A 72089-nucleotide genomic window follows, 5' to 3' on the forward strand; every position below is an offset into this window, starting at 1 on the left:
CTGACCACAAGCTAATAATCTACATAATATTCTACATAATACTCAAGATCGTTTCTCAAATAAGCGTGTAAATTAAACACTACAAAGGTAATTATACGTACTAAACGAGCCTATTAAATAAGCATACATACTACACATAATTAAAATTATAATGCCGTAATATTCAGCAAAATCGACCAAATCACTTACTGACCTTTACAAAGCTGTGTCTTTCCTTAGAATCTCCTCTCTAAGTTTTACCGCCAAATTACGAGTGGCTCCCTCGGGGTAACCCTATATTGCTCATCAATCTTCCTAGGCGAGACTATATTTCTGCTTGCTAGTTAGACATTATAATTCGGATTGAAATTGTTATCACAGCCTCCGTCTCAATTCAGATTGGATGTCGCTTTGATTCGATCCAATCAAACTTAGCGGACAATGACCTTCTCGCTGTCTGTCCACGTGGGGACGGAATTACAACACGCTCCGTTCCCTCGCGGTTTCTCTGATCCAGGACAAAGCTGTAACACCTAAGTGGGAAGTTGCGCTATCTAAAGCCTGTGCCGATTCAAGATGCCATGTCTTCTCTCTAGTCACGGTAACCTTGCGTAAAAGATTAACTCTAGCCTGCGGCATTGTTTAGACAGCAACCATGGCTTGTACTAATACCGTAGTTTATGCACTGACTACTGAAAACTTAAAAACCATTTGTGTGATTGTATATGTGTGTGTTTTATGTAAGGGGTAAGTAAAAGTTTTAGGAACGCCTCTTAATCTTATGTGTGATAGTATGTTTGTATTAAAGGGTGTACTAGTGGGTATATAATTCTCACGTTACTAGCTATTTGAAGCATGGGAACCAGTCTAGAAATAGGTGAACATAAAATAGAGTATATTTTTGGTTTGGCTGGCCATTACAGGTTGATAATGAGAGTAAAACTGTACTAAAAATAATATTTTGAGAGCTTATCCTGGTTATAACTGAAAAAGGAAACATTACTGTATTGATGTAATTCCAGTAATAAATATTCTTAATAATTCCAAAACAGTGTTTTAGTAGAAACAGTCAATGAACATTTTGCAATTCGAATGACAAATATGAATACACAATTCCTAACATATTATATCTGAACGCAACTGTAAATGATTTCATGAACTGATTTTAAAATAGGAATAAACAATTGTTTACCAAACCTCTAAATATACAAACGCCATCATGACCTAATACACAATAGATTGTTTTGGAGACGAACATTTCCAGAGGAAAATTACACTAACTCTTGAATTTAAAATTTAGTAAACATGTTTACTACTTAAAATCGCGGCAGGTAGGCATGAACCTTTATCACAGTGATGACATAAACTAGTCACGTATACATAACCTTTATCTACCACCCTCAATCATGGATCACGGCACACAATATAAATGATGTATACATGACAGAGAAATGTGAAAGAGCATATACATACAACTTTGTTTTCATTAAGAAAAGAAAAAAGTAAAGATTTTTTCAAAACAAAAATCAACCCGTTTCTTAAAAAGAGCATGAAGGTTCTATAACACAAAACATGAATACAAACAAGTGAACAAACAATATAAGAAACATGAACGTATCTACAAAGTTAAAAACATAGTAACGTCAAAGTTGGTTTCCAATGATTTATGACACTGTTAATTTGCCATTGAGACACTATGCGTGCGTGAGCTAAATACAAGAGACCCATACTTTTCACGCAACCATCTTTCACGTTTATTAACCAGATATCAATGTTGCTGAGACTTTTCATTTAGAAGGCAGCTTGATCGAGAAAATTCGTCACACTCACATTCACACAAAGAGTCTAACTTCGTTTCTAAATAGCAAAGTCTTTCTAATTTTAAAAATATCTTGTGGATTATGGATGTAAACCGCTGAATTATGACATCACGTACACAATCCATAGTCAGGAAATATACATATGATAGATACATTTTATTCGAGAAATATCAACACAATTCACTGAGAAGTGTTTAAATGTTATATGTAAAATTAGTTGATGTACACTCTTCAACAATTGTCTACCATACATGTTCTCAATATCTTTCGCACAATAATCACATAAAGAGTAATGGTTGTAATAAAATACCTTGCAACAGGTCACTCATTTTATGTAGTTCTAATTCTAAGAAGACTTAGCTGATCTTTGGAATCAATAAAATGTAAAAGACCACAAGCCTGTCTACGAGATCTTGAAGAACAAAAGGATAATAAAAATCAGATAATCATTAATTCAGTTTTTACAATATTTAGACGTCTTTCATGTTTTATTCAAAGAAGTTTATAGCCGACATCTATAAAACTAGACAAGAAAACATGCATTTTTCTTTAACAAAATATCTACCAAATTTAATGTTAAAGCATCCGGAAACCCTTCAGTCATGAAGACGTATCAAAACAAGTCAGTTGATTTGGGAAGATTATTTTGCCAACTAGACGAAGCAAAACCCAATACAAATTTCATAATATATGAGTACTCAGATTTGGATGATTCATTTTTTTTTTACAGATACTTAATTGATGAACACTTTGAAAATGTGTTACTTTAAATACTTTAGAATCTGCATTAAATGACCTTGGTGTTTCGACTCTGTTGTCTGAAACCAGGTACCAGAAAGAAGCGAAACCAATAAGAGTAGTAAACGTAACAAATAATTTAGTTTAGGACGAACTTACAGCATTATGAATTATATCATAATGTTCCTAAATATCCTATCACAAGTCCAAACTATTAGTTGGTTCCGAATGAATTCTAATATTGAATGTGTTAATGTACCAATAGTCTCGAATATGCTGATGTATCAATATTCTTGAATGTGTCAATGTACCGATAGTCTTGATGTACCAAGATGGTTTATTCCAGAACGTTGTTGAATGAATTCACAATAATAATGATACTAATAATGTCAATTAGTACTTTGTAATTCCAACTAATAAGTTTAAGAAACGATTCTTCTCCAGTAATATCTGAACACACCTACTTAAATTCTGAATATATAATCCCAAAGACTAATATTAAAACAGGAAGAGATAATTCTTTACTAAAACTTTTATATACAGACTGTCACCAGCCCTATGACGCAATAGTAGTTTCTGGAAAACTTCTCTAAGTTGAGGGTCAGGTCTCAAGAACATTCCAAGTTCGTAAATACGTTTAGGCCTTAAACTTAAATTCAACTGCACATCTTTAATAATGACAAAGATCAGTTAGGGTAAAAAATATAAGATTAAGATCATGCTATAAGTGATATATATATATATATATATATATATATATATATATATATATATATATATATATATATATATATATATATATATATATATATATATATATATATATATAAAGAGGGAGAGAGAATGAGAAAATTTAGTGGATAGGTCACATAAGCAACACATCATTTACACTTATCCGAGCAACATTGTTATTGTATTATATGGTACCATGCAAAACTGTAAAAAAAAAAATTCGACTTCCAATATTGGTAGCACGCTACGTGAATTGCAATACTCCGGGGTCTTTCTGCAACATATTTCACATAACATCAACTGTGGAAAAGATCTGGAAATAATAAGACGTCTAGGGTTGGAAAAGGGGTAAAATCTCGCTTCTATCAACAATTGTAGCGAGCAAAACGTAAAAACATAATTTGTAGGAAGGTCCCCCCTTTTAAACGCCTGATGTTTTCTCGCAATTTTGGAGTGTATCTTTCCTCTCCAAAGCTGGCAATATGCATGCCCTAAACCACGACTTCCATTGCCCGGTGGAAAAGAATTCTGCACTGTCAAATTACAGATTTCCAAAACTTTATTCTTTCCCTTTAGATCCAAACATCAAATACCAATAACGTAGCAAAACTTGAAAAAGAAAAAACTAGTTAATATGACAGTCCCTGGTACATTTTATCAGTATTTCATGAATGTGAGACAATAGTGATCGGAAACGCAAGATACAGTCGTGCTATACATGTCCAATACAAGCAAATAAATCAATGTCACATCATGCAAAAAGTATACTAAACTGGTATTGAAAGTACAAAGAAAGTCTTTGTAGAGTATTACCGAAATTGTGCAATTATCAGGCCCAAATGTAAAGTTAAAACTCCCTGTTCGTATCGTAGTTTTACGCATATAAAGGTTTTGAAATGATGCCCTTGATATGCAACATTTCTATTATTAAATCAACCATATTCGCCAATAAGTACATCATTTGCCTACTTTGTGCTTACATCAGGACAGAACAGTTGCGAGTCTCATGACAGATCCTGTCAAAGTGACATGGCATTATCACAAACTGAATTTGAAGTCACACGCATAGAACTGATGTATGCATTCAAGATCCTTTTATATGCATATGACGGCTTCAGTTGGTGTATGCATTCAATGTCCTTTTATATGCATATGACGGTTTTAGCTGGTGTGTGCATTCATGTCCTTTTTTATGCATATGACGGCTTCAGTTGGTGTATGCATTCATGTCCTTTTATATGCATATGACGGTTTCAGTTGGTGTATGCATTCAATGTCCTTTTATATGCATATGACGGCTTCAGTTGGTGTATGCATTCAATGTTCTTTTATATGCATATGACGGTTTCAGTTGGTGTATGCATTCAATGTCCTTTTATATGCATATGACGGTTTCAGTTGGTGTATGCATTCAATGTTCTTTTATATGCATATGACGGCTTCAGTTGGTGTATGCATTCAATGTCCTTTTATATGACTATGACGGTTTCAGTTGTGATTTAATGACCTTGATTTACATAACATGCATTATATGTGTATCCATGCTACTGTTGTGAACGAAGTCTCATTAAAACAGCCAACAAGCATAAACACTAAGCATTAATCTGTATTACTTTTCCAAATGTAAATAGGCTTTTAGTGATAGTCAAAACACTCAGAATGTGCTACAGTACCAGCAGTATTCAGTAACTTAAAAGTCATTTCATTAAGAACAACATGAGACATTAAATATCTATTCATATAGTCGTTTGTCAGGAAGTATTACGCAGAAGTCGGTCAGAGATCAGAACATTGTTTAAAACTTCAAATGGCCGACACAATATGTCATTGCAAGGTAGCTGCCATGTCCTAGCCTCAACGTATTTGAGGTTACAATATGATTCTATACCTTCCAATGGAGGAAATAAAACGATTGCTAAAAACAAAATAATTACTATCAGTAAAATCTACTACCTACGCGCAGTTGTTTTCATGAAATTAGGCTATTGATAAAGTTATTAACCCTATATAAGTTAAATTATGTTGGTATTTTCACGCTAACTGCACTTTTCCAAAATGAAAGATTACACGATATTCGCGCGGTAATTCGTTTTTCAAATAAAGCTCGTTGTGCCATATATGGATAATCCTACGATACGTTAACCATTGTATACCCTATTACCACGATATGTTTAACTTTCCAAATAAGACATCAGTGTCCTTATATGGTACACGAAACAAAACAAGGCTAAAAACGGAAGCAGTTGAAGTCTTATTGTTAGCGTACATGGTGTCCTATCCAAATCAAACCGTTTTGTAAAACAGATTGAGAAAAACTAATTCTATCGATATCGAAAAGTTTAATTATCTTTTTTGGACATACCACTGGATTACTTTCACATAATTAAACTGTGAATATATAAATTTTATCAATTACAAAAAACATGATATTCATGCAGAATGTCGTTTCAGAAAAACAAAAGAATGATGCAGATTGCCTGCTGAATAAAACAATTATAGCGAGACCATTCAGAACATGCCTTAATACAAATATCCCATCTTCAAGAGTTGTCGTGTTTTCTATATTTCTTGACAGTGCACTGATGTTGTGAACGCACTCAATAGCTGGCATGTATACGTCTCATGGACATTCCATAACCCTGAATGAAAATCCTACTCAGGCTAGTACTGCAGCGAGTGGTCAAGTTCTTTGCCCAGGGATACACTAGTACGGCCAACCCAGGTTTATCCTATGGTACGATTCAAAACCGCACCCTTTTGGTAGACACTCCGTAAATATAACCGGTGAGCCACTTAAACTGAACTTCACAGTAATGTTTTATGTACTGATAATGAAACACTGTCTAAGCTAATAACTTGTCTGTCAAAATTTCTCTTACTTCATAAAAAGCGTATTTTCCTGTAGAGTTATTTGCATGTCTGTGCAGATAACAGTTTTCCTATTTGTTAATGTCTCTTCCTTCTCGAAACACACAACAGTTTGATAACATGAAAATTTTTTTCGTTTAGTTGCATGCCTACTGTAGCATGCATGACCGTTGTTAACGGTTACGGTAGCAAGTTTAATGCAGTTAACACTTCATTACAAGAAGTTACCGTGGCATCATTATCACAGTAAGTTATATAAAAATAAATTTTAACCCTAAACAATAATGCAGCAATGTTCCATTTGTTTCTATTTGATAGACAATATTGATTAATGTTTCTATCTCCATCTAAAGAGAACAAACGAGATTGAAACTCACTTAGTCTGCCAGTAATTTCAGTTTCATGTTTGATTTCATATTCATCACAATCTGTGTTTAGTTACAAAAATATGAATAATAAAACCGCCCTCTTCTATCGATCAGATAATCATCGGAAATGTTTCACCTTGCACCCCCACTAGGTCTATTGAAGCATGTGCCTCAAAAATGGCTACGAATCTTATAAAAGACCCCTTATGTAAACCTCAGGCAAGCACATATTTATTAGAAAACAGATTTGCCACTAAAACGAAACAAGGTTTAAAACACGTTCCACCTATCAAAAGCTGTATGATTTTTAAATCAATTATCATCTATCAGGAAAATCAACACTGGGATGTTTTAAGATCCTTTTTATTTTAAATGAATGTCCTAGCAGCAGGGAAGTTGTACAGACCTTTTTCCCCAGACCAAATAAACCTTCCTACGAGAACTTTTCTTGTAGAAGCCTCAGAAAGCAGAAATAAAGCCTTCCACGAGGATCAATTTTCGTACATTTCAGACCCAATACATCAGGGTACCCCAATTGTGTATCACAAAAATATAACAATCTAGGCAGAAAAATAAAATTTTCTCTCGGAAATGATCTCACTCTGGGTCATTCTGGTGATTCTCGCTAAGGTGGGATATTTTTCTTGGTTATTATTTTTTGTTGTCACTTGAGGCTGCATTTTCATGAATAAATTTGATCAAGACCGATGCGATACCGACCACGTGGATCATGCAGATTTATCGTGATGAACCATGAGGCGTCATCTGAGCGTGACTGAATAAATTTTTGAATTTATTTATATCCATGTCACCGTTGCACCAAGTTTGATGGATATTTCTCAGCGTGTGTGTATCCACGCCGTTGAATACCGATAAAATATTACAATTATCTCTTATCACCTTCGGAATCTGCGTATATCTCTGCGTCACGTAAATCACATCGGTATTCTTGTGTCTGCCACGCGAGAATATTCTGGCCGGGTTAGTTTGTTTATCTAGCATAACATCGTCGTAAACAACAAGATTATTAGTATCACCGTCCAAGTTTTCCACGGAAGGAGCTTCGTTGATATCCGTGATGAATTCGATCGTGCCTTCATCGGTATTGTCACTAAATTCCTTTAGTACCTGATAACAACGCTGATCGTCCACGGATGGTGCAACCAAATACAACTTGTCCCATTTCAGCCATCTCATGATCAGATTTAGCAATAATTGCGTCTTACCTGATCCTGACGGGCCGATGATTATCATTCTGATCGAATTTGGTAATGCCGCATGATGTTTCACTTGCTCGCGTCGTTTCGTGGCTGAAAAATCAATTACATTCATGTTAAAAAAATACATGGATCTATATTGTGTTAAGTGTCGCACGCACACAGCTACGATAAATCCGACCGAAATCGTTACACGCAACAACAGGAACGCAATCGCAGGAGAATGCGAAGTTTGTAAGACACGTAAATTTAGATTTACAAAAAAAAAAAAATAGAACCGGAGGAGACATCGCAGCCTCCTTAAAAAATTTACCTGGATTACCCTGGGCAAAATATCCCGGAGAGAAGCATCTACCTGGATACAATTACTACGGACCTGGAACGAGACTCGATATCAGACTCGATAAAAATAAACGACCAAAACAAGGTGAAAATCCGATAAACGCCATCGATGGAGCTTGCTACGACCACGACCTCGCGTATTACAGTGGAGATTTACAACAAAGGCATCTTGCTGATATCAAGCTAATTCACGCATTAAACGCAATTTCCAACAAAAATTTCAAAGAGCAATTAGCATCCTGGTTGATCAAGGGCGCGATGAAAGGTAAATTAGTGTTCGGTGCTGGTAAATAATATGGAAGAGATATATTATTCTCCGCGAGGATTTTGGCGAGGAAAATCAGCAATCGCCAAACTTGCCAAAGCTGCATCGGTAAAAAGATCTGTCGCTGAATCGTGGTTATCAAAACAGGCAATTTGGCAAATATACCTCCCTCCGCCTAAAAAAATACCGTACGCGAGTTTCACTGTCAGCGTCCCCAATGAGGTCCATCAAGCGGACTTGATGTTTCTTCCTCACGATACTGTCAACGGCGTCACATACAAATACGTTTTGACCATCGTTGATATCGCCAGCAGGTATAAGGAAGCAGAACCATTATCGAATAAAACATCGACGGAGATCGCTAAAGCATTTAGCGAAGTTTATTCCTGATCCCCATTAACATGGCCAAAGCTTCTCCAGATTGATCCAGGTCGAGAATTTCTCGGTGCGGTTACCTCATTGATGAAAAAGAATAACGTCAAAATCCGTCGCGGTCTTGTGGGCGTTCATCGCAATCAAGCTATCGTCGAAAGATTCAACAAAACACTCGCAGAACGATTATTCGGATACCAGTACGCACGTGAATTTATTCAGGATAATCGATCTCACGATTGGGTATCGAGATTGCCTCATGTAATCAGCGCGTTAAATAACGAGACGACTCGAACAATATCAATGAAACCTGCAATTGCTATCACAAAATCGAATATACCCCTAAAGCGAGATTCCACAATTCAGCCTGTACTAGGTAGCGTCACAGTCAGGTATTTGTACAAAGAAGGCGAAGCTGAAGGAGGAAGAAAAAGAGCAACCGACCCAATCTGGAGCGTCACAACACACAAAATATCCGCCGTAACAAGATCGTCAGGAAGACCGGCAATTTATATTCTAGATTCGCTAGCGCCACAACGCGGATTTACCAAGGAGGAATTACAGGTAGTCCCCGAAGATACTCAACTACCACCAGCGTCACTAAGGTAATTTACTCGAATTCGCCCTAGCTGAGGCAATTTTCTAACTCTCGACACGGCCAAATACACTAAATTTGACCAAGAAATTCTATCATCGACGATCCAAACTTTACCATCGACGGTCAATCCCTGTGATGAATGTATCGTTGTTGCGTAACCTAATTTCCACGGTGATTTTTCTGCATTCAACGCGTCATTGACAAGATTAATATCAACAAAGATAATATCATTCAAGACTAAGTTTTTTTCCTCTCCGCACGGCAGAGTAACGCTGATATTTTGTCGCCGAGTATTAGCGGGCCTATAGCACAACGGTACCTGCAGCGTTGGAAATTTCTCACGATGCAGCTTGAATAACATTTCCTGGATGATATCACGAATAATTTTTCTGCTAGCGACGATCAAATGATCGGGACGCCACAAATTTAGAAAATCGCTCATCGGAGTCTCGTCGATTATTTTTCTCATGACGTCACACTGAATCTTATTCGGTTGCAATCGAATTAATTTTTTAAATTCGGTCAACAAAATATCCGTCGATCTATGATCAGCGTCGATTTCCTCGTAATAATCAACGAAGCCTCTAAGCCACTCATGAGGTGATTCACCATCAATCGGATTAGGTTGGCCATGATCACCGCACATTATCACGGCGGTATTTTTCTCCCCCAGCCAAGCTAGGAACGATTTTAGTATATCTAAATTCACTGTGCAAATTTCATCGAAGATTATAATCTTATTGATATATTTATCTCCCATGCGCACCGAGTCCCATGATCCACCGCTGTACTTGAAATAACTATGGTACGTGCAAGAATTAACGCCGCGCTGCCTTATTTCTCGCGCTAATCTGTGTGTCGGCGTTAATACGATCATATCAGAATTTGCAAATAAATTTATTACTCGCGTTGTTTTACCGCTACCGCCAGGTCCATTCAGGTAAACGAATTTACTGCGCGAAATTGGATCGAACGCAGATGCAGCTGTCGATATTTCCAGAATCGAAGATTCTCCAAATCTACCTCGGTGAAATTCATCGCAATCCTCAACGTCAGCGTCTTCACAATATCCTAAAATATCCTCGTTTTTTATTCTCCAGGTTCCCCATGAGCTACCGTCGGTAATTAAATTTTCCAACCTATCCTGGTATTTTTTATCGATATAAAACGAATCCGTCGCGACCCTTACTGCGATATCGGAAAATTTGTTTATCATCGAGAGCAAATTTATACTCACGTAGGCGAGCATCGACGATCGTAAATGCGTATATTGCGCTGATTCTCCATCAAGATAGCTAATCACGGTACCTAATTTTGTTCCATCAACGATAATGTTCTCCCTGTTACAAAATATTCCTCGTGACGCTGTATCGGCGATTATAAAATCCATTTCAGCGTCATTGATGAATAATCTGGCGTGCCTGTGTTTATGATCAACGGATCCACCCTGAGTAAATTTACCGATTATTTTTCTTCCTATATCTTTCGCGTTATCACAATCCGTCGGCAACCACACAACGGTCTGTTTCCTATTCGATATGATCGCCTCACTCACCGTCAACGACACTAACATCGACGAATCTAGCATATATCTCAACAACACCGTGGGAACCCAACGACGCTGAGAGAAATGCCTACCGAACCAAATGTAGCAAATTTTATGTAAATTTTCAGCAAATTCGAACGACGTAACATAAGCGAATCCTGTCATGACAAAATCAGGTAACGGTCCGTTAATTGCCACTCTTGTCATCTCGTTGGTAGGATGGTAGAATTTAGTAAAATATTCGGCACAATCGCCATATCCGAGGAAACTTCCAGGATAACACGCGCTCATGTCAACGGAAATCATGTCCTCGAACTCGTACCTGGTATTCCACAATCCACCATGGCCGTATTCGATACAGCCACGTTGAATATCAGCGAGAAATTCGTTTCTTGTCGGCCTCCACGAGTTTCTTTCTCTGGCGGCATGAGCAGCAACGGACGAAATTGTAAAGCAATTTGTCAGTAACTGATCGGGATTCGACGAATATCTCACCGCGAGTTTTCTCATCGATTCATGTAATATTTCGTTTCTGTAAATATCGCCACATGGCAGAATAAATTGATCGTACCTTTCTTCGCTCGAAAATAACCATATCGATATCGGATCCGATGCGCTTAATTTTTTGATAAATCTGAACATGTCATCGGAATTATTATTCTCCGCCGTGGAAAATTCCACGGGATGAAATTTAACCACACGATCTCGTGGAAATATCATTACCGAATGCGACCACGCGTGAGAATTATGGTCGATAATCTCGATTGGCGCTCCTCGGGATCTATACGGCGATGAGTATAATATTTCTCCCGATAACGTTTTTACCGTGATTGGAAATTTTAATTTTTTACTCAACACAGCCACGTCGTCCACCGATGCACCATCAGCGACGGTCTTCGCCCACGCATTAATTTTATCTAACCTCGATTGTGTCAAACCAGATCCACGTCGAGCGTTTTTCATGTGTTCGATCACGCGCTCAGCCACGCAGTTTATCACCGATGATTTTTTCATCACAGGTAGGTTTTTTATATCCGGATTGTTATTTAGCCGATAAATACCATAAACAACAGCACTGGCCGGATACGACCTAGCATAATAAGGGCCATCGATTCCCAATAACAATCCTGGTCGAGAATTTTTATCAAGAATAACATTTTTCTTGCCGCCACGCACAGGATCTCGTTTATCACGAATAATCCAAGTATCGTCAGGCATTTGTGCGATAAATTTTATTCCAAAAATAAATCGCTCTTCGGGATGTTCGGTTTTTATGTGCTCGATTATTTTCTTAGCTCGCTCCAAGTTCATCGTAGCATCGATGGAATTTGTTTTCCAGGTTGACCAAGTATGAACCGCTCCATCGTCGAAGAACTCTTTCTTAGCTCGATCAACCTCAGGAATTATGTATTCTGCCTCGTCAAGATCAAATGCATCCATGATTATATTTTAGACAAATATCTAAATAATATGAATCAATGCAAATGGCTATTAATCGGCTCAACAAATTTTTGCGAAAAATCTTGTAGAAAAGATTATTGCGGCGCTCATATATATGCGATTCGAAATGGCAGTAAAGGACCACAGCGATGTCTACTTTGTCAAGTTGGCACGCGAGGGAAAACTCGATTGTGTCTAAAGTGTGGAGGAAAAAATTATCGGGAATTAAGGCGATATTATAAAAAAAAATCTTCGTCCGTTATAACCTGCGAAGAAGATTATATTAATCGATTCAGAGCAAATAACGATTTAGACAAACAGAATATCGTATATGAATCCAAAATCAGCGATTCCAGAATCAATAATGACATGCGAGTTTAAAATTCATCCCATAATTACTGGATACGAGGCGTCATCGGATGGTGTCGTCAGGCATATTAGAACAAAAAAACATGTCGGTAATGTTTGTAATTCGGGTTATTTGATACGTAACTTCAGCGAGAGTAAAAAGGGAAGATGCACAAGTTATCTTAGCCACAGGTTTATATTCGAATGTTTCCACGGACCAATCAAAGTCGGCCTTGTTATCGACCATATCGACGGAAATAAGCTAAATAACAAATTATCCAATCTTCGAGCGGTAACTCCGAGTGAAAATTCAATTTGTGGTAATGCCGGTAAATATCCGAAATATGCCAAGGTAGTCAAATCGATAAATCGAGAAACAAGCGAGGAAATTGTATGCACGTCGATGAGCGCCGCTGCAAGGTATTTCGGTGTTCATTCAGCCTCAGTGTGGCGAGCGGCAGAAAAAATAATCAACGCAGCATTTTCCAATAAATTTAGCGTATGGATCGAATTTTATTATATTCCAATAATATCCGATTCGGAAATTTAATTAAATATTACAAAATATAATATAAATGAACGAGGAAAATATAAATAACATCGTCGAAGCCATCGAGGATTTGAAAAATAAAAATATAAATTTATCTTCGGACTTGGACGCAGATAAAATTCGGTCCGAATTTGAAACGATCGTCCAAGGGAAACTCGAATACAGATATACGCTACCATCCGAATATAAATTCATAAAGAAAATCCAAACTGCGATGTATCAATCGCTTGCGTCTGTCAGCGATGATCAAATCAAGGATTTTGTTAAATTATCGATGCTGGTAGAAAAAGTGAGATCGAGTTTATCCGACGAGTATGAATCAAGAAAAATTACTAGCTCGCGTGTTAGGCAACTAAAAAAGCTAGTCGAGGAAAGCAAAAATTAAAAATCGAAGATTTTCAAAATCTATCACAAAAAAATAAAAATTAAAAAATTTACTAATTTTTACCAATTTTTATTTATTTTTTTGCCATTTTTTTTACGGGGTAGAACTTAAAAATCTTCGATTTTCACGATCTCACCAGCAAATTAATACTAAGTGTTTCCTCGCGTATATCAAGTAAATTTCCATTCTGATCCGTTAATTTGAAATTTATCCTCGATAATAATCGATTGTGGCATCGCAGATAAAACGGATTTACTGGCTCTTTTATTATCAAATACCCCGGAGAGGCGCTAGGTGAAAACGAGTATAAGATGAATCCCTGCTGTGCCTGTTCTGACGTAGACGAATCTGCGTTGTAGCTACCTTCGACGACATCTGCGTGAAGATTAATCGCGATAACCTCCGTTATATTAACGATACCCGGCGAGATATGCCGTCCCCCTCCGGTTGGATCATTATTGTGTTTGAGAATTGATTCTGATTGTAATTTTTTAGTCCATGCGGCGTGTAATTTCGGAAATAACTCATCGATGGTATCAGTGACGGATTTTCTCATTTCATCAACGTCATAATCAGGAAATTTGAAATTTGGTAGCGTTTCCTCGGTTAATCCAAATACTGTCATAAATTTTTGTTTTTCTCCTGAATTTTTGATCAACGTGAAACTGCTAATAGGAAGATCATAATCGGCAACTGATATATCATCAATTATCGCCTGAATGAACATACCGTGATAAGATTCAATATCATATGCGAGTTGATTTAAAATTTTCACGTGTTTGATAATTTCGCTGCATGAGCCTGATTCATTTAAGATACATTCCTGAAAGAATTTTCGTAGTAAATTTAATTGTAATTTATGTTCTTGATTAAATTCGTCGATGGTTTTTTTTATCAAGATACCGTCTATGGGGGCTATTATCCTGTTAATTTTGGAAGCGTCGACGATTTCGACACCTGGAGGGATTTTAGGAAGAGGCAACCACGAGAGAATTTTTTCGTTCTTGAAAGTAAAAGCAAAAAGTACCAGGTTAAATTTGTAGTTGTTTATGAGATTGATGGCATTGTGGATTAGAGGTTTATGCCTGATAGTTCCGTACCATCCTTCATCGGTAATAAAATCGGATTTTTTTGGTTCCGGTGGCTCTGGAGGAGTTTCTTCGGACCAACCTGGAATAATAAAATCAGATTTTTCTGGTTTTGCCGGAGGTACGGTTTCGGGCCAACCTAGCACGGTCCTAATCGATGACTGGTAAATATCGACGATATATGGCGATTTTACTTCGATAATTGATGCCAGCGTTGGTTCGTGCGCGGATATTTTTATCCCCGGTTCAGCATCGCCGGTTATATTCGATATTCTACCGGTGAGTTCCTTGTCGATTTGCTCAATTTCGTAACTGCCTGTTGGTATGCCAACGACGATCCAATCGGGAGTTCCATCGGGGCGGATTTTATTGGCAAAAACAAGCGAATTATTCGATAATAATCTACCGAATGATTTCGATCTAACATTGGGCCAGCTGTTATAGACGCGTAACTGTGACAGCGCAATTTCCTTGACGCTAATTGGTATTGGAAAATCGATGCTAAATTCGGGTTTGATTGAGCTTACCGATATCAGCGTTGTTATCGGCGGCGTTGTGTTTGTCACGATTTGAGATAGTTCCGACATTATTGATATTCATTTGTTCAATCTCGGAATAAATTTTTATCATCATGGAGAATTCGAGATCGGATATAACTCCGTCGTTGAGACTCTCGGAAAGCAGCGATGATAATTTCGAATACGCTTCGTTGACCTGGGATAATTTGCTCGTGTACAGGGACAATTTTTCACTAGTGCACGAGGATATTTTTTTTGCGATAATGTTGAGAACACCAGCGATTGTCGTTGTTGATGAGATTATTATCGTTGCTGCGATTGGTGCGATTGTTGTCACCGCGGATAAGATTATTCCTGCGCCGGCGATGATTGCGCTTGCTGCGTACACAGCAACATCGATGGTAACTAATCTACGCTGATATTTTTTTATTTTTGTTTGATATTCGTCGAGAAGTTTTTTTAATGAATCCTGCCATGAACGCGCCTGATTGTATCGATAATCCGACGCGGTCATTTATTAGTTAATTTATCTAACCAATTGAGTGTATTTTGGAAAAATATTCGAAAATTGCATAATAATCGATCGGTTTTGTCATGGATCTATCTGGCGGTTCTAGCTCAAATGTTCCCGCGGTATTTTCTTCCAGCAAAATACTAAAAAATTCGTCGTAGGTATTATAAAAATTGGCTATTATCTTGAATCTTATCCCGGAGATAAAATACACTCGATATATACCAGTAACTGGCACGATGAAGACAAATGTGTTATTTTCGGGGGTCCATTTGCCTTTTTGTGTTTTTAACACAAATGGTATGTGACAACGAAGATTTTTTGTTTCTACCTCCGATGGTATAATAATACGCTCTAATTTTTCAAGATTTACTGACGATATTTTTGTGTTAGTATCGTTAATTTTTGTAGCTGCGTCGAGAAGTTTCGCGTTCAAATCTCGAATTTCTCCGTCGTACAACGATACATCGACCTTTTGACGCGCCAAATCACGCGTCGTGGAAATTTCCTCGTTAATTTTAATAATATCCTCGTTGATTTTTCTTGTTTTCTCGTCAAGATAATGGTATGATGTTTTATCGCTTTTCTGACTCATTACGGTATTTATTTCGGTAATATCGGCAAAGATGTTAGTAATATCCCTGCTGATTTTTCCTACCTTCTCGCTGAGATCGTGCGATGCTTGATCGGTTTTTTTTCTTTGCTAGTTCGTGCGCGGCGGAGCTGTTATCGCCGGATATTTTTATATCTTCCTCAAATTTTTTACTAAATTTAACTAAGGCATCGTCAAGTTTTTTTAGATCGTTATTTAGCCTGTTGAATTTTTTTGTCACTCTATCTTGAAGATCGTCGTGTAATGTTTTATCGGCCTTCAGAAGCAACGTTGCTGACAATTCGTTATCCTTTTTTCCATATCTGCGATATCGGCCTTCAGGGGCAACTTCGCTACAAGATCGGTGATATCAGCGATGGATTTTAATACCGATTCTGATAGGCGAGTAAAATGATCAATGTGATCGTTATATTCGTCTCGCTTGATTATATCGGTTATTTTCACGTTACTTGTTTGTAATTTTCCTTCCCTGTCCTGAAAAATAGCAACCTCGTTAGGGTCTATTTCTGATAGCGATAGAAGATTATTAATATCCTCTTTGGTGGCGAACTTTGATAGATCGACGTCAGTCACTGCTGTCTTCCTGTAGAGGAATCTTCCGTAAATATAAACCATGATACCTATCTACGGTGTATTCAAATACAATTTTGTGATACGGGCCGGATGATTTTGAAATCGCATCAAGAACGTTAATTGATTCAGGGCCGCATATCGGTGGATCCATTAGGGTCTGCGTTGGAAGTGTCGAATACCAAATCGGAATATTTAATTTTGACACATAATTGATCAATTCGTTTGGTGGCGCTAATCCGTACGAGTCAAAATAAACAACTTCGTGAGGATTAATCGCGTAGGAGACCCAGTGTGTGCCAGGACCGGTACTTGAATCGAGATTTATTATTCCTGTCTCGGTGGAATTTGGCTTTTCTGGTAGTTGATCCCGCATAAATACGCCTCTGAAAAATTTTATTTTTTTATTCTTTGCTTCGTTGGATAGATCTAAATTTGAATAGGGCGCGCTAATCTTAGGCCGGATCCGTACGGGGGGCGTCTTAGATAAAGGCCGTTTCCTTTTTTTTTACCGTATCGCCCTCCTATTGCTTTTTCCATCAATTTTTTGCCTGCGTATCCAGCCGCACCTGATGCTAGACCAGTTGCTATCGCCGGAGCAGCTGCGGCTAATAATCCAGGAATGGCAGCTAGCAGAGGGAAAAATCCGCCTGTTTTGACCATATCTTTGATGGCACCTGGACTAAGATTCACATGAACGCCAGAATTGCTTTGATGAAGCGTCCATGTTGAATTTTAGTTAGCGATAGTTTGTTAGGCCCGCCTTGAATTTGATCGTTTTTCAGGGTTAATTTCACACCGCATCGCTTCGTTATCGCTGACTGGAGCTTTTTTATCTGACCCGGAGTCAGAGTTACGCTGACGTGTTCGTATGGCATATTAATAATCGTTTTAATCTAAATTTGGAAATCTCGATGATTATCTTCGGTGTTACATTTTTTCGACAGGTGCGTCGATGACTCTCATTTTGCCGCTGATGCCTTCCAGGATCATCGTTCTATCATTGAGAATTACCGCGATTGCTCTTGCTGGTCCACCTGTGTTAATTTTGGCTTTGAAATGAATATCAACGACGGATTGTTTTACCAAATCAAGATGCTCCAGGGAAAAGTAATAGATAGGATAGTGAGTATTAAAATCCAACTGTGATATTTGCAATCCTGTATCGATATTTTGATCGCGACCCATAAAACACAATAATCGATGATATGCGCGTGCGGTAAAGTTGTTGGCAAAATTAATCGATATTTCCTCGGATGGTTCTTGTTGCCCGTTTATCCTCAGCGATACATTTGTTGCATCGAATTTGTCGAATATCATGTGACTGTGCGTTTGTTGGTATCTGTCTGCGGCTTGAAGAGCCACAAAGATATGTCTGGGCGCCGAGACGCCTTGCTGTGACGCAAATCGCCAAGTAAATATCCCGTTGATATTAACGTCGATAGAGTCGGTTGTCGTTGTTAGCCAGGACATGACAGATTTACCACCTTGGTTCATGAATGACAATAATTTTTCTTCCTCAATTATCGATGGGACTATCGCTGGCATCCACAAAGTAAATTTAGTTAGCAATATTTTGCCTTGATCACCTGCTTCTCGCCAGATAGCTCGGTTATTACCTGTGTCATCTCGAACAAAGGAAATTGTGTGTTTTGCTCCGTAAATAACCTTCCTGAAATGTCTGCAAAATCCAAAAATGTGAGATAGCGGAATCGCACAGGAGAATCTTCGTTCATTGCCAGTCAACATGGCTCTCCGCGTGGCAAATCCAAGGTTATAATTATCATTGGTGTTAATTATCATGTTTTCGACGTCAGCGGTAGCATTACCAGCGTGATTATTCGGTCTCCTAACGGTATACTGGACATGATCAGCGTGATCAGAATTATCTTTGGCAAACATCATGCTAGGACCAGCTGATCTGGTAAAATCATCCGAGTATCTAGCTAGGCCTATAATCGTTGTTGCTATATCAATGTTACCTGTAATTGATTCAATTTCTCTTCCATCGATCATGTAAGTGGCGCTCTTAAATAACGCCATAATACCGTTGTTGACAAATCCGACTTTAAAATCTGCTCCATAGGCGGTATTATCATGTTTCAAAAGTTCGCCAGCAAATTCGATATATGCCTCAGATGGAAGAAAATATCTTGTCGTATCGTGAACTTGAATTTCAATGCGATTAGGCGCATTTGGCGTCACTGTGTCGTACGAGAAATACTGGAAATCACGCACGGAAGTGTCCCTACCTACAGGTTCGTCCATGTCGAATACTTCGTTTGACACTTGTGCGAACATTATTATTAAAATTATCGTCTAAAACGAAGACCGCTACCTGATATGAAACTTGTATTTGCAACTTCCTTTGTTAGATCATTTATTTTTTTATTTGCAGCGTCATTTATAATTTTACTAACGCTGGTGGGCATTTCGCTGGTGCTAGGTAATTTGATAGGCTGGTTTTTTTTACGCATTAAGTTTGATATTTTGTTTTTGACAACATCGAAGCCTTTACTGGCCAAATTACCAACGCCAGAAATAACAGTCTCGCCGATCTTTCCTATTGCCTTTGATGTAATTTGCTTGGCTGTAGGTCCGATTTTAGGGACTACTCTTGTGACGAGACTTTCAACGATGTCGCCGAATCCGTTGCCGTGGATGTATTTGTATACTGGCAATCGAGAGTTAGCCACGCGGACCTGTCTAGGCCTGCGTTGATGTTTGTGAACGATCATGTTATCTAAATGTAATTGTTTTAATCGATGAGTTCGTCAACGAGCTCTTTGTAAATGTAGGAATTAATAATACCGCCGCGAAATAATCGCTGACAAATATCGGAGGCTTCGTTGATTATTTCGGAGGAATTGTTTCCGGCTCGTTTTCCTCCGATTAATATTTCGAGGCGAGATACGTCGTTGATGATACTGTCGGGGCAAATGGTATATCCGCTACCTGTTTTGGGTTATGGTGGTAATTCACTAAACCACGTTGTTATTATATCTTCCTCTTCTGGTTCTTTTATTTTTTCCAGAAAATTTTTGTAACCCGGATCATTAAAATCGACGGGTTTTCTCTTTGAAGCAAAATATACCGAAGGAATCCAATTATCTTCGTTATATCTATCATCAACGTATCTAGGAAATAAATATTTTTCCTTTTCCTTGAGACCAAATTTGGCGACGTTAATTAAATTATCCTCGTTTTTAAAATACTCGACAGCCTCCGGAGTAAAATGCGAGTAGGACGTAAATTTTTTAATATCGACCTTTTTTTGTGTGGGAGAAAATACCGGAGATGTATCGATGGATTTTATTTGTTTTGGTTTTGCCCCTAATTCCTGAGGTTGAATTTCTTTTTGTGGTTGAATTTCCTCTTTTGGTTTCTCCGAAGATTTAGATTTTCCTTTTTTCGGTAATACTCCCTCGTTATATTCCTTCCTCGCATATGCAGCATATAAAAAATGATGATAAATTGAATCCGTTTTCTTCGCCTGGGATAAATTAAATCTAACTCGGTATAGCGTATTAAACCAAATATCTCGTGTTTTATTTTTTTTCAGTCCGTCCTTCGTTAAAAATTCGTTCCTCCTACCGAAAGAATCTTCCGCGAATATACCAAATAATTCAATATCACCACCGAAATCTTCAAATTTCTTGTTCATCGCTTTCCAACCACCGTCAGTAAAATTTTCTATCAATTTCTCGCGAGGACTTTTCTTCTGACTTTCTTCCTCTCCTTCCTCTCCTTCTTCCAATTCCTCTGCCTGCGGTGGTTCTTGTTCCATTTGTGCTGGCTGATCTGGTAATATTCGAGTATGTTCCTCAATGTCTCTCAACACGGGAAGAATTCCACGTTTTCTGATATCCGGATCTTTCACGTCACCAAGTAAGACTCGCTCGGTTACTTCCGTGACTGGCTTTAACAATTTCGACGATAATTCGGTAAACCCCTGTTCTTCATCTTCGTGGTCACGTACTTTTTTCTTAAATAATTCTTTCGTGGGAATAAACTTCCTTAATGCCGCTAATTGTTCTCGCGCTAATCTAGCAGAATGCGGCTCTCCAACTGTACCGGTACTCAAACTCATATTTATTTTTAAAATATATTATTTAATGTGACGTAAAATGGACCAAAGCAGCCTCAAGTAACAACAAAAAACAATAACCAAGAAAAATATCCCCACCTTAGCGAGAATCACCCGAATGACCTAGAGTGAGATCACCTCCGAGAGAAAATTTTATTTTTCTGCTTGGATTGTTATATTTTTGTGATACACAATTGGGGTACCTTGATGCATTGGGTCTGAAATGTACGAAAATTGATCCTCGTGGAAGGCTTTATTTTTGATTTCTGAGGCTTCTACGAGAAAAGTTCGCGTAGGAAGGTTTATTTGGTCTGGGGAAAAAGGTCTGTACAACTTCCCTGCTGCTATGTCCTCATTCCCAAAATATTAGTGTTCTTCTACTGTTATAACAATGTTTCACAAACATATCGAGCTTTTAAGGTGTGTATTTTTTGAACAATATCGTAAGTTACCAAAAATTGTTCTCCGAAATACACGGTAGTTGAATGTATGTGTAATCTACTCCAATGAGATTTCCATTGGCACGGTTTTAGTATCAACCATCAGACAAAATACAAACTGAACAAACCACATATTATCCCTCCATAACTAAAATGATCCCATACTTATTTTCGTGTTCCTTGTCCTCCTGAGGTTTATTTCCGCGTTCCTTTTTCCTCCTGAGGTTTGGTTTCTTATTCCTTGTACCCCTGAGGTTTGCTTGCGTGTCCCTTGTCCTCCTGATGTTTGTTTCCGTGTTCCTTGTCCCCCAGATGTTTGTTTCTATGTGTCTTGTCTTCCTGGTCGCTAACTTACAAATTGTAAATATCTCCAACTTAAGACTCGTTAACTCTATGGATGAGTTCTAGGTTTGTATGGTGAATCTCTAGACGTTTTGAGTACAGATGAACAATGGATGTTACAAAATTTAATGTGCGACACATAATGTCAGCTTGAAAGACATTCAAGAGTTTGCTTCCAACAGGATAAAATATTAAAGTGTGTCTCATAAACCAGTATCACCCATCATACGGCGAAAGGTGATATAATGCAATGTCTGACGCAATCTTAATAATATAACACCACAAGCGATTTACGAATTGCAAACGCTTTTCCTTGTATGTAAATGCAGCCGTGATTGATTAACAGCATGTTAAAGGACATTTGTAACTCGCATTTCTGATGGGTTAGAACAGCGGAAATAAACGTCCTTATATTGTTCATATAGTATGCGAAAACATACACACACATTAAACAAAACAGACTTTAGAGTTCAGTTTAAAGACCGGGAATCAGTTGGTGTTTGAATTGAACTACATACTTGGCGTTAACTTTACTATTACAGCAATCCTTTTCGATATACTTTATAGCTGCCCATAACAATAATACTTCATAAATTGCCTCAACGTATGCCTTCGTATATATGCCTTTCAATGGCATGCGGTGACATGATCTTCATAGACGGGTAAGTTTTCATTGGGTCTTTATATTCGAAGTTGGTGACAACTGCAGAATCCACGAAAACTGCATCACACTAAAAATAGTCAATTCAATAAAACATTTCCCAACAGTATTTTAGAAAATCTTTTAGAACTTGTGAAGGCTCTCTTGTTAAACTACAAATTACTTTTATCCCCGTTGTATGTCGATTATAATATATATATATATATATATATATATATATATATATATATATATATATATATATATATATATATATATATATATATATATATATATATAGAGAGAGAGAGAGAGAGAGAGAGAGAGAGAGAGAGAGAGAGAGATAGTTTATGTGTTATGCTATGTATGAGTAATTAGCGGATGTGCGTACTAACATTTATTCATAAGTAAGTAAATGTCACTTTTTACTGAGAGCGGTCTATAACAGTATAAATATCTACTTATAAATAATACAAATGTTACGGTTGAATAAACAAATATCTGTTTTAAACTGCAGCTTAACCTAATGTAATTATGTTTATATATAAAATAAATACCATCTAAAACTTCAAACTTTGTTCAGATAGCAGATTTTCTTCCAAGTTTTGCATGTGTCGAGGACGAAAGTATAATATAATCGGTTGATTAAGCCGGAATGATGAGCATTGGAACTGATCTACATGATTAACTGATAAATCCTTATTTCGAGATGACCCTTTTGTGAAAAACATTATACTGAACTGAAAATTATGTTTTCTATTGTGTCATATACATATGTAAACATATTGCTATAAAGTTTAATCTGCGTTGGTTCTAAATTAATGACGGCTATAAGTGTCATTTGTTGCTTGCTTAAGTTTAATAATAAATCTTAAAACCGTCGAATTACATTTGAAATGAAATAAAAAATCACCGCCTGCCCATATTACGTTTCTAAAAAGTCTTAAAACTATGATTGTTTTCATGATGACGATCGAAACTGAAGATAAATGAAAGACGATCACATTATTTTTTCTTCTTTATTAGATTTAATAAAAACAAAACATGAGTCCACACGCGGCATTTTAGTCTCATCCTTTTACGTCTAGGGGTTTAAACTTAAATAACAAGAAATATAAACCTAACAAGTACTTAAGTTTTCAAAAATATACATTTATCTATATAAAATATAAAATCAAACAAACTGAAAGAATCAAAATAACTTATAGCGTTGGAAATAATGTAATTCTAATAATGTAGTATAAATTTATCACTAATCCTGAAGTTATTCTAAAAGCTTCTATGGTGGTTACGTGTTATCGTGATAAGACGGAATTAGACCTAATTATTAATCAAAATGTTATTACTTCATTGCGATCTCATAAACGAAGAATATCGTCGAAATCCTTGAAAATTTTCATAGAATCCAATGAAATTATATATTCAAATCCTTGATTAGAATCGCTTAATCCTCAGAGTACTGACTTTTAAGTCAAAGATTATTCACTCTGCTATGTCCAACAACACGTAAATCACTTATTTCTCTTACTAGCGCTGTTTATAATTGATGAATAGACATGGTGCGCGTATCTTCATTATATTGTGACCTTTTTCATTTCAAATAAATAAATCTTATTCACAATAATTTCTTATACAGTAATATCGTACTATTTCTACATAACTCAAACAGTCGTAATCACTACAGTCACATTCTTACCCTCAAAGCAATCTTAACCAATCAAATGCTAGAGCGTGCGTAATAGCCTTCTACAGGGCAAGAGTTCTATGAATTTCACGCTTGTTTGTGAAAGCCATATTCAAACTCGCGTCCCATACTTGAACTTCTTAGTTGTTGATTTCACCTTAGATCGACCTTGTCATGAATGGATTATAAATACACTTTTGCTATAGTACTAACCATTAAATCAAAGCATATAAAATATAACTGTTTTGCCTCGAAGACTTACATGAAAATTATATTTAAAATATGATACATTCTTCAGTAACAAAATTTAAGGTGTTCTGCTTGAAGAGAATCAGCAATCGTGAACGACTGGTGTTTTGCTTTGCAATATTTTCATTAATACAATGGGTATTTTTTTCCAAGTCAGCCAATACACTACGTTTGTATTCATTTTTTTACTTAGTTGAATTAACTATCTAACAATAATGACTTTGCCACATTGCAGAAATGCCTTGCTGCCCTGTCACGGTACATTCATATTTGGCTGTATTAGGGAGTTTTCAAGTTTCTTTATAAAATTTCTTCCAGCATGAATTGTTATCTTTACTTTTTAACTTCTTGGCATAGAAGACACCCATGTATGTAGTTTCTTCCAATCTTAAGGCATACTTAAACTGGTTCCTCGCATGGAAAACCTTGCTTTGCTTAAAACCTTCTCTCTATAAGATATAATAATCCCTACCTTCTTGATGCAGATCTTGTAAACAGTCATTCCATTCCGGTACCACATACGTTTCATTATTACCACTGCGTGAAACAGTATTACTGGTGTCTTAAAAGACGTTTACAACAAGTACGATTCTGTGTATCAATAGACTACCGATCGTCAACAATAAACAATCTGTTGTTTGGAATAACACATCTTCATATGGGAACAGTGAACAGTGACTAATTTATCAGTCATCCATACCCAGGAATGAAATATGTGACCTATGGTTTGTTGATTTATTTACAGTCCAGTCACTAAAAATACATTCCTGCCTATGACAGGAATTTCACCGTGGCTTCATATTTGAAGATTACCATATTGTCAATTTGAATAGGCACATTACAAAGCTTAGTACTGACAACAAATGCAGGAAATATATAGGGAAAATAATTTTGATCCAAATTAAGATTTGCAGACTGACGTACGGCAAGAGTAATGCAAACTGTCAAGTGCGAATTCGTTATAGAAGGAAATAAAACTGGAATTAAAAATGCACTGGAAGCATGAAATATTGGTATTTTTGCGAGGAAGAGAGCAACTTTCTGAAAACACACGTATACAAGATGAAAACAAAAGGAAACGTATCATTCCATATTATCTGGAACACGTATCGCTGCGTATGGAGTTCAATGTACCATATCAATGTATAAATTAAATTATGAAAGTGACAACTTATATTGTGTTATCTTTAAATATCTTACCATTTATTCTATTATATCTGAACACGTATTACATCATCTGCATGTCTGTTTTGATGAAGAAAAACACTGACATCGCAAAAATTTGTTTTAATTTATGGGAAATGTCTCCGACAATTAACTTTCCTTTTCTTACTCAAGACATTTGATTAACTACAAGAAAGTAACATTTCAGGTCATCATGAACGCAGGATCTTGATTGACGAGGAACGAACAGTAGCTAGCAAATGTTTCTGATGTACACCCTGTCCTGGACACGGGTTGGAAGATTTTTAATAAATTTAATAACCTCGAATTTATTTTCTACGGTTTTGTTCCTCGCACTCATGTATGTGATACTGAACAACATAAAGGCCAATGAGAATCAAATAACCATCATTAGAACATTTAGACGCTTTGAGATTTCATTCAAAGAATGTGTAGCCACGATCTATACAGCTACTCAAGAAAATATGCATTTTTATTGAGCATACATATACCGCATTTAATACTGAAGCACACTAAAGCAGTTCAGTCATGTCATAAACGCTTATCAAATACTTAGCCAGAAATCAGTTCAGCTGGGACGAATTGTTTGCCATCTAGATGAAGTAAAACCCAGTGCACATTTCCCAGCATATGCATACACATATTTTCAAGATTTCGTTTTTTTTTAATAGATATCAAGTACATCTGTAAAAGGATTAATTCCTACATTGTTAGCAAGTGACATGAGATGGATTTCATCAAGGTCTTTCCGCAGCATGTTACACGTTGCATCAACTGTAGAAAGGCTTCAGAAACAAGATGGCAACGGGCAAGCGCAGAGCTATCATTTCTTTTGCATGATTCGTCAACCTTCGATCAATATGTCCTTCTAGACCTATTTCATCCAATGCACACTTTTGTCTCATACCACAATGAACGAATACATGATGTATTGTGGTGTCAAACAAAGTGATGGTTAAGAATAATTTATGTACCTTTTCAAAAGACGTTTTATATCACGATGACTCTAACTTGTAACTGACCAGTCTATGAACCATCTTACTGCACGAAACTGTTGAAACGGTTTCCATTAATGCGTGGTTAATGATAATTGCAATGTTTTTCGATTCCGACATTTAAATTATTCAAACGTCAGCAAAAAACATGCTCCCCAACATATCAAGAACGTTATTACTTTGTTGCAAAATTGGTTTAATTTGCAAAGCCTTTAACGTCTTATTTTATATTTTAATCTGTCCTTTTGTTTTATAGCTGCAGATTGGAATGGTGTTCCTGATGAATTCAGCAATGCCAATACAAATCAGCAAACGATGTTTGATATGGACAGTGTCCCAAAACGTTTTGATCTTTAGCTCTTCTGTTTATTCAGCTTTTAACTTGTTTTCATGTCATCTTTCAATTGTTCAAGATTTTCATCAATTTATTCCATTTTCTTAAAATTTTGTTTTCAGGTAAATTGAAAATGAATAACCGCGCAAACTCATTTATATGTCCTTAAGCTTTTGAAGTGGTAGCTTATTGAAAAGATATACTTCGTTTTCATTTGTAAAGGTTTTGTCGGCTTTGGCACATTTTTCTTGTGTGATGCTTTCAGTTAAGGTTGTTTCAGGATATCATGGATGTCTTGTAGTTTCTGCTTGTTTAATTGCTGCTCACGTGCTTCTTTCTTTACGTGTTTTAAATTAAATCCATCTATCTTAAGTTTGGAATGTTGGGTACATACAACATGTCACTCTTTGCATTAGGGAATTAGGGGCAATAATTCGGCAGGCCAACTGACTATTTAAGTAATGAAAAATGTCACTTCTTGTTAGTGAGTTTGACAAAGTGCCACTGATTTAATAGTTACTATTTGGTATTGAAAGCAACACTTTGAAACTGTCTCTTATAAATTTCACTAACTTATAGGAGTATGCAAAACATAACTTTTATAGTCACTGAGGAAACCTATTAGTTGTAGGTGAATACTAAATTATGCCAAAGCAAAGTCGTTATTGTATCTTACGACATATAGTAAAGCTAAACTTCAGACTTTTTAATTGCCTTTTACATTTCTTATGTGATGTCATACATAAACCGTGATGGATACTGTCACGTTATAAGTAAGTAACAATAGCCAGATTGCAACATGTATATGCTAGACCCTGAGGCTAATTATTCGCTTCATAAATGTTGCTAATGTCAGCCTTGCGAACAATGAGTGTCAAAGCGATGTGTGTATAACATGGACATAGGAACTTGATACTGGCGCCTTATTTGGCTGCGTGCGATTCACAGGTAAGTGGCATGAATTGCCGGTGCTGGGCTCAAAGGAACATCAAGTGGGGGTCGTAAATCCACCCTTGACAGACTGCCGGAGAGCGGGCAATGTCTGCTAATTATGTAGACAATGGGTGAATCGACATCCACTCGGAATTGAGCAAGGCGTGGCCACCACTGGAATCGCAAGTTTAAATCTAGTGTCTTGAAACTTAATGTCAGTAGTCGCTAAACCATCTTGCGGGAATTATATAAGGAAGTTATAAGCTACTCCGACGTCATTCGAAATTGGCGGGAAACATTATTATTCTGGGAAATACAAAGGAGCTTCGGACAGGTCAGTGACTTATTTGCTCGATTGTCGCAATCTATTACGGCATTGTAATTCGCTATTTGGTTAATTCGTAGTAACCTCGTGCATTTATTCATGTGATATTCTAGATTTGCAAATGTTGAATTGAATTATAATTTTGTATAATGGTTGCAGTGCGCAACATTAGTTAATAGGGGTATTTGACTATTTGTGTATACTTTGTAGAGTATAATGTGTACACTTTGAAGAAGTGTAATGTACAGAAATGCGTCTGATTATGTGATATTGTTATGTATAATAAGATTGAGAATCTATATATACCGATGTGATGAAATCTATTGATATATGCATGATAAACAGTTGATATCGTGTATACCATACCAGAAAGTATGGGTATTTCGATGTGCACGAACGCTTGGCCAAAGAAGGTAATGGCTTATCTGATGATAGACTGTTGTTTAGTGTGAGACTAAATAGCTAGAGGAATATACTAATGTCCTTGTGTGTATTCGGACAGGAAGCTTTTAGGGACCGGAGGAGCTGTAGGAGATAGAGAAGGGAAATACCCTGGTACAGTTGGTCCCGAGTCTCTGGGAGACAAGAAAAGGAGAGAACGGAAGTGGAAGGGTGAATGACGTGGTTGTTGGACTGAAGGGGTACTGGGTACCAGTCAAGAAATACTACAGATGAGCAGAAACACAGGACAGGAGCAAAATCTATCACACTAAGTCAGATGATGAAATAGGCCGTCACTTGGTCGAGGAAAGACGAGGGTTTTGAATATTGAATTTCATTTGAGGAATGACTATTTGTTATTGAATGGCATTAAATTTGTTGTTTATTTGAATTTCACCTTTTGTGTATTCAGTAATTTAACTGTCGTCATGTCTGACTGGGGGCTAGGAGCTTTGCATCTCTATCACTACTTAAATTTCTAACAGAAACGAGCCAGGGTGGGTCTTCTGTAATAATTAAAGAAAATACTGGGAGCACCCCACCCCACCTTAAGGTAGTCTACACGACCTTTACAGACACTACCGACACCGTAACAAACATATAACGTGTCAGATGTTACCAGCGTCTTGTTCGACTGGAAGTTTTATATTGCCTTCGTATTTTAAATTCTTCGTGTTCTGATGCACTGTTCATTATGCATCTATCGAACTGAAGAAATTCGTTTTCTCTGACAACTCAAATTTGTCATTCTCATCGATACTGATAGTATGTTTCGATTGGGTCGTCTCCCTAGGAGATGTTTATTTTGTGAGGTAACGCTTGGCCTGTTGCACCATTGGTGCACCTCGGTGGCAGAGAGAACTATGACAGGAGCTCTTTGGAGCATTATTTATTTTACTGGAATGATGATTTCGTCTTTTTCGCAACAAACAATTCATATATGCTCCATGAATGTTGTGGTTATAGTTGGATGTTTTCGTTAGTTGACAGCGATATAGTATTTGGTATAATTGTTTATATCCTTATTTGAACGTACGTAATCTACACCTCCATTTTTATAGTTGTGTACCTTTTGCTTCTAAAATATAGAAGATGTACCACATTTTCACTTAAATGTATAATCATCAAATTATTCCAGCGCGGTGATATAGACTTTTGATCTTACAAAGTCATGCTGCGTCCTAAATGAACACACTCTATAGCATTGGTAATGGGTATTCCTTATTTTCAATCATTTAATGCTTTTCAGTGCCACAATTACCGCATGTCATACTCTCCATTTATGTGTGTGCTTGTGTGATTTGGATTTTTAATTTATAGCTATTATGTCTGTAGTGTGGCAGTTTATAGTGATGTCTAGCACTAGGACATAACTCCGCAGGCATGTACAATCATGTCCCACTCAGTCACATTATCCTGACACCAGGACGTCCAGTCCTAACACTGACTTCTTAATACTGAGCGCCATGCGCGGCAGCTGCTAGCACCAATTTTGTAAGTCTTTGGTATGACTCGGCCGGGGTGCGACCTCCGAGGCGGACGCTATAACCACTAGGCCACCGGAGCGGTTTCCATATACTGAAGTAGTGATAGCACAATAGCATGGGTCTGGAGCAGATAATATTTTTTCTCCATCACCAGTGTTAGAAAGTAACTAGATTTTAAAGGACCTACTTCAACAATATATAAAAAAAATTCCTTCAAATTTTACAATTGGTCAGTAATGTGATAGTACTCACATACGAAGTGAGATGTAATTTCATTATCTTATAGTAGTGAGTAACCGTGCATGAGAGAATTGAGCTGCAACAGTTTTCGTCCCTGTACTCAATAGTCTGAACAGTACCATCCGCCAAGCTTGATACTTCAGTAGATTAAAATCATGAAAATATTGTGTTCTAATACTACTACTACTACTACTACTAATAATAATAATAATCCTTTGATATACATATCACAAAACACAGTATTTGGACCTCGAGAAACTGCAGTTGCACGTGTAGCCCTTTGTTTTCTTAGTGGCATTCTTAGTGGCATTGGGGTTTACAGCGAAAACTGATATTATTCTAGTTTCCACAGGCTTCCTTTTCTATGAACTATAACACATGTTTATTAGTTAGATAAGGGAGAAAGTATGGTAAAGAGACTGTCAAAATTGTATGATTCTCCTCTGGTTACACATTGCTACGCTTGCCCTAGATCGCCTGTATTTTCAAGGATGAGTGATTGTATTGTTAAACTGTCGCGTTAGATATTTATATCGAATATGTTTTTACTTGAAGCAAGACATTTATCAGCAACTTGCATTAAAAGAGAATTCACCAATCTCAATTTTCCACCATCTTTCAAAATGATCTATTTTGCTCTAACAAGCGTTCTTGATATTTGCAGATGGGAGTAATGAAGGGAAATAGTCGCATAGTAGAAAAGAACTGGAACACGTATAGGTCATTATCCCAAGTCGATTTCTACCCATCCGATGCTGTCTTGACCATTTATCCTTTATAAATAGATTACAACAGCATGCAGTGTGTGAACATTGGTGAGAGTCGACAGAAACACTAAAAACGCGAATTTCGTATGTAACTTGGTAAATTTATTTCTGTGAAAAGTAATTAAATTGGTATAGAAATATCTGCTTGGCATCTTCACTTTGATATGACAATGTATCAATAAAGAGTAAGTCTTGAGCATAACACGTGTCATGCTCAACTGTAGTAATGCCTGAACGGATGAAAAATCATACAAATATTTACATTCTCTCTCTTAACATTTTAGAGGCTTGAGTCATATAGATGTTTGATAAGTCATTGAAAGGGAATCTACCTCCATAGCAAAATGGCACTTAAATTCCCGAAAAGTATCACTGTAAATGCAAACACGGTTAAGTGTGAAACGGGAACATACAATGTTCATAATATTTACTAATTTCGAGTTTTCTTTGCAACATATTCAATGTCAGTACGTAGGCAGATAATGCGTATGCTGCTTATAACTGACGCATCCATATTTGTCGTGGTTTTGAAGTTCGACACATTTAAGGGTCGACAATTTCTTTTCAAGGTGTGATTCTGAATATACTAAGCCCAGGGAAATTACTAGTGACGTTTAACTTGGCCCAGTGAAGTTTTATATATTAGAGGTGTGCGGTATTACCGATATACCGGTTGACTCTATTTTTTTCTTGCGTTTTTTTATCACGAAACTTTCTCAGTGTTCCAATTCTTACGTATTTTCCAACCGTACAAGGATTATATTTAAGTTGCAGAGTAAAACTGTTCCGAATTTAATATTAAAAAACAATGTTATTTTTTTCATGACAAAATAATTAAAAAAGTTGTATTGTCTGCAAAACAGTTATATTTCTAATACATTTGTTTAGAATATTACAAATATTATTATATTTATGATCCTTGAAGCACATTTGTGACACGAGAAACATTTTGTCTATAGGTCTAATAAAGGGTATGACCGGCCTGGAGAGGGGAGGAAATCGGAGTCAAAAGCTTTTGTTCAACGTAAATCCTCGTTCACCAACGGGGATATCTATATGGATTGCTCATAAACAGACGAGAGAGAGAGAGAGAGAGAGAGAGAGAGAGAGATTTTCAGACTAGGGTGTTAGTGTCGTTCCAAAATCCCAGTCCCCTCAAATCTCCTGAACTGGCATCTGATCCTGTTCCAGAAACCGAATAACATTCAGACAACGTGAACTTATGACATATTTACTGGGATCGTACCATATATATCGAGATGTTGAACCTTTTCTAGTCAAATCTATTCTTTTGTTTACAAAAAAAATAAAAATAAATAAATAAATAAATAAAATTAAAATATATAAAAATTGCATACATAATGAGTATACACAAGTATCACTTTTCATGATACTTGAGTAAGATTATGTTTGGTAACAGTTGCCAATTTGGAAGTTGTATACCTAAAAGAGACCAAGTATTCGTTTGCTTTGCTATACGGATTATTTGAAGTCTAATGTATTTTATCCTATCTCAAGATAAGCTTAAACCACGTCACAAAACGATCCGCTACGAAGGTATCACGGATTCGCGTGGACAATATTTGATACAATCATTCTCCATTTAATAGTTATCACTGATATCATCTGCACCATTAAAACCTTACATGAAAAAAAACCCAGAAACTATCAAAATTTACCATCCAGAAATCGGATTTATCCGGTTAGAGTAGCAACTTCCGAGTAACGTTTTAAGTAACATACACTACACCATTTCAATCACGTTTCATTCAAGGGATATCACCTCAGTCAGCCTCACAACTAAGGTCCTTATACACGGGAAAGGATCATACATGGTTATCAAATGATTGCTCATATCCACTTAACTACCTGCCTCCTTTATTACTTATTCTTGAGACTTCCATAGTAAGGCAAGCTCCCATATGATACCAGATTTAAAGTTGGCCTCTATGTTGACTTGCTTACATCCGTCTTGACAAATCACTCCTTCCCGCCTTCCTTCCTTCCTAATGTATACTGGTATAAATTTGTACAGGTAAAAGCCAGGTCAGTTCCATGATCTACAATCTTCTCGCCGGATAACATTAATCCATTGATTTTATACGCATTTGTCATTCGAAAGATACATGAGCTGTGATATATTTTATTAAATATCTAATGAAGCTTAAGTACAACGAAAGGTAAATTAAATCAGCGTCAAAGATTATGTCCGAAAACCAAGACAGATACAGCTAACAAACTTGGTTAAAGACAGATTAATGTACTCTGAACTGAATATCATTAGCATATTATTAGTAGCAGTGTCATTATCATAATTTCATGTGAATTGTTATTATTATTATTATTATTATCAGTAGAATGCTACCAAGATAGATGCAATTAGTTCAGCTATTTAGCAACAATAAAGAAAACCACAACTGTTGCGCACATACTCACGCCAACGCTTGTATCTCGTTATCTCTAGAAAAAGGCTCCGAAATAAAATTACAATATGACAGCTTATCTGTAATTGTGAAACACAAAACTGACGTTTTGTTAGCAATGAAAACTTGTGTTCACACTTTAAACTATCCATGGATTAAACTACTCACACAGATAAAGACACAGTCGGCTTTTGTTTGCGGCTTTTGAAGATTAGTGAATATAAAATTAAAAAAAAAAAAACGCTTGCGGAGACAAATGCTAGTAGCACCTAAAACTTTATTCCGAGTTTCCTCTGACTTATTACCCCATTTTTGATATTTGGACTTTTATGTTGGGGTGCAATATCAGTGTCAATTGCCTACAACAAAGTTGGAATTCTCCACTGCAAAGTCACATTCATCAGGCAGAGAGCACATATCAACGCAGTAGTCACGTTATACAACAATAAGAAAGGTCAGAGGAAACTCGGACTGCTAAGCCATAAGAGGTATCACTAGTGTAGGTTAACAATAGCATTGCTTTCGAAGCGGAGATGTTGACTCAAAGCTTTGAGTTCCACTGGCTTGCGAAATACAATCGATTATGAAACCTCTCTCTCTCTCTCTCTCTCTCTCTCTGTGAAAGGCAAGGTAAAACCACTGCATTGTTAAAAATACACAGGGCCACGGACGACAGGTGACTGCTGGTTACATGACATTTATATAGGAAATTGCCAGGTGATATTAAGATGCCCGGTCTGACCAAGCGACCACTAAGCTCAGGTGACCATTTGTACAAGTTTGACTGTATTAGTTGTTCGAGTATTTATTCTAAATTTTATAGATAGTCATGCTATTAGATGCCCTGTAGTCTGTTTCCAAAATCGCCATTTTAAAACTGAAGAGATGAGTTGAATTTATTTAAATGTTGCATATAAAAAAAAGAAAAAAATGTTATAGTGCTGAAATACATACTCGCATACGATTCTGGTTATTATTATAATGATCTTGCACGGTAGTTTTCACGAAAAGAGCTAGTATGTAATAAGGAACTCCACGTACGCACATGCAGATCGTACGTCGTTGCATTTATACATGCCGAGTCGCATGTACTGCATGGCTTTAGTTCTTATATTTTCAGATGTTTCTCTTTGTTGGGTTTGAAGTTCTGACCATGTATCTGATTTTGGAGGCATGATTTTATACGTGAAACTAATGACCTGGTTGGCGAGTCGTTTATTGGGTGGGTTATTGTATAACTTGTGGTGTTCTCGGTGTTAGTGTTGGCTCGGAGGAAGATGGTGGTTCGTGCCGAGGGACCAAAGTTCCGTGACCAACTGGTCTGCAGCGACCATGTAGGGCTCTTGTGGGATTCTTCGTTAGATTGGGAAGTGCGGGTCATGCGTGGTGGCTCAAGTGATCATCTGACAGAGCCGTGATATTGAATGCACGTTGTGGCCGTCAACTGGACGCCACAAGCTATGTTCCGTTTTTTTTTTCTTCTCAAAAACTGAATTAAGTATCACTTTTTGAGTGAACACTAAAATGTACACAGTATCACTATTTGAGTGAAAATCAGTTGTGTACGTCCTATTTGCGCATCAAGTATTTCTCGTATTTGCTTGCACTGGGGACACTATGCCCTCGGATGTAGATTCAAACCAAGATGTAAGTACTGCGGAGGTCCACACAAAGGAGAATGCCACACAACTAAACAAAAATGTGCTAACTGTAAAGAAAACCATTATCCTAGATCGGCAGAATGCAGATTTGCAATAAAAGAGAAACAAATAGTGGACTTAATGAACGAAAAACACCTCACCTACCATTCTGCCAAAAACATTATCTGTAAAAACAACCCCAACACACCAAAATCTACCTCTGAAACAATCAATGAGCACCAAAACTCTCCACACAGAATCAGAAGGGAAAACATTGAACCACAAAACATACCCTCGAATCAAGAAACAAAAGAACCAAAAACTACAACCAACATTGTAACAAACCAAGACCACCCTGATAACACTCCAGATATAAACAAAAACTGTCACCACAAACATCCCCCAAACCTAACACACACCCCAACACAGAATTAATACAGGAAGTAATGAACCTAACAACAGGAACCCTAATACAAGATCTCAATAGCATAATGAGAACTCTCAAAATCATTTTCACCATAATAGCTGATTGGACCACAAGACTAACAGATAAAGACAACGTCGAAAATGGATGGCACAAAAAATAATAAAATCACCATCTGGTAATGGAACTGCAGAGGAATCTTTTAAAACTTATCAGAACTGCAAAACAAACTGAATAATACGGCCGTAAAACCAGACGTAATCTGCCTACAGGAAACCCTCATAACACAAGAACACAAACGCATGCCCAAACTACAAGGCTATACCAAGGGAATCTTTAAAAACAGACCCAAGGGGCAGAAAGGGGGTGGACTAGCATTATTTTTTGGATAGATACACTAATCTACTATGAAATAATAGAAGTACCCCCTAACCTAAACATCAATAATAGCATCGAAATAATGTCAGTAATGATAAATATGGGAACCACAAACATTCAAATAATAAATGCATACGACCCTTCTGCCCTACCAACCTAATCTCACTAAGGGCAATCACTAATAACAACAACAGCAATCTAATTATCTGTGGCGACTTCAACGCACACAGTGAAATATGGGGAGGTAAAAAGAAAGATCAAAGAGGGAAAATTGTTGAAAAATGGATGACTGAGAACAATCTGGTCATCTTAAATGACGGGTCGAACACTAGATTAAACCCTGAGGATGGCACTCTCTCAGCCATAGACCTAACCATCACTACCCCAAAATTGGCTCAAATCACAAATTGGTGGGTGGATCAAGAAGATACGTTAGGATGTGATCATTTCCTCTTCACAATCAATATTCAAACAAAAGCTCAACACATTCCAAACGAAACCCCACCTAAATGGAGGTACCAACAGGCAGACTGGGACCAAATCCAATTATTACTAGCTAGAGTAAATCCAAATAACTTAGAAAGCCCAAATATTGACATGTATTATGATAACATAACAGACACAATTATAGAGGCAGCTACCGATGCATCCCAAAGACAACTAATATCCAAAATAAAAACCCTGTACCATGGTGGACTAAACAGTGCACTATAGCACATAAAGACAAAAAAGGGCCTTAAATAAATATAAACGCACCAAAAATTCTAATTCTATCTACTTCCAGCAATATAAAGATAAAGAAAAAGCACTAAAAGAAACTATAAAAACTGCTAAATTTAATCTATGGCAAACCTTTTGCTCTAAACTGAGTTTAAAATCAAACTCAAAATAAATATGGGACAAGATAAAAGCCATAAAAGGGAAAGGAACTACCTCAGCCCCAAAAATTAAATATGCCATAACAAATAAAGATAAGGCAGACCTCCTAGCGAAGCATTTTTCGAACATGAGTAGCAACAATAACCACACCAGAAACTTTCAAGAACACAGAAAACTAATGGAGGAAACCCAACCTCAAATGTTGCAAGACAAGGAACAAAAGAATCTCACCTAAACAGCGACATCACAGTACATGAAAGGGAGATAGCCCTACGATCCAAAAACGAAACATCCCCTGGTAAGGATCAGTTAGGTTACATTATCTATATAAAAAAATACCTATCAATATAACAATAGCCATAACTAAACTCTTTAATAGGATATGGGATAAAGGCCAACTACCCACCAAATAGAAACAGGCCATAGTAATACCAATCTCCAAGCTAGGTAAAGATCCCAACAACATAAATTCGTACCGACCCATCTCCCTTACAAACAATATTTGCAAAAAAATGGAGACAATAATCGCAAATAGGTTAAAACACCACCTAGAAACCAATAACCAATAACCTACTTTCCATAAATCAATGTGAACCGCTCCGGTGGCCTAGTGGTTAGAGCGTCCGCCTCGGATGCGGGAGGTCGTGGGTTCGATCCCCGGCCGAGTCATACCAAAGACTTACAAAAACGGTACTAACAGCTGCCTCGCTTGGCGCTCAGCATTAAGAGGTTAGTGTTAGGACTGGTCGGCCCGGTATCAGGATAATCTGACTGGGTGGGACATCATGCTACATGTCTGCGGGATGATGCCCCAGTGCTAGACATCACTATAAACTGCTACACTGCAGACATCGTAGCGATATGACTGAAAAACTGTTAAAGCTACGTTAAAAATCCAAATCACACACACACATAAATCAATGTGTCTTTCGGAACAAACGGTCCACCACTGACCAACTTCTCAGATAGGAAACAGACATCAAACTCGTTTTTAACGTTAATAAGAAAACTGATCGCAACCTCATAGCGGTTTTTCTAGACCTAGAAAAAGCGTTCTACCTAATATGGACCAATGGACTAATGGCCAAATTAAACCAATTTGGAATAACTGGACGCTTGTTCAACTGGATTGGCGATTTCCTCACAGGCCGGAAAATTACCACAAGAATAGGCAACACCCATTCGGAAGAATTTTCACTTGAAAATGGAACACCGCAAGGCAGTGTAATAAGTCCCCTACTATTTAACCTAATGGTAAACGACCTTGACCTCAATGCAGCCTCCGCAAAAATAAACTTGTCACAAATTTGCAGATGATAGTGGCATATGGAGGAATGGAAATCCTGCCAATAAAACAGTAGTTAAAGAAATCCGGCAGAGCCTAGACAACGTAGGGAGATGGGCGGACAAATGGGGTTTCAAAATTTCTCATGAAAAAACTGTGGCAATCATATTCACCCCCAAACGAAATAACAACATAGCCTATCCAAACTTCTATATACAAAATCAATTAATCAAATACGTAACAGTAGTAAAATTCCTAGGAATATTCTTTGACAACCTTCCCACATGGAAACAGCACATTGAACAACTCACCCAGAACTGTAACAAAGATCTCAATTTATTCAGGAACATCACAGGGGCTGACTGGGAATCCAACCAGGAGACCCTCCTCACGACATATAAAACTCTAATTTGATCAAAACTGGATTACGATTGCCAAGCATATAACTCGGCTAAGCAACCTGTACTACAAAAACTTGACACTATCCAAAGAAAAGCCTTACTATTATGCACAGAAACACTCCCCTCAACATCATTAGAAGAACTACAAACACTAACAGGAGAACTACCCTTAAAATTACGTAGGCAAGAACTGCTCTGCCGATACTCCATTCGATTAGATACCCATCCAGACAACCATCCCACCAAAATAGCTATAAACAAGTATAAAGTTGTCTTCAAACCCAAAATCATACCCACCACATCAAGTGGCAAACTAAGAGAAAAGATACCTCTACTAAAAAACAGGTAACAAACAATACAGACCAGAACAAATCACCATGGTTACAAAAACCACCAAGGATTAACATTGAAGCTACCAAATTAGGCAATAAAGAAGGACAAGAAAACTTACTAAAACCTGTACATGTAAACAAATCAACCAAAAATGCTACAACGATATTTAAGCCCCTCTTTATACACCTCAAATATCTTAATCAGTGAAAATAATGTCAGATCAGTTTCCTTACCAATCACAGGAATAATTTCATCATTAACAACATCAATCATAACTACCGTTCCCATTGGGGGGATATAATATTTCATCCCGTCCGATCCGTATATCATTTTGTCGTGAAAATATCTAAATGGTATCCTACCTTAGATTTATTATAAAATTTATCTAGTATATTTAACGCAGCAAAATCGTTAGCCGAGCACATTTATTTTTTATTTCAGATTATTTGTTTAAAATTCTAAAGCATAAAAAAAAAAAAATATTTGTTGAATACAACAGTCAATTTCTCAATATAATGGACACTTTCACCAAACACACAAGGTGTATAAGTTTTCATACGGGGGCGAAATTTCCAGATAGAACATTATTCTCACTGATTAAGATATTTGAGGTGTATAAAGAGGGGCTTAAATATCGTTGTAGTTTTATGTCTCTCCCTGTTGATGTTATCGAAACATTTTTACATAGACCTCTTACACCTGAAAAAACACACGCTAAGAAAGTCGTTAATGAGATAGAGCCGGATGCCATGGTACAAACAGTTAATTTGTTATTTTAATAATGATCTGATCATGTAGATCTGTAAGCTCTGTGATTATATACACTGAAAGAAGTGTTATAATTTTAAAAAAACGGGAGCAGCAGAGGAGGCGTGACCTCAGTGAGACGTCAGGCTGGTAAACGACAACATATATACTTTTTAAAAAAACATAAACGATAAAAATAAAATAACTAAACAAAAACTAACCCCATGAGAGACTCTTGGAGAGAAACTCTCGGTAAAGTTAGAGGTTTTGGTTTAGCGTTATTGACCCTATTTTTTTAACTTTTTCGTATGAGGTTTTTAGATTTCACAGTTACGTTTCAGAAAAAGGTCTGTTCGCCTCCTTTGCTGCTTGTGCAGATAATGCGATAAATCTACAACTTCCAAATTATGGTTGTGGAGGAATTTTGTGATGAAACTGGGATGAAGATTAATCTTCATAAAAGAAAATTATTATATTTAGAAACGGAAGGTTTTAATAAATAATGTACAGAAGTTCATTGACGTCTGAAAATTAAAACTATCACCACGTGATGCTTCTGTTTATTTTCAAACTCATCTGGACAATGGCAAAATAATGGTTGGTATGATAAAGAAATCATAAATTACGTTTCCTAAGATTCAGAGTAAAATAGGAGTTCCATCTATTCCGTATTCTTTTAAATAGCTTGTTGTTTGCGCCGGCTGCTGGTGTTGCTTGCTAACAAAAATATCAACTGGCATCTTGAATAAAAGATTGACACCAAGATCAATGGAAAGGGATGTCGCTCGAAAATGTATTCTCCCATATATAGCATGCTTACTGTATAAGCTCTGGTGCAGACATTTTTAAGCAGCACTTTCAGTAGATTGTACTAACTTTCATCGATTTTTAAAAAAGCGTTAAACTCAATGGATCACTCAGAACTGTGAATGTTTCTGAGGAAATGCATCGGAGGAAACCTTTCTGTGCATCATATCATCGGTGTTTTTAGTGGATGTGTTCGAGTTGAACAGAATCATGGGAACTTTATTCTAAGATATCCAATATTTAATTTAATTATAAAAGATTTGATGACCAAATTACGAAAGAAATGTGGGCTGGAATATTTGTTCATCCTGATATATCCGAATTATTTTCCATTTTTGTTGTTGGCATGTTCATGACGATTATAATTGTGCAGATAATGTGATAAATCTACAACTTTCGAATTAAGGTTGTGGATGGATTTTGCGATGTAACAAGGATGGAGACTAATCTTGACAAAACTAAATAGTTGTACTTATTTTGGAATCGGAGGCTTTTAGGAAATAATGAGCAGAAGTTCTTTTGACGACAGAAAATTTAGCTTGTTTTTACTCTCATTCTCATCTGGACTCTTGCAAAATAATGTCTGGCATTATAAGAAAAGCTTAAATTATGATTCCTAAGATTCAGAGTAAAATAGGAGTTCCATCTATTTCAATACTTGTAAATAATTAACCACTTTGAAGTCGCCCATTTAGGAAACATGGCAGAGTTTTGGGGATATAAATATTCAAAACAGATTGAAAATATCCAAAACAAATTGTGTGCCTATTCCTTAAAATTATCGTAGAATGCGTCTTATACATTTTCTCTGGTTTAATGTGGGCGATAGCCTCTCTGTATTCAGTACATTATAGAATGTATTAAGTACTGGATGTGGTTGACCAGGATGAACAATTTCACAACTGTTACAAAAAGTCAAAATCTCTCTCTCTCTCTCTCTCTCTCTCTCTCTCTCTCTCTCTCTTTAATTTACCACTCAGTATGCCGATGCATAGTTAGGTGTCCCTGTGATACCTGAATGTTGACTATATTTAAATACAAAAAACAAATGAAACGAAACAAGCTATTATCTTTTAAGTAAAGAAACAAAATATATATAAGTCAGGAAGGATGTTGTATAAACCATTTGGTATTATAAGAACCTAGCGTCTTTTCGACTTCATGTACATTATGAAATGATAATCAATAGATGTGAATACTTTCTCAAGGGAAGAGACTGAAACGTATCATCTCAATCAGCTTTCTAGAGACACATTTGAATGTTAGGGGTAGGGGAATTGCAGCTGTTAATGGGACTTATGTCTCTTTTGTGCGAATGACTAAACTAACCAGACCCATAATACTACTTGCCGAGTTATCATATCGGCTAGCCAATTTAAACCATTGTCTGTCTGATTCTCGGTGCAGACATAGTGGTGCATGTAAATGTTTTTGCTCCTCCGACTGATATCAGCAAATTATCTATATTCTAGGATACCTGTGTTACACTTTCAGTATTCGTGAGACAGGGAATGTACCTCTTTGAAAAAGTACGGAAATGTCTTAGTTTCATTCATTATGGACACAGTTCTGCTGTGAAGCTGCCAAACAGTGCTGTTCAAGGGGTTGTGTGTGTGTGTGTGTGTGTGTGTGTGTGTGTGTGTGTCCATTATAGCCAATATGGGATTTCGGTCACTTTTGTACGAATGACTTCAGCGACTTACATCTGGAGACCGATAATACTACTTACCGGCCTATCATACTGGCCCGCCAATGTAGGCCGTAGTCAGCCTGATTCTCATGAGGATTTGATGTACGCTGTATTATCAATATTCCGGTTTACCGATGTATTTGCTTCCGGTGGTAGGTACCACGACTCTTTCACTGTGTCGGTACATCGGTAGTTTCAATATGGAATTTCAGAAATTTCCGAGTAATCTTTCTACGAATTTAATATTAACCATAACTTTTGTCAGCCTTGATGATAAAATCATTCAAAAATTATTATTGATTTATTACCTTCGTACTAAGGCGTGAACACAAAAATTAATTCCCGTGACTACAATAACACTGGACAACAAATTTTTACAAAAGTCATGTTACTGAAATAAAATTAGTCAATTCTTATCAATTTTTATGTGCTGAACACGAATATGACAGTCAAATTGCAAAATTGGCTCTAGTTTTTTTGTAATCTGCAAGAAATTAATGTTTACATAACGAAATGCATTCCAATAGTAAAAGGTCAACTGTAATAGCCTACCTATAAAAAATCAAGTCATTGACTACATCTTAGATTTCTTCGCCTGTCTCTTGTACAGCTGTTCGGGAGCATCTCTGAGGAGTGTCCAGCAGTAGTCAGCCAGCGTTGTAGTGGACCATTTTCCCTGGTATCTTTGTTCCATTGTTGCGATATCTTGATGAAAACGTTCGCCGTGTTCATCACTAACAATACCACAGTTGCTAGGAAAGAAATCCAAATGGGAATGAAGGAAGTGAATCTTTAGAGACATATTGCAGCCAAGTTTCTTATACTTCATCAACATGTCTTCTACTAGTTCCTTATAGTTTTCTGCCCTAACATTTCCGAGGAAGTTTGTAGAAACTAGGCGAAAAGCATTCCATGCTTGTTTCGCGTCACCTTCCAGCAAGTTGTTGAACCGGTCATCTTTGAAAAGCTCTCGAATCTGAGGACCCACAAAAACTCCCTCTTTAATCTTTGCTTCGCTGAGTCGAGGGAATTTTTCATGCAGGTATCGGAATGCTGGCAAAGTCCGGTCAATGGCTTTCACGAAGTTCTTCATCAAACCTAGTTTGATGTGAAGGGGTGGTAGCAAGATTTTCTGAGCCTCAACCAGAGCTGGGTGTTGGATATTCTTCTCTCCAATGGCTACATTCTGCCTGTGAGTCCATTCCTTCCTCATGTAGTGCATTTCCCTTGCTCGGCTATCCCACTCGCATAAGAAACACATGTATTTTGTATATCCTTGCTGCAGTCCCATTAAAAGGGCAACTACCTTCAAATCACCACAGAGGTGCCAGCTTTACTTGTTATACTCAATGGAATTCAGTAGCTGCCTTAAGTTATCGTATGTCTCTTTCATGTGGACAGCATACGCTACTGGAATAGATGGAAGAATGTTTCCATTGTGCAAAAGCACAGCCTTGAGACTCAGTTTCGAAGAGTCCACAAATAGTCTCCATTCTTGTGGGTCATGAGTGATTTTTAAAGCATTCATGAGGCCCTCAATATCGGAACAGAATATCAGATTACTTTCCTTTCTGAAGAAAGGCTCCAATTGCTGGTGGCGCTTTCGATATGCAGTAATTGTGACATCTTCTTCTAGAAGATTCCATTGTTGGAGTCTTGATCCTAGCAATTCTGCCTTGTTCTTTGATAAGTCCAAATCACGAATCAGGTCATTTAGTTCTTCCTGTGTTATTCTGTGTGGGGTTGATGATGCACCACAGTGAAAATCTGGATCACTGCATGCTGATGGACCAGGAGAAGAACAGGTCGACTCACCTTTGTCTTCGTCAGATGAATCAAGAGAATATTCTGCTGGAGGTTCTGGAATAGGAAGTCCCTCACCATGTGGAACTGGTCTCAATGCAGACGGAATGTTTGGGTAGACTATTCTCGACTTCTTTCGCTTCGTTATTCCGCCGGAAAGAGGAGGAACCAAGCAGAAGTAACAGTCATTTAGGTGGTTGCTTGGCTCTCTCCACACCATTGGGACTGCAAACGGCATTGATGACCTTTTGCAATTCAACCACTGTGAAAGCTGTGTTGTACATGTAGCACAGCATATATGCGGAGCCCAAGGCTTGTCTTGGTCACCAACCTTGCATCCGAAGTAAAGATGATATGCCTTCTTCACTTGAGAATTGATACTTTTCTTCTGGTTGGCAAATGTCACTTCCCCACAAATATAGCAAAAATTGTCCGCGGTATTAACACACTTTCGAGGCATTACTGTTCTTTATTGTACGTAAATGGATAAAATAATAAGTTTTATGTAACAGTAGTTTGAACTGTCTCGCACAACGTCTAAAATATTTTAAATGCTGAACCTATCTGATTGGGCTTTATATAGTACACTGCTTACGTCAGCTTCAGCAGCCGCCTGGCATTAGTATAATAGGCCTACACATGTATAGTACACTGCTGACGTCAACTTACTTCAGCAGCCGCATGGCATTAGTATTGCATTGCATCAGAAAATGATGCAATCAACTGTGGATGATGTGAGCATGATGGTATTATGCAATGTTACATCATTATTCCGGATGTTGCTGCAGTCCTACTGGAGAAATTTACACAGTGAAACATAGAAAATGAGGTATATGAATATCTTCAAAACGAGAGCCAATACAAATTTTTCACGGTTATATTCGTGTTCGGCACACCAAAATACTACAGATTAGGGCCTTTTCAAGTCAGTAATGATTTCACTGTTGACCAGTGTAACATTTCAGCGCTGGACCACATAGCAAATCAAATCAATTAATCAGACATGCATTTGTGTGTATTTCCAATTCACTGTACCGAAGATGTACGAGTTGCTACAGAACAGCAGCCCGTTATAGGTACAAATACGATTCTGGACCACATCCATCTTAACTGCACAACAAATTACCGTATTATCTCGTATAGTATACGATAATATTGCTAGACCAAATGCAGATTGAAAGTAATACGATTCTTTTTCATTGTCGGGTTTTCAGTAAACATTTTTCTTTACTACTGGGTTATGTTGTTCTAATTTATTATCTACTCTAGCCCCACAGTACTGTGTTATTAAAATAGCACTCCTTGAAATGAAGATGACGAAATGTTACAACTGTGGTACAGAAAAATCACTCAATAATTTGAATAGAGACAAAAAAAATAACCATGTTGTTAAGACTGTTCATTTAGAAGGCATCTTGATCAAAGAAAATCGAAAGCGCATTGCTAGGTGCTGGAATAAATTAAGTGTACATGCCATTACACCCACCCACCCACACCCACCCACACAAACACACACACAAAAACACACACCCATACAGAGAGTCTGTATTAAGATATAGATAACAAAGTCTTTCTACGTTGGAAAAACTTTAAGTTACTTTGTCCCCGTTAGTGGATTATGAATGTAAACCGAATTATGACATCACACATAAAATCTATGGTCACAACATAACCATATGCTGGATATAACTTTCGACGGAAATGTCAGTACAGTTCACACTGAGAATTGGGTCCAGTTGGAGTAAGAGTTGAACTTTTAATGAAACATTATTTACCATACACGTTTTCAATATCTATCACTGAGTAATCACATAAAGAATGCTTATTGTACGACCCTGCTTTGCGACAGTATCATCATGTTTTGTCAGATTCTAATTCTAAAATGGTTTAGCTGTGGTCTGTGGTATAGATAAAATGTAAATGACTACAAGATACTCTACGAGATCCTAACAAACTACACGCTAATGAGAATCAAATAAACATTAATGCAATCATTTTTTTTAGGACACTCAGAATTCATTAAGATTTCATGCAATGTGTGTGTGTAGCCCCAATCTATAAAAATACTTATGAAAATATATATTTTTCTTTGACAAAACACTAACCAAATTAGTTGATTCGGGAAGAATTGTTTGCCGTCTAGATAAAATAAAGATCAATACACATTTCATAGTATATGTGAATATAATGATTTTGATAATTCATTTCTACAGACACCATGTTGACTCAAACTTTGATAACTGATGTGCCAGATAGCAAGAATGACTAACGTGTATGTACTTTAAATAGTATATCATTTACATAGAATGACCCTAGTGGATACGTTGGATAAAGCAGCATATATCATCGACACACATTCCGATAAAATTGATGTCGTATCACATGGTGTCATGGCAACAGCATACACTATCAAAACTGGAAAAGAATTGAATTCCTACATGAACTTCAATACATTGGTGACTCGCTACAACATGTTACTTGAAAATGTCTCAGAATCAAGGAGGTACAGGGAAAGCAAGAGACCATCTTTTCTCCACCTTCTGTGAACATGGAATGTGTAGACCTATTTAACCTCAGGCACATTTTTGTCTGGTATGACACAATAAATAATTCAACGGCCTATTGTGTTGTCAAACATATAGATGGCTACGAAGAATTGATTTACCTCTTCGATTGACATTTTATATTACAGTGACACTTTCTTGCAAACGATCAGTCAGTCTGTGGATCAACATGTGCGAAACTGTTAAAACGGTTTCCAAGAGTTGTGGCAGTGGCGTAGCGGGCCCTTATGCAATGCTTACTGATGGGCTCCTAATCTATAGTGCAAAACAATGTGTGGGCCCCATTGCTTTGCATGCTCTTGCTATACCTAACTTCGTCCCGGTTGCGTGGTAAATGATATTTGCAATATTTGTTTTATTTGGACATTTAAATTACACAGACGTATGCAGAGTGTGCTCATTAACGTATCAGGAACATTGTTGCTCTGCTGAGCAATTGGTAAAATTGCAAAGCCTCTGGCGTCTTAATTTCTTATTTTCGTCTGCTATTTGTTTTGTATCTGCAAATTGTAAAATGAAACTTCCGACGAATTTATTTTTGTATACGACATAGCCAATACCAATCATCAAAAGATGTTTGATATGGAGAGTGTCCAAAAATACATTGTGCTCTTCTGTTTGTTCAGCTTTTAACTTATTTTCCATTTGTTCGAGATTTTCATCAGTTTATTTTATTTCTTTTCATTTTCTTTTTGTTTCATTTTAAAATGAAGAATCCGCTCAAACACAACTCTACGTAACGCAGGTTTTGAAATAAACTTGTAATTTATCTCTCTAAAGTGTTATCTGATGTAAAAGTCGACTTAAGCTGTAAACGTTTTGCATGCTTTGGCAAAGCTGTCTTGTAAGATGTTTTCAGTTAAAGCTGTTGGACGGTATATTGGCTGTCTTGAAGTTAATCTTTCGTATTCAGAGACTGAATCTGGAAGAAAAATGTTATTGCAATACATACACGAGTCAATCCTTTTGCGGTCAGAGTGACATGTGACAATTAACTTTGACATATGGGCTAGGCACGCAATAATTCGCTAGCCTGCAATAGATTTAATGCTATTGTTTGGGGACATGATTGAATTTCAATTAGAATCCGTTGAAATAAAGTTCAGATATATAGGCTAATTTTGGGTTAAGAGAAAATGATCAAGTGGAGACTTTTGTTTTGTTGTTTTTGTTGTAGTGGGGTTTAACGTCATTTTTCAGCACACGATAGGATATACATGGCGGCAAGTATAATGGTGGAGGAAGACCACTCGGTCACTCGGGGCCCCTCAAGTAGAGACAATCTAGAGACAATTTTGTGCCATTTGCTAATATGTTTCATAAAATGAGTTTTTCGAGAAATATTTATTAATAAAGGCGGAATAGAGACAATTATTCTAACTTTGATAGGCGTGTAAAGTATTGGCATTTAAAACAAAGTTATTCCTGATTGACTAAGCTAAACTATGGGGGTTTTCCCAGACCAAATTTAATGTTTTAATTAATTTCCCTTGCGATGGTAGTCACTCTAAGTTTCTGCGGGAAGGCAAAAAGATCTTAGCTGAGGGAAATAACAAGTATTTTTCGTTATAAATTGTCCAAGAGAGGTGTGAGTGGAAGTTGAGGAACAGTGAAAGAGAGATTCGACGTCGTAGAAATAAAAGCTAGCCACTGAAAGCACAATGTTCGCCCTAATCTCATACAATTTATTCTTTGATACAAGTTTGTAATTATTTGTTGCATGCATTCGTTTGAAATTTATACTTAAATTTTCATTTAGTTTTGAAGTTGATTGTTTGTATTTATTTGTCTTGAATGTAATATGACTGGTGTTTTCTAAGAATATTATACAATATCACCTTGATATGAATTTATTCGAATTCATTCGTTTGTATGTAAAGAGAATCTTGTATGCTTGATATTTCATACATTACGTTTAATGCAAATTGTGAGAAGGGGTACATTCATCTGTCTTAAATGATATGAATCATGTAGTTAGGAATTTATATTAATATGCCTGGAAATGTTATCGCATTGACTTGCCGATTAGCAAATGTTGCAACTAAGACCTGAGTTGAATTTTGTTAAATCATTTGCATAACCAGGATGTGAGTTCTGATAACCAAAAAATAATGGTGTTTGGGCTTAGAAAGCCTGCTGACCGACATAGTCCAGTTAATGATTTATGCGTAGTACTATTTACTAAGATGTCTAGTTATGTCATGGTTTCATTCATGAATGCGGCTAGCTGCTAGGGAAAGATTATTTTGATGGTAAATAGGGTCGTGTGTGTATAGATTACTAACTGACCCATATTAGTCTTAGTTTACACTGAATTAAGACAAGACAACATCTGACGTAACAGAATATTGTTCGTTCCCAGAAGGAAAAAAAACTGAAAAATATTTAAGTAGCGTTTTATGTATCTGTTTTAAAAAGGGGGAAATAGTTCCATATGTGTACCACACAGTGGGGAAAGATAGCATACAACCATGTTACGATTGATGACTAGAAGAGTCTGGAGAGATAGAAAAGGAAAATTAATATGGCGACTATGACCTCTCACTAACTTTGACAGGACCGGATGCTATCACGTTATCCAGGTATGTTAAGCAATGACTTGAACATTTCATCCGATTATATGAAGAAATTTGTTTTATCGGTATAAGTGACTGGCTAATTGCACTTCTTATAAATTTGGTAAATTTATTTCTATGAGAAAATGTATCATTACAATGGTATATACAATTTCATTTTGATTATGTATTTGATTAAATTTTATGTTCAACACAAGCACTTTTGTTGTTCTGTTCTATATTTGTGCTAAAATATATGTCATTTTATCCAACAGTCTCACGTTTTATGTTATTTATTACTTGATACGGTCAATAACACCGTGGTCTATCATCTAGATAATGATAACAAAACAGGGGCCACATAACAATTGGGGGCACACTAACACTGTTCATTTGCTGCTCGCGTGGTCACTTCTTGGAGTGCGTTAATTAAATTCATCTTTGTCACGTTTGATTTACTGTACTAAGTACATGCCACTTTTGGAATGAAGGGAAATAAGGACACTGATTAAGCATGCCAGCTGACTATTTCAGTACTGAAAAATATCATTTCTTGTTAGTGAATGTTTCAAAATGTCACTTCTTGTTGGCGAAAGTTACAAAATGTGACTATTTTAATAGTTGTTACAGAAAGCAACACATTTCAACTGTCTCTTACAAATGTCACTAATTTATTGTCGTATGAAAGACATATATTGTATTGCCCTAATGGAAGATGAACACTTAATTATGCCGATTCAGTGTTCTTGTTGTGTATCTTTTGAAAGGTAGTAAAGCTAAACTTCATATTTCGTATGTCTTATTCCTTTCTTACGTGATGCCATGTATTACCAGGTAGAATAGTATCGATACTATAATCGATATGTAACGTGTGTGATGTGTACATGTGTACCCCATTCTTGGCATGATGGCAAACTGGCACGAAGTGTGTATTTTAACTCCTTGATGTTCTACTGTACTGTTTATTTCACATCAATTACATTCAAGAAATTCATTATCTTAAATATATCAAATTTTTCATGTTCACTGATATTAATACAGTGTCTCGGTCTTCAGTTGTCTCCTTAGGCAAGGATTTTGCAGCGGAGTAACTCTTGACCTGCTTCACTCTGTGCACCTCGTAGGCCGAGCCAACTAGAAAATGACGATGTCATTATGCAAGTCTATGCTTTAGTACATAAGAGCTTGTCCTTGGCACATCATTTATTTTAATAGAAAAATGTTTTAATCTTTTTCACAAGAATTAAACAATTCATCTTTGACCATGGAATGTTAGGGTATTATTGTGGTTCTTTTGCATGTTGGTTAACAGAGACATAGTAGTCGTTTCAATTTTGTGGTACGATTAAATGCATCCTGATTTGATCAATCTTATCTTTCAATTTCATTTTCGTTTCGTGAATTTTATTTATATAATATATAGCACGCACCACATATTGACATAAATGTATAACCATCAAATTATTCCAGCACGTAGACATACGTTTTGGATCTTACTAAGTGAAGCTGAGTTCTAAAAATTCAATCCTACAACGTTGGCAATGGGTGTTACTTGTTTCCAATTATTTTGTGTTTTTCAGTATCACAGTTACTGCACTTTGTGACTTCCTTTTATTGAAGTAGTAATATTTCAATAGAACAATAACATGAGTCTAGATTAGATAATACATTTTACTCCATATCCATTGGTAACAAAACCTCTCTTTAAAACACCTATTACCAAAATAATATTTTATTCAAAGTTTACGGCTGATCAGGAATGTTGTCATAGAGTTTAACTTCCCTGTTCCAAGTTTCATAAAAAATGGACCAAAATCATGAAAACATAATATTCTAATATATGGATCGTTGGATAAACATTCAACAAGACATAAGATTTGGAACTCGAGAAATCGCAATTGCGCATATAGCTCTTGCTTTCATAGTGTTGTTTGCGTTTATTGTGAATATTCTTAGTATTCTATGTGTCATTTTATTCCTCGTCAATAAGTTATTACACATGTTTATGAGTTAGATATGGGAGAAGTTAAGATTCATAGAATCTTAAAATTGTATGATGTTTTCTGGTTACACATTTTCGCTCTTGCCCTTGTCACCTGTATTTTCATGGCTGAGTGACTTTGTTAATAAACTGTCGCTTGAAAGTAAAGAAGGCAGCATATATTTACATAAGTATGTAATTAATGGTACAAGACATATATATATTTAACTTACATTTGAAATAGGAATTCAATCAGTCAAAGTTTCCACCAACTTTCAATGTAAATGATCCAGTTTGGTCAAACATTCTAAAGAACTGCATATGGGCGTCATGTAATATTTATAGGTCATTATCTAACTAGAATTAGACCGGTTATGACAGTATCTCCTTTATAAATAGTTTACAACTGCATGAATTGTGTGAAAGTTGGCGGGAATCGGCTGAGACACTTGAAACACACATCTTGTATGTAAGCTGGCAAATTATATTTGTGAAAGATAATTACATGGGAATAAAAATGTCGGCCTGGCATGTTCCTTTTGGCATGACAATTTATCAATTTTCGTGCTTGAAAATACATGTATCCGACGGCAACTATAACATTGCCTGACCAGATGACAAATTACACAGATATTTAGATACACTGTCTCGTACCTTTCCAGAGGTCTGGCTCATAAGTATGTGATCACTCATTAAAACGGAGTCCATCTCCAAATCTATATGATGCCTAAATTACTGAAAAGTATCACTGTAAATGCAAACACGATTAAGAAATAGAGAGCTAAGCGTGGAACAGCAACATAACATGGTCATAATGTTACACCATTTAGTAACAAGATTAAATGTACCTATGTGAAAAAATCCCAAGTCGTTTTCTTTGTAACATGTTCTTAGCTGTCACCAAGTATGAAGAACAGGCACAAGTTATTTATAACTGACGTAGGCCATGTGCTTTGCGATGCTGAATCAGCGCTTTTAAAGAATAGAAAATGAATTCAAATTTATTTGTAAGCTGTGATTCTGCGTCTACTCGACCCAGGTTTTACTCGGCGCAGCCAATTTTGATATACTGGAGGTGCGCATAATTAGAGCTATACCAGTGTTTCTTTCTGGTGTTATGTATCACGGTATATTTCCGTCTTCCAGTACTTCGGTAGTTTCCGTCAGTAAGGATTGTACAGACATTCCAGAGTAATCATTGTTACGAATTCAATGATATGAACAGCATATTTAGATTTTTCATGACAAAATGATTCAATAAATAGTATTTTATTTTTTACAAAATAGTTACATTTCTCATAAATTTTGAATATTTTAAATATCGTTATGTTTATGATCCTTGAAACACATTGATGACACGTGAAATATGTCAAATAGGATTATAACCTGCTTCGAGAAGGGTGGAAATAGAGTCCAGATCCTTTCTCGACGTAAAATTCATTTCTTCCAGCAGGAACGAGAGAGAGAGAGAGAGAGAGAGAGAGAGAGAGAGAGAGAGAGAGAGAGAGAGAGAAATTACTTTGTCAGACCACGATGTTTGTTTGTTTCCAAAATCCCAGTCACAGCACGTCTCCGGAACTGGCAGCTGGTCTAGTCCCAGAAATGGTTAAATATCGTCTCACCTTGACCTGATGAAATATTTAAAGTAAATAACACTGTGGTATTGCAGAAAAGAATAGATCAAGATGTCGAAATGTTCCATTTTGAATAATTTCTTTGTTTATAATAAAACCACATTGCACGCATGTTTAATAGTATAACAATTGAATGATGTGTTTACGAATATCACATTATAACTACACACGAGTAAGATTATGTATGTTAACAGTTGCCGATTTGAGAAGTTGTACACTTAAAATAGACCAGGCATTCGTCTGCTTTTCTATATTGATGTATTTAAATACTAATTTATTTTCTTCTATTCCAATGTATGTTTTCCCACTGCTAAAAATGATCCACTCAAAATGATGTCACGGAAAGTCGTAAACAATTTGTTTTGCCACAATCCTTATTCACTGACAAGTAATCACATCTAACAATCGCAAAATATGGACTTCACGTGAAAAACATTTGCAAATCCCGATTCAGTAGCTCTCAGAATTTACACTCCATAAAACGAGATTCATCCGATCAGAGTAACAACCTCTGAGTAACCTTTGAGTTATATACAGAAGCACTAAACTATAAGCTACGTACACACGAACTACACTATTGTAGTCGTGTTTTGTTCAAGGGATATCACCTCAGTCAGTCATAAAACAAAAGATTTGCATAAAAGGTCACAACTCTACTGTCCCAGTGTACATGGATATTTCTACGCGGTCAAGTATACGATAAAGAACTTAATTTTTTGAGTGAGCTACTGGATAAGATGTCTTTCGTTTTCAGAATAAATATTTGACAATCATAAGCTATTGATTATGATATATTAAATTTTGTTTTCAACTGCATTGGACAGAAAGGACCTCAAAACCTCGTGTTATGTATTTTAAAGTAGTAAACGGCAGAAAACAATGATTCAACCTTTCGTTGACAAAGTCTAAGCAAATTTAAGGCCCATTATGAAAATTGGGCAAGCTAGTAATTTATTATTTTTATGTTTGTATATTTACAATTAAGTTCATTAGTAGGTGAAGCATAACGTTATTATTTTTTTAAATTAAGTTCATTACTAGGCTAGTATAACATTAGTATATATTTAAAAGCAGACATTGAACATGCAATCATTACATCACTAGCTAAATTGAGGTAATAACATAAAAGCTAATACGGCAGCAGGATAAACACATGTCAAGAACAAAATAAGAAGTTGAATAGATCCGGTGAGACGAACTGCTAACCTACAATTAACTGCAACCCGGCATGCCAGAGTCCCTTTGGTAACAAAACTGAGGAGACTGCCCAGGTGCCATAAATGGGACAGAATCAGACATTTTTCCAGACTGATTTTACTCGTACCGGCTTAACCACCGGCCTCTTTGGTTAATCAGTCTTGATACGTATATAAGGAGGTAAACTCCCATCTGGTACCAAATGTAGAGCGGGTTTCTCAGGTGATACAAGAAGAACAGTTTTTCCATATCACTCCCCCGCACACATGATATCAATGTGTGCAGGGCCCGGTTTCACTAACTATATCCAGTTTGAGGGCATCCTCAACCTCAAATCAGTGAGGTTTTGGCCAAGTTGAGATTTATCTCAGTAGCCGTTTCACTTCTTCCTGAGATCAATACTTCACGAACCTCAACTAATGACTAAGTTTGATATCATTGATTATGATGATAAGCGACCAAACAGGAAGACTCTCTATGCTGGAGTCTGGGTAGATGATAATCTCCATGAATTCAAGTGCGAACACCCACTAGCTGTAAGTATTGTTGTCGTCTGGTTGAGATTTTTGTTCGTATGTAGCTAGTATGGAGCTTAAATAAAGTATATGAAGATGAGATAATTGGAATGAAAGTGTAAACATTTTACTTGTATGGAATGTTCTCCAAAGGGATAAAGTTTTCTTCGGAAATTGAAAGGATAAAGGGAGTCGCCACCCCGGCAAGGAAATGGCCTGGGTTGAAGTTGCCGATATTGTTAATGTATAAGGATGATATACCAGCATGGACGATACATTTAAACTGTTTGAAACGTATCCATCACTAAAGATACTTCATAATTTATATTCGTACAAATACCAATTTGGTGAATGTTTTTACTTGTAAATAGTAGTCCTTGTAGGCATTTAGTCTAGGACAGTTCAGGGATTCACTGTAATTTCAAACAAATCTTGATATAAAGTCACACAACATATTTTTTAAATCTTACCATTGGTCATCATTGAATCCAGCAAACAGAAGTTTTCCCGATTATTTCAAATGTAGTTATAATTATTCCACAGCCTTTTGCTTCATGTTTGAGTTAGATCATGGATAGGTGGTCATTCTTCTTTTCACTTGGTCTGCCACCTGCTGAACGTAATCATTTGTGTGTGTGCAAGAAAGTCTTTTTGAGTTCTTTCTAATGCCAGCCGAGTAATAGACTGGATGATAACCTAACAAGTCTATAATAAATAGGATTTTAATCTTTAAAAGTGTTATTAACATGGTGCCTGCATTACTTGCTCAGGAATTATTCTGAAAATGCAATACTTTACTGGTTAAATATACTATTTGTGTGATAAGCCGATTAGATAATTGTTAAAAAAAATGTGCCGATCAAGACAAGATTGCACACAATTTCTCATATATATTATAAGAAATTACATTGTACGTTCATATTATCATGCTTGTTTCACATATGAAAAACACACAAAAATTTATTTTGTTAAAAAATTTGATATTTTATGATTAGATCAGTAACAATAATTGATAAATAAATTGTTTTAAGGATAACAATTGAGTGTGGAAAATTACATCAGACATGTGAAACCCATGTTTCTGGTATATAATTAACATTTATAACAGTGTCATATATTTTGATATTCAGGTGAGCATAATCTCTGTCATCAAATTGTTTAAATTAAATTACTTCATATATGTATGTTCCGATCATTTAAAAAACATGTAATGTAATAAAATTGTTAATATAATGCATACATTCTATCCTCAAATAGTAATATTCATATCATCTAGAGAATATTTAAGGTTTTACCCATATTTTAGCGTACAGTCACGTGAAGGAGATTGATAACTGAACCTATTCCAGTATGTGGGACACAAGTGAGTCCGTTCCAGGATCAAGCAGTATATCACCATGTACTTGTAAAATTAAGAGCGTTTCTTGCTTAACTAATGATTTAAGATTCAGAAACGTTGTTTTCACATTATACGCCAATTTCAGAAAACATTATCTTACCCTTGTCCCAATTATGGTTTCTACACATGAAGTTTACTTCAAGACCTTACACCTTGATTGCAGGTCAAGGTCACAGAGACACTTTCAGCCACAGCCTCCACAGTCAACCATACTGTAATTTGTCAGTTATTAAATTTAATATTATAAGTATGAAACAGATGTCAATATTTTATGACTACCAGTATGCCTTATCATCCGTATGGAAAGTATAACAACAAATATGATATTAAATTGGTAATAGCATGTTTTTGTTCATTCATTCATTCATTTTAACAAATCTTAAATATAGTTAAGAAAATCCATGTATTGACAACCATTATTACAAATGAATCAATAATCTTTGCACATTGTCGGCAACACGTGCCAATCATATGATTGTTACATGTGTGTGTGATTTAGATTTTCACATAGCTTTAAACAAATTACAGTCATAGTGCAGTGTGGCAGTTTATGGTGAAGTGTAGCGCTGATGCACCATGCCGCAGACATGTATCATGAAGTCCCACCCAGTCACATTATCCTGACACCAGGCCGACCAATCTTAACACTAAACTTCTTAATCCTGAGCGCCTAGCGAGGCAACTGTTAGTACCATTTTTAGAAGTCTTTGGTATGACTCGGCTGAGGTTCGAACCAAAAACACTACTGATTTGTGGATATTAGAGTCTTTGCCAAGTACCAACCATTTTTCAATATGTATCAATAGTTGTTTTGCAAGATATAAATAAACAATTACCCTCATTCTTGTCTGCCTTGTTTGAACTATGTGTAGAGCTTGGTCAGCTCTGTTTTCATGCTAAACAGAATGTCTTCCTCCTCTTCCCCGTCTGTTTCTTGCTCCATGCATCGTCCTTCCTCTCCATCTCCCTCTTAAAGGTCACTCTGGATTTGAGCTTGAAAGTATGCAGATTTCAGTCAGAAATTAATACAAGCGAGGTTTTGATTTGATGGAAGTTTTCTGGGCTGGATCAGGTCAAGTGTTAGGGGTGTATATCCAGATTTAAAAAGGGCCCCGACGTTCTTCGAATGGGCACCAAAAGCAAAGTATATGTGTCTATTTAGTCGTGTGCAATACCAAATAAACATGCGAAAGAATAAAATGTTGGTCAAACTTCAAATGACAAGTGACTACGTTTGTGCGTGTGTACTGTTTGTGATCTGGCCTTAGGTTTTGGACCTCGATCCCATACTCCAGTCGCATATTTTAATAAAGCTCTTATCTAAAGCCTTATGTATGTAAAATATTAACTTGGAGAAGCAGAACATGAATTCTTTTCCCTTTTTGTTTGATATGGCAGGAAGATGAGAGTGTTAGGGGCCACTGGTGACAATCTGGTTAGAATTTATAAATTGATTAATGAAATGCAAGTTTTGAGAATTTTTAAATATCCAAGATGTTTAAATCTTGGATCATAGATAAAATTGAGGGAGGGGACATGATGGAGTGCAAATACTACCCCCATGTCGGCCAATTCTGCGCATCGATACAACATTCCTGTAAACATTGAATCACGTGTTGATTCTGGCCCAAAATCCAGTTTGTATCAAGAAAGAACGATCGTCCTTTAATTAAGGAAAATGTTTTTCACAAAATGTATTTAAATATCCCAAAAGAAATTATGATTTCTAAATGTCAGCATGGAGACCCACCCCATGACCTTTTTGAACTTTTAACCCAAAAAATCCTATTTACTATATATCTTTTAAAATAATACAAACAAATACATTATGTAAAAGATGGAAATATATACATTAAAACGAAACTGCATTTTAATCCAACTTTCCAAATTTGCAAGCAGTTGTCCCACACGTACAAAATCGTATAATATTCAAAAGGTCAATTTTGACGTTAGAACGCGGGAATCTCAAGAAATTCCTCGGCGTATAGTCTGTTTCTAAATTGACTGGCATTTGTTCCAATAAACGTAACGTTTGTAAACGTATATTATCCGATTCACCGTTGTTTCTCTTCAGTATAATAGTTTTTTTTTATATTTAAAAAATGTTGATCTTTACTAAAAATTTTTACAAGAATCGGTTTAATTTGTTTAATATGGCTTGCGATTTATTGGCATTGGTACATTGAATTTTGTAAAACTTGCTATAAACCTGACCTACTTACACGACTGAAATCTGACAGAAACAGTCCGAGGTAATGTAGTTCATTTATATAGCCCGATGGATACATATTACATCTTTTCAAAGCTATGTGCAGAAAAGAACGACATATCGTGAGTCATGAAAACACGAGTGTTATCCTGTGTGTTCTAAATTAATATTTTTTTGAAAAGAATATTCTGGTGACAATTGCCTCTTTTCAAATGGTAAGCATTGCAGTATTTTATTTTTGTCCATCGGTTGAATTTGGTATGTATTTTGCTTCAATTATTGGTGACGGAAACCTTAAGTGCGCAAAAATGTCCAACAACATTGTGTATTAGTCCTACATACAAGACCTCGACGCTTATATTTATGTTTTGGGCGTCTGGGTCTTACAGCCTAACTAACGGCGCTGTGTAACGTGTTTTTAATGTACACTAACATCGTAACAAACGTCAGATTTTCAGGAATATCTCACACAACTGGCAACCAATAACAATGATTTTCTACAAATTAAAGTCATAATGTTTTAGTTACACTTTACTGACTCTGATGTCTTTTCTCTAATAAACTCAAATTCTCACAAAAAAAATTGACCTATTTTCAAGTTTCGTAGGCCTACATTTCCTTTGTCTGGAAAGCCATCCAAGCCGGGAACGCCCAAATCAGGTTAAGTTGTAATGTTTTTCTTTAACAAGACGAATAAAAATATATTATGCCTGTTGGAACTGTAAGCAACATTTTTCTTTTTGTTCAAGAAACATATTCCCCAACATGAAACTGCCTGAACCTACCTCGGCATACCTCAACTACCGTCGCGTTTCAACAAATTCAAACGTATTTCAACGGAACATGTGTGTGATATATTCCTGAAACTTTGACTAATCATTCCGATGTCAACCGACATCGGAAAGCGCTATACAAGACCACTATTCGGGTAGTAAGACGTAGCACTAAAACATAAAACACGTGATATGTCTTACATTAAGACTATATTGTATATATAACAGAAGTCGAGTACCTAAGTTTTTTTGCAATAACGTACAAAGCACGTCGATTCAAATCATTCTCGTACCACAAAAACTATTTAAATATAACTATTAATGTAGTTCTAAATAAATTTCAATGTTTACTCTCAAAGTTACAAGTAGAGAGTAAAAGAATAAGGAGAAAAGAACCGGATCAGAAGAAGATCGTAGTCACCGTTATTGACGTTTTGCGCTGTCTCGTAGCGTGATTGTGTTTTACGTCATAAACTTTAATGTACACAATTTGGCATATAATTATGCTAAATTCGGTCACCGGAAGAATGTGTGTTATTCGTTTGGTATCTGCCGATCACTGACGAGCGGGATGTCGATATGGAGACGATAACTTCGTTAAGCTACGTATGATGATTGCAGAGAGCTCATATTTCATAATGAGAACCTCTACGTACTTTATATTAGTCCAGAATTACCTTTAAAATAGCATTTAAGCAGTTTATATACACAAATGTCCTAACATTTTTGTAAGAAAATTCACCATCAGCTAAACTATTGTGCATTTAGTTTCAGCGTTCCTTTCTCATACATGTCCACACACCACTATGAACTAGATATATCAGGTTTATTGGAACTATTCAAATAGTCTTCGTGAAGGGGGTGAATAGTCACGTTTCAAGACACTGGAAATCGCTAGTTTACTGCAACAGTAGAAATTACATCAGTAGTTCCCTTTAGCGTCCGCATTATGAAAATAGCACACCATCAAATGTGATTTTCTGTGATGATGATGAACTGCAGATACCGAAAGGTATGAGACAGACTGAAAACTTTTTGATGGCAGTTTCTATTCCATAGAAACTACTTTTCAAACTGTGAATTGTCCAGATCTATGTAGAACTAAGGTATTTATCTCATTTTAGGAAGGCTGATACTACATTTGTTTTTAAAATTTCAATGACAATATTAAGAAACAATGCAGAAACTGCTAGTTCCTGTATGTTTTTCAATGTGTAATATTATGCCGTATTTCCAGATGATATCAATAAATCTCTAACCTACTATAATTTTTTTCAGCTTGGTTATCAAAGACATTGAAAAATGTGATGGTTTATTTTGTCATATATATATATATATATATATATATATATATATATATATATATATATATATATATATATATATATGGCAAAATAAGCAGTAATGGAAGAGACGAGTTTTGCATTGCGGAGATTCATCTTCACCGTGATGGCAAATATGTATGGCGCTACTAGGCGGGTGGCGACTGAGTTCTATATGATAACAAACAGTATGATACGATTGGCTGCGTACATAACGCATGTCAGCGACACGGCGTTTTTAGTTAAGTCCATATTAAGGGCTTTTGCAATGCACAAATCACACACAAAGTCACACTTTAAATCATGGACTCTTGCATACGATACTCTGCATTCAAATTAGATTATATTATCGAGATAGAATATTAAATAGAAATATAAACAATTGCACGGAAATAAAATTTAAATGTTAGAATTATTCATTTTCCGCTGGCGACATTAAATGAATATGACCCTGTGTATAACTTTTATCACATCCGCTATATCCGAGGTCTGGAAGTTTGTAATATTCGTCAGTTTTCTCGAATTGACAAAATCTGGTTGCATATTTGTTTATTCAGTACAACCGTAGGTGCACAAACGTTTTGACCTTTAAGTCCTTATTAGATTATTTCAATATATATATATATATATATATATATATATATATATATATATATATATATATATATATATATATATATATATATATATATATATAACGATAATGCATAAAGGTAAATACAAATTTAAGAACATAAGGATAAAAGCACGGTCCGCATAAATACCTTTTCCGGCTGTCTGTGTGGGTTCGAGTCCAAGGCTCGGCTAGCGTGGATACATGATAAAGCCTGCCAGTAGCTTCTCGTGGGTCAGTGGTTCTTCCCTGGGTTTTCCAGGGTTCTTCCTCCACCAGTTATACTGGCCGCCATGTATAGCCTATCTTGTGCTGAGAAATTGCGTTAAACCCTACAACAACAAAAACAACCTTTTCCGGAGTTTTGGGGATGCAAACACAATTTAATATCGGCAAAAGCTTCAACATAGTTTTGATGCCGCTATTTCATATTTCCTCCGACCACATCTGGTTATCCCTTTCAATGAAATTAAATTCAGGCCTGGTAAGGATTTGTTTCAAATGTTTGGGTTGTATCCTACTATTAATAATTTTAATTCTTTCCAAAACATTTCTCATTTTATCACTACGTTGAAGCAATTGTTCAAATTCTCGTACCATCTGGAAGATATTAGTGTTCCGCGGGTTACAAGTTGTAATTAAAGGAAATTCGCGTAATGATGTAATAATCTTTTCACGGTTATCTCCTTTGCTGGATGTTAGTATTCCTTGATCGTTAATTTCCTCTGTCTAGTTTTGCATGGGAAATGTAATGATGATAGTCGATGCACTGATTATGCTTGTCCTTTACATATGTAATGACACTGGTTGCAAAGAATACTTATTTCACTCTAGTTCTTTGTTAAATTTACATCTGGATATAAGTTATTAGGTTCGTGGAATGATATTTTTATAAACATATGTTTGTTCCATTTTTTAAGCATTCGTCTAAACATCGCTTCCAGTTATTACTCATTTCGTCCACGCGTGTATCCAATATTACGTAATATAATATATCGTCAAAATCCCTCAATACTGGCGTAAAATAAGTAATAAGTATATATATATATATATATATATATATATATATATATATATATATATATATATATATATATATATATATATATATATATATATATATTAATACTATCATACAGGTTAGAGAATTTTTAATTTGTACTCTACGGAGATTCGATTCGAACCCAGGTCCGAGGGTATACGGCACCCATTGCCTTGCCTGCACATACGAGCCCATATTCCCTCATGACTAAGCACACATCACCAAACAATGATGTTACTCAATATGTGTTATATGCACTCGTGTACAGCAGACACACTCGCATGACGACCTAGTAATTAATTCTCATGTATCTACACAGTCATTCCGGATTCCGATAAAAGAAATCAAGGTATATAGAATTTGTAATAGAGGATTATAGTTATGTACATATAAAGGCATGGACTAACATGAAACAGGCCTCATATGGAACAAGACAACCAGAGGTGACAGCTTGTGATAATAATTATATTATATGAGCTGGAGAGATTGACATCTACATGGACAGCAGCATTTGCGAACTATTACGACAAGACGTTGACAGATTTCGTTTCATTGACGGATAATATACTACTTATTAGTGCAGTTATGTTAGGACATGTTTGTTCATAGTATGGTGTGCATTTTATTGTAGAATGAAGTTACATTGATCGCTGTCACCAACATGAGTCTATTCAATACATCACCATCAACAGAGGACAGTGAGCCCTGCTTCTAAGTTGTCTCCAACAATATATCGTCTTCCTCAATGAATAAGTCAACCTCGTTTGCCATCTTGAAGGTGTCAATCACTCTCTCATTAAAACACTGCGTTCTGCAAGTAGCATTTCGCAACAAAAATAAGATGATCTCGATCGTTAGTCTCTTTTCCAAAGAGTTTACATATCACTGGTTTAATAACAGGCACTACATGTAGTTTCATTAACTCAGAGAGAGAGAGAGAGAGAGAGAGAGAGAGCATAACATCTATCGAAATTTGCTTCCAAGAAAAACTGTATGTTACTTGGTTTTAAATCCAAATGAATGTTCCTGAAGTGAATTCAGTCGTCCATAATTTCATATTTTCTCTCCAGCCAGCTTCCTCATGCTTTGATATAACATCAATAATGTGCCGTTTCCCATCGCTTTCGCCTTGAACTCATAGTGTGTAGTTTAAAATAACGCTTCCCAGAACATAATGTTTTGCTATTTCTGTTAATGTCTGGTATAAAACCATTCTGTTTAAAGTGTTTGTTAGATACTGTCATAAACTCATAGCGAATCTATTTTTTCCAGATAAACGATCGCCAGCCCCCTAGACAGTCGGTTGAAAAAGAATCATTTCGTCTTAGCTACGCATGACGAAAGTTCTAAACTTCTGGACATTGTCTCTGTTGGGGAATATTTATCTAAGGTTTGCAAACGTCTCGCTGCATACTTTTGACATAACTCAAGTTCTTCCATATTGGAATGTGTGGTGCCTGAACATAGTTGACATCCATATAAAGTCGTAGGTAGAATAATTCTTTTCCAAATTTTCACTTTGTTAATGGATTCCTTCCGCCGTTTCTGACACCAATCAAATAAAAGTTTCATAAAAAAATTTATTGGTTAGTTTGTTTTAAGTTGTATGATAGAGGTATGCCGGTATACTTCTTACTCTTGACTGCTGGAACTGGATTCTTGTCAAACAAAAAAGTAAAAACAGTCATTATTTTGTTAGTGAACAAGATAGTGCAACTGTTACCTGTGCTATATCTAAGTCTCACCTTCTCGCATAGTTAAAAAATTGTATGAAGTGAATGTTGCATCTATTGTTGCTAATTAGACATTCCAGCTGTGTTATCTGACACAAGCCAGGTGGAAATCGGCAAGCTTTATACAACGCAAGGTGTGATCCAGTTCCGTCATCAAATGATCTAATATTACGAGAAAGAACCACGCAGAAAACACGCGGCCCTGACCTACACCCTGCTTAATAACGAAACATTCAGACAGTTTACCACAAACAAAAGAGAACTTGCCTTTCACGATGCACCAGGTCTTCCCTTTGATTCCAAGTCTGTAAAACTTGTAAAATGACCAGTTGTGCCAAATGTGTTGAATGTTTTAGCTTCATCTATAAATGGAGCATATGAGTATCTCTGTCCATGTAATAACATTCAATAATAGTATACATAATCTTTAATAGAGAAAACTGCAGTGATTCCACCTCAATTATTTCTAAAAGCCTAATGCTATAGATTTAAAAAGAAACCCGTTTAGAAAATATAATTGGTCTATTGTATATGATTTGTTCTTCTTCCAACTGATACAAACTGGTATTACCAAACCTTGTTTAAAGTAGCACAGATACTTATAGGCATCGTACACTTTTGTCAATGTGAATTCAAGTAACTGTACTCTGCTTAGAAAGTCCGCAACAATTAATGCTCAGCAGCCGTCGTAACCACATGCCTTATCTTTAATGAGAGAACTAATTACACAACTGATTTCTTTTTTAGTGGCGATTTAATCAACAGCTTTATCGAAGCGGGAATGAGTTTTTATGATGTGTTTTCTAAACTGTGCTAAGATAATCTAGCAATGATACTCATCGTACGGATAAGTACTGTCACTTAATTACAAACTGGAAAAATGATTTGCTTATAACTCTCGAATAGAGCCGTGGTCGCGTGTAATTATATCGTTTGATTCGATTTAGAAAGTGTAATCATTATTATATCTTTACTTTCTTAAAAACTTACAGAACGTGGAAATGTCAGGTTCTGAATCCTTTTCAAGAATACCTAATTGTTCTCTATCGTACATTTCTTTAGCTTTCAAAACTTGTTTTGCAAACAGTTCTCATTAATTTGCGTATGATAGATAGTAACAGCCGCTTGGAACACCATTATAGATTCATTATCTGCGTTTCAGCCGCATTTCCGTGTGAAACTTTATTTTTCCGTGTTTTAGTTTCTAACAGGGGTTAACGTACGGGCAAAACCTCTTTAATCAGAAACTGAGAAGACGCATCAAGTAAAATCTTTATCATGTCTTGAGTAATAATTTCAATATCAACATTCTTCTGTTATCGTTTATTTTATCGGCTTATATAAGTCGAACTTACGTTTCTGCAATAGTATTTGGTCGATCAAAGATTTAGATTTACCATCGGCTGAGAAAAATGTAAAGTTTTGTCTATAACATATGGATTAACTGTTATCAGATACTAAATGCCTATCACTCAACAGTGTTTATAAAACAGCGATTCTTTGGTTCTTAACACTTAGATTTGGAGCTAAGCAATGAATTTAACTGGTTATTGAAATCTCCCGCGATTATGGGAATGCATTCTTTACAAAATAAATCAAATTGGTCCTTCAATTCTTTTATTGTTTTGAAGTAACTTGCAACATGAAAATTAATTAATGGCAAAAGGGCTCCAAAAACAAAATATTTACATTAATCATTCCATTACTGATTAAACAGTTTTGTTACTGTGTCTGGCTCTGGTACTAATTGTTGGTTGTTTCTTAGATACTTTTCATTTAGACGCTCGGCTCACACACGCACTACTATCAAGCATACTCGTACTTGGCTTATGTCTCGACGCAAGGCTCAACGCCTAAGAAAAGTTCTTTTCGCCTGCTAAGAAATGGTAGAAAATAAATATATCCGCAGCCAGTCTTTCCTCTAGAGGTGCACTCTCACACCTCATTGTTCTTTCAACTGTGCGAGTTAAGGGAAAGTTATCATTTCCTAATCAAGCCAGGCTGTGTAGCGATAATCTAACATCTTTCAAGTTATGCACTTTCAATTCAAGGCATATTTTCCATTTAAATTTTCCTCTGTTCAAAGTACCAAATTTCCAGTGGATTTGATGATATATATATTTTTTTCACTGTCTATCAGATCTTCTTCTTATTCTAAGTCGAACCTTTCATCACCACTGTAATAGTTAGCTGTCTTTAGTTCGTCATCCGTGTGGGCCGTTTACAGCTATATCCATATAAAGTTGTTAAAAATTTGTTAAAAACCTGTTATATATCGTTTGCACTTCTACTATAATGCAGATGGATATGGAACCGTTGTATGCTCCGCTACCCCTCGAGCATCACTTAACTCTAAGAGTTTTCACTGTTTGAACGAAACATGTTACCTGGTGCAACTCAGAATTTCAACACTGTAACGGTACCAGATTTAACATGACCACTGCCATAATTTTCTGAGCTCATGAGTATGCAGTTTGCTCCCTATCTACTAGCTAAGCACATACCACGTATAACGAATATAATTGCTGGCACTGTGACTGAGTAGACCTTTAAAATGGTGTGACTTAAGGTGATCACCAGCTCACAAAATATATGAAGTGTTTAATGATTTAACAATGATACTTGATGTAACACATTTACATTCATCACCTTTCTATCATCTTGGTCCAGGTTGCCAACTGTGAATCCAATTCCTAACCAAAACTTGAATGTAAATGACATACCTGCACACTTGTTATATATAAACATTGGTAAATATGAATATCAAATCAAATCAGGTACATACACGCAGTTCCATCCATTGTAGTAGCAATCCCATGCCATGTACATATGAATGTATATTTGGAATGAAAAATAATCACGGCAATGAAAACCAAGGCACTGACCGTATATCTTTCAGTATATCTCGATGTTCTACGATGTCAAATGAAGGCTAGAACATTTCATCCTCTTGTAAATTGATGACGAAGACCAAAACTGGAGTTACTTTATATAGAGCAAATAAACATGATATCTGAGACACGAGGTATCAAACTCACCCGCTGAAAGAATGTATGTATGGGGTATTGGATGGTGTAGTTAATGTGATGGATAGTATGTTTGTGCAACTGCATCCCCTCACCCATTTTTTCTGATAGTACGTGTGAGATGTTAGAATCTACTGAAAGCGGTTGGGATAGTGTGTTTGAGTCTTGGATGGTATAGTTTGTGTGGTGGATGGTATGTTTATGCATTTCATCTCCTTTCTTTAAACCCAACATTTTATTCTGATAGTGTGATTTTTAATTGTGCGTGTTTGTGTGTATGGGGTTTAGGATGGTATTGATGGTGCGATGGATTGTGACAGCATAGTTGTGAGGTTGAGTGTATGGCGTGTTCGTTGGTACAGGTGCTATTATTGGTAGTATGCTTGTGAAATGTCATATCCTTCGTTTACAAAAGAGAAATGTCTGATAGTTGGTGTGTGAACACTACAAAACACGTTTTTGACTGTGTGCATGGGGTATTAAATGGTGATTCCTATCCCCAGGTTAATGCACATAGGACCCTAATTATCAAAATTTGTGTTTGCATATATATTATTGTATTTGTCTTTACACACCGAACATTATCTTATAGACTGTTTTTGTATATAAGGATTTAGAGGTTGGTCTATAAACACTAACTACCCTTTCTTGCGCAATATTTTCGGTATGTGTTTGGTAGATTTGGAGTATGCATGGTTCTGTCTTACTAAAATTTGTTTGTCCTTTTTAAAAAAAGTGCTTTGTAGTTTTTAGTGCATGTATGTATGTATGTATGTATGTATGTATGCATGCATGCATGCATGCATGCATGTATGTATGTATGTGTGTATGTATGCATGTATGTATGTTTCTATGTATGTATCTGTTTGTCTCTGTATCTAGTAACAAGAAGGTTGCTTATCAATATGTTTGTTTGAGTATAGTGCATATGTATGCAAAAAGTTGAGAGTTTCTTTTAAGTTCGCGCGATATTGACTTTCCATGTTACGGTCTTGCATTTGATATGTATTTTTGGCGAGAAATATTTTCATTCAAGGCCGAACTGAAAGTATATAAAGCGACACAGTCGTTAACATATATACCATTCCTCGGCAATCAGCCAAAAATAATAACAAATGAAAGTTTCAAGAAAGTTATAGGAAGTAGCAGGTATTATGCTGGACTTTAAGAAACTGCTAGAGTAAGTAGAAGCCAAGTGGTAGATTTTAAGTTGTGTTCTGTTCGCCTGGAAGTGACTTCATTACAACGAGCAAAGACATATGTGAAAGAAGTAAAATATGAAGAAGAAGGGGAAGAAAAGACTAAGACAACCTGGACTAAGGAAACAAAAGAAAACGAAAACAAGAAGAAACAGGAAGATTTCGGGTGATTGAATGCCAGGTGGACAATGGCCCAGGCGAAATTCAAAAGATGGTACACCCAGATTGGACGCCTGGGGTGTAAAAGAAAAGAATGGTAAACGTCCTAGGATCAATAATGAGATGGTGAAGACCAAGAGGTCAGGAACGAAAAAGAAGAAATATAAACGGCATTTTTCAGAAAAGATACTTTTCCTACTATTACCAAAAATGTGTCTTTTTTCTCCGTGTTGTGTGTCTGCGTGTCTTCGAGTTTGTTTATGTTATAAACTCAAATTTAAAACTTAAAACCCTTTACCATTCCCTTTGACCCCATGAACTCCCTTTTACCCCTTACACCTTTTTGAGGTATAAAACCATTCCGACCGCTCAGGAGGCCTAATGGATCGAGCGTCCGCCTCGGATGCGGGAGGTTGCGGGTTCGAAGCCAGGCCGAGTCATCATATAGACTTATTACAATATTACTAACAGCTGCCTCGCTAGGCACTCATCATTAAGAGGTTAGTGTAGAACTAGTCAGCCTGGTGAATGGATAATGTGACTGGATGGGTCATCATGCTACATGTCTGCGGAATGATGCACCAGTGCTGGACATTACAATAAAAAACCAAACCGCAGACATCGTAGCGATATAACTGAAAAATTGTTAAAACTGCATTACAAATTCAAATCACACACACACACACACACACACACACACACACACACACACACACATTCCTATCTGAGATCTATGGATCGCATTAACATTGGCTTTTTGATACATACCCAGATTAGAGCGTATTGAGGTCAATTTGAACGCTGCTGCCCAGTCGAGGTCAACCACCTATAAAACTCTTACCCTCTTGTGGCTCAAATGTAAACTCCATGTTAGTTTCTCGTTTGAGGCTCAAGTGTCACAATTCAGGTTCAAGGGCTACATATTTTTACTGGCCCGCATCGGGTTTAATGTTACAACCGAACTTGAATTTCTTCTTTAACAGTGACCACGTTGCTGTCCAATATTCTGTCTTTAAAACGCGACCACGCTATCTCTAAAGATATATTCTTTTTATTTAAAATTCTACAATTTATTTTTAAGACTGAAGGGCTGGTGTCGATGATAAGTTTATTTCTGAATCGTCAGTTGATTATGTTCTGTATATTGTATTTATCGTGTGTGCTTGACTTGTGTTACTGACTGAGGGTAGAGTTTTTGTGTGTTCATGGTCTTTTTCTGGTTTGTAGGCATTAAATAGGTTATTTACTTGGGTTTGATTTGAAGACCTATCCTTGACTATGACTTTTTTTGGATTCTTGAAAGCAAATTTGTTGCCAGTTTGGGGTAACTCTCCATTCAGATGATTGAGGTATTGGGACCTAGGTTAAGTTGAGATGTGTATAACTTTGAGATGAAGAAGATTATTCATTGCTATTTTGAGATCAGTCTTTTAATTGTTTTTAGTTATAGTTTGAGAGGAATCATGTAATTAAATCATTTACTGCAATTAGAAAGTGCTTAATGACTATTTGGACTAAAACATTATTTTTGGATTATAGTGATTTCATTTAAAGTCTTTCATAATATATTGTGATACAACAAGACTGGTGGCACATCAGTTCACTCAAGGCCATTGGTGCATCAGCACATTCAAGGAAAGCAATACATTCAGAACACTCTATACATTTGGACTTGTGATAAAAGGTTTAGGTTCGGTAAACGAGTATAGACCCAGTCTATTTTTAAAGTATTTTCATCTCTCATTTTCTTGGTGAGGCGAGTGTTAAAAGCTACCCATTCGTGGTATTGATTTAATGGTAATTGTTTATTCTTTAGAATACGAACATTATTGCGTAGCTGTCTGGTTGGATTGCGGCAATATACCACATCAAATAATGAGGATGTAATCGGGAAGCGGAATCTGTGTCCCATGTTGTTTTATATACAGTCCAGTCGTTCAAAAAATGTTGGATAGACGATAGCAAGAACTTTATCACATGTTTATCTGTGAAGATCACATATGATTTACTGGGATCTGGACGCAGTGGAAAGTTCAGTGCTATGAAACATGTATGTAGGAAAATAATAGTGATTTGAGTAAAATCCTGCCACAATATCTTTGTGTACCGATAATTGATTATGGTCGTCAAAATGCTTGACAATGTGCAGTACCGTTTGCAAGGTGGGCTATCTGTCATACCACAGTAGACCTAGTTATTAACACATTTAATTACTTTTACAGGGCATACCACTTTGAAAATTATGCTTTGTTAATTCAAGTAATCATTACACTGATGATTTTCATTTAAAAAGATATAATAGATTGCTGGGACTCATATTTCTAAGGTGTTTACACCTCATCTTTAGGCAAGTCAACTATCATTAAACTAAAACTGTTTCACACACAATCCGATACATATCACAACCACTTCAAAATTTGATAGCATAGATACATTGAATACATGTACAGTGCGACATGAAGTTCTGCCAGAATCAATTAAACTGAGCAGTGTGGATGGCAAAAGCAGGTTGTGATATTTTCAACACTGTCAATTATTAGATAGTAGGATTCGGTATGTAACCTGTTGTCAGAGTTAACCTCTTCATTGTGACCGACAACTTTATAACATTCCATAAAGTTTGAATTGGAGATAGATTTAGGAAAAGATTCTATCAGTAATAAATAATGATGGATACTATATGAAAATGTGTACATTTATCTCATTTACAAAAATAATGTGGGAAAAAATAAAGAGAGGCACGAAAAGGCTAAATCACCATGCAGATGTTTAATGAGAAAATTTATAGCAACGGATTAATAATAAAGATGTGGTAAAGTTAAATCAAAGGAGATTTCGATACAGTCAAGCTCAAATCAGACAAATGCTATCATAATTAAACTAATGGAGCTATTAATTTTAGGAAAAGTGATTTTGTTTTTCTGGCACGTGACACTATTATCAGAATTTGTAAATATGTTGTCCCAGGACAAAAAACAACAATGACAACAACATCCATAACAACAGCTATAATAATAATAAAAAGAATACAATAATTATCTTTTTGTTACGAAAATATCTTTACAGGAAAATGGAGAATTTAGGTTCCGACGATTTTCAAAGTATGAGCTCTTTACAACATTATGTAAAGGTCTTATTAGGAAATATATAGTCCAAAGGCTCTCTCTCTCTCTCTCTCTCTCTCTCATTTCTACGTTCTTATTCTCTTTTTTTCTCTCCTGCTGATGAGGGCTCCCAATGTGAGTCACTCCAAAATTCAGAGGGAGAATTGGAGGGGAACGAATTCAGTGAGAATAAATCGATGAATAACTCGATTTAATAATCGTGATTTTACCGTACTTGGTTGGTTCCCTTCCAATTGTGTCTCTTTTCTTCGAATGACTCACTTTTTTGATATATTAAAATTATAGGTAACATGGCCCATAGTGGACACAATAACCTTCTTAAAACGACACAAATCCAATCGGTCAGACGTTGCCTGTTTCCTTCAGACTCATTGATGAAGTGAATCATGTGGGAAACACCTGCCACTAGGCCACTGTTCAGACTTCTGATCAGCTAATGTTAGGGATCTAAAGGAGTTATAAATTTCAAAGTTTTGAATAAGTGTGTGCGATCATGGCCATGTTGAGCAATAGCGTTAGAAAATGGTCTGGCATTCCTTAAAGGTCTTTTCGTCACAGTGGCCTTGTTTTGGATTAGGTAAATGACAAACCCGTATAACGCATGACTTTATCTCATGCTTGATGCCTTGTCCCTTCTTTGTCACAGAAGAAAAGCTGTTTCCCAGTCTAAGCGCGAAAATGATTTTTTTTATAGCCAAAACACCAAACGCAGTCATGTAAATATTAGGTTTATTTATAATGCAAATCAATGTTTGTTGAATCTCAAACACCCTATCACACCGGGCTTAAACTAAACTAAACAATAACATTGGTAAACCCAAATATGCTCACGTGAACAATGTTTAAAAACAGACATGATATCGTTCCTTAAAGGATTAAATAAAATAATGGATTATCTTCAAATAATCACAAATTATATCATCTGTCAACGATAGGATCAATACATGAAATTTATCAACAGATGCGAACTATAGATTTACCAACAGATACGATCATTATCGATAAGTTATCATCAATTCGATTCAATGCATTGTTCATCAACAAGTGTGATAGTACATTAGATTGACACACATATAATAATATTATATTGTCACCTGAAGGTGTTTAAATTGTTGAGAGAGTTAGCTTATTGCTGATAAGACATTCCAAAGTAGATAAAGCTAACAAATACACAATTTGCTTTCCGTAGATATGCAACATCTTTAATTTTCATTTT

This window comes from Sinohyriopsis cumingii, chromosome 5 (genome assembly GCF_028554795.1).
Source record: "Sinohyriopsis cumingii isolate HCF-2022 chromosome 5, ASM2855479v2, whole genome shotgun sequence".
NCBI classification, from domain to species: Eukaryota; Metazoa; Mollusca; class Bivalvia; order Unionida; family Unionidae; genus Sinohyriopsis; species Sinohyriopsis cumingii.